Genomic DNA, 72,089 nt, shown 5'->3' on the forward strand with positions numbered 1-72,089 from the left:
TGCTGGTGCACATGTATTCTCTCTGCTCTAGATGCACAGAGATGGTGGAACGCTGTGCTGGAGGAAGGAGGGCACAAGAGGCATAACAGGCAGGCAGGAGAAAAGGTGAGAGGGAATAACAGAAAGCAGCAGGAGGGAGGGAGAGAGAGGAAGAGGAGCCTCTTATGTACCTCTCTAGCACCTCCAGGAGCCTGCACTGATTAACACCAGCTTCTTAGGGAGCTTCCTGTTTCCTGCTGCTTCCCAGAACTCACTTGAGGAGAATAGGCAATCAACTGAAGTAGTATGAGTCAGTTAGGCCCTTAAGACGCTGATATTTTCCCTCACTCAGGCCCTGCTACCAGCCTGCTTATTTGTCCTCTTCAACTGACTGTTGAGAGCCACAATAGCTGGCACAGAAAAGCAGTCATAAGTGAAAGAAGAAAATGCCCCTCTGGGACAGCATTCACAAAAAGAAAGGAAGCAAAGGAAGCTGTAAAGGCGCACGGCCGGGGCTCGACCCTCCCTGAGGAGGAGGGGAGCCACACCGGCCTCGACACACATCGTCTACGTCAGCCCCTTTCTTCAGGGCTGAGCGACGTGGCACAATCGCTCGGAGCCCTGGCCTTCTGCTATAGGGCGGGGCAACAAACACACAGTTACAAAAGGCTCCAACCCTCGTGGCTCAGGGTCGAGCAGTCAATAGTTCAGGCAGCTCGAGCCCTTTGGGGCAGGGCTGAGCAGCGGCAGAGTTAAAGGGGGCCCAGCCCTTGGTTCGGGCGGGGCACCAAACACATAGTTACAAAAGGCTCAAACCCTCGTGGCTCAGGGTCGAGCAGTCAATAGTTCAGGCTTGATGGCCTCCTTAGGCCGGGGAGAGGGGGATTCTGCCACCCGGGTATGGGTGGCAGGGGGAACGCAGGCCCGCCCACTCCACTGCGTTCCCGCCCGGGGCCCTAGTAGCGGCTATCACCGCTAACAGTCAGTGGGGTTCCTGGCCGCAACACACTGACATGGGTTCAGGTACACTTGCAGCCTGACTGGAGTCGGCTGCCCCCGGGCTACTTCCAATCTCCCCTCTGAGTCTACCTGATCTGTGGTGTCAGCCCCTGGGAAGTCTAGTAACATGGGCCCCTCCCGGCCAGGGCTGGGCGGTAGGTCCAGCAGTACCTCTGGGAAGTGCGGCCAGGCCTGCGTCGGGGGTTCCTCGGGGTAACAGCAGGGACGGGGCGGCTCCGGCAGCTCCTCGTCGTAGCAGGTGCAGGGAAGCTCCGTCAGCTCCTCGTCGTAGCGGGCGCGGGGAAGCTCCGGCCAGTCAGGGCAATGGCCCTGGGCTTCAGCAGCTTCCCAGTCACAAGCACCCTCTGGCAGGTCTGTTCCCGACGACGGCTGGGCTCCAACTGAGCGCTGACAGCCGGCTTTTATACTTCCAGGTCACCTCCTAACCCTCTGAGGGGTGGGCTCACTACTCTGTGGCCCCGCCCCTTTAGATGTCGGACGGGGCTCGACCCTCCCTGAGGAGGAGGGGAGCCACACCGCCTCGCTACATGCCCCCCCCTCGATTCTGGCACCCGCCTGTCGGAGCCAGGCTTTTCCATCTCCTCGAGGCGGGATAGGAAGTCTGCGTTGGCATGGTCCTTGCCGGCCCGATGCTGGATGGTAAATGCATAGGGCTGCAAAGCCAAGTACCAGCGCATGATGCGGGCATTGTTATCCTTCATGCACATTAGCCACTGGAGGGGGGCATGGTCCATAACGAGTGTGAACGGGGCGCCCAGGAGGAAGAACCGGAGGGCTTCGCAGGCCCATTTCACCATGAGGGCTTCCTTTTCAACCACGGCATAATTCCGATCCCGGGGGAATAGTTTTCGGCTCAGGTACAGCACCGGGTGATCTCCTCCTTCCCCTTCCTGAGATAGGACCGCCCCTAGGCCGACCTCTGACACATCCATTTGGAGGATGAATCGTTTGTCGAAATCTGGACTATACAGGACTGGTTCCTGACACAGGCAGCCCTGGAGTGTCCTGAAGGCAATCTCGCACTCCGGGGTCCACCGTATCTGTCGGGGGTTATTCTTTGTTAGCAGCCCAGTTAGGGGTGCTGCAATGGACGCAAACTGCGGGATGAATCGCCTGTAATACCCCACGAGGCCCAGGAATTGTCGCACCTGGCGCTTCGTCATTGGCGTCGGGCATTCTGTGAGGGTTTGCACCTTCCCTACAAGGGGTTTTACTCATCTTCGCCCCCGGTATAGCCGACGTAGGTGGTCTCCTGCCAGGCTATACGGCATTTCTTGGGGTTAGCCGTCAACTCCGCTTGCCGCAGGGTTCTTAGGACCGCCATGACCTAGTTTAGATGTTCTTCCCAGCAACGGCTATAAATTACCACGTCGTCCAGGTATGCAGTGGCATACTCCTGATGGGACCGTAAGAGATGATCCATGAGCTGCTGGAAGGTCACAGGGGCCCCACGGAGACCGAAGGGCATCCGGGTAAACTGATAGAGTCCCGAGGCGGTGGCAAAGGCGGTCTTCTCTTTGGAGGCCTTCTCTTGCGGGATTTGCCAATAGCCCTTGCTAAGGTCTAGAGTAGTAATAAACTGGGCCTCCCCGAGGCAGCCCAGCAGCTTGTCTACCCAGGGCATCGGGTAGGCGTCGAAGCGCGATACAGCATTGACCTTCCAGAAATCTATGCAGAACCGGAGGGTTCCGTCTGGTTTGGGCACCAGGACCACCGGACTGCGCCACTCGCTCCGGGATGGCTCGACAACCCCCAGGGCCAACATGGCCTGGACCTCCTCCTCGACCTCCTGGCGCATTCGATACGGCAACGGCCGGGCAGTTTCTCGTATGATCTTCCCTGGTTCAGTCCGGATCGTGTGACAAGCCAGGGTTGTGTAACCCGTTATTGCCGTAAAGGTTCGCCGGAACGCCTGCAGGAGACACTTGGCCTGCTTCCGCTGTTCCTTCGTGAGTGAGCTGCCCAGAGAGGGTTCGGTTGAATCCCCATCTGGGTCACCTCGGGGCCCAGCTCCAGTTCGGGCCGGCAGGGGTCGATTAACAGACCCTCCCAGTCACGCCAAGGCTTCAGCAGATTGACATGATATAACTGCATCTTCTTCCGTCAATCTGGTTGGCGAACCTCGTAGGTAACGGGCCCCACTTTCCGAGTTATTTCATAGGGTCCCTGCCGGCAGCCCAATAACTTCGATTCACTTGAGGGCAGGAGCAGCAGGACCCGGTCCCTGGGAGCAAACTCTCGCACCTGCGCTTCTTGATTATAGCTTCGCCCCGTCTCTCCTGGGCTACCCTCAAGTTTTCCCGAGCCAGGGTTCCTGCCTGAGTAAGATATTCCCGCAGCTGGAGGACGTACTGGAGGAGGCCCTGGGTTGGGGAAGCCGATTGTTCCCACGTCTCCTGCATTAAGTCTAGGAGGCCCCGCAGCCAATGCCCGTACAATAGTTCGAAGGGGGAGAACTTGGTTGACACCTGGGGGACCTCACGGACGGCCAGCAGCAGCGGAGATAGGAACTGGTCCCAGTGGCGCAGCTCCTCCGGGGGGAATTTCTTCAGCATGTCCTTGAGGGTGCGATTAAACCGCTCCACCAACCCGTCAGTCACGGGTGGTACACGGAGGTGTGGAGCTGTTTCACCCCCAGGAGCTTGCAGACCTGTTTGAGCAGCCAGGATGTAAAATTAGTAACTTGGTCGGTTAGAATTTCTCTGGGTAACCCCACATGGGCAAAAATCTTCACCAGTTCGCCCGCAATGGTCCGGGCCATGATGCTCCGCAGGGGCATAGCCTCCGGGAACTGGGAGGCGTAGTCTACGAGGACCAAGATGTATTGGAACCTGGCCGCACTTCTGGGGAGCGGGCCCACCAGGTCCATGGCAACCCCTTCAAATGGGGTTTCGACCAGGGGCCAAGGGCGCTTTGGGTACCCGGGGCAGGGCGGCCAACTGACACTCCAGGCAGGAATTGCAGTACTGCTTCACGTCTTCGTAGAGCCCCGGCCAGTAAAACCGGGTCCGGATTCGGGCAAGGGTCTTCTCATGCCCTAGGTGTCCGGCGGCCAGCACGTCATGAGCCAATCTCATCATAGCCCGTCGGTGGCAGCGGGGCACGAGCAGTTGCATCCGTGGCTCCCGCATGCGGGGGTCCCGATCGAGCCTGTCTCAGCAGAGTTCAAAGTGGGGCCACTGCGTGGCCTGATGAGGATCGATAACCGACCCATCGACCGCTGCGAGTTGCTCGTAGGCACGGCTGAGAGTGGGGTCCGCCCGCTGGTCCTGGCAGGAGTCCGTATCAAAGCGGGGTTCGGAGGGGGGCTCCTCCTGCGGACCATTGGCTTCTGGGTCTTCTGCCTCACGCTCCTTGGCATCCTCTATGGCCTCTGACGGGGGTTCCTGGGGTTCGGCCTCCAAGGCTGTCGTGGACCGGAGGATCTCCGCGAAGGTGGGCCAGTCCCGCCCCAGAATCATGGGGTAGGCTAGTCGGGGGGCCAAGCCGACTATCAACTGTCGAGCGATGCCATTCACAGTTAGCCAGGCCCAAGCGCTCGGATAGGGTCGGACGTCTCCGTGGATACATTGTAGATGAATCGGGCCCAGGCAGTGGTCGGCCGGGGGTCCCAGGGCCTGGCGAACCAATGTTTGGCCACAGACCAAGTCAATTAGGGCCCGTGTGGCTTGGTCCCCAACGACCACCGGGACCGTGAGTTTAGGGGGCTGTAGTCATCGGGCCCAGCCTTCGCCTGCACAGACCTGCCAAAAGCTACACTCCATTTCGGGGCAGTCCCGCTGTAGGTGCCACGCTTTCCCACATCTGAAGCAGGGTCCGACCTCTGGGCGTCCACTCAGGGGAACGGCAGCTCGGGGACTTCGGGGGGGGCTCCGGAGGGCCCTCGGGAGCCCCGGGGTGGAGGCCAGAGGTACAAGCTGCAGGGCGGAGTCCAGGCGCAGAATCTGGGGTGCCGGCCAGGTGTCCGGTCCGCGGTTCGGGTGTCGCGGCCCGGACATGGTGGTTGCCTTCTTCTCACCACGGGGGTGCTCGTGCCCCGGGGTGGGTGGCCAAAAGGTAGGCCCCGTTGAAGCTTCCGCGGCCAGGAAGCCCTCCATTAGCGAGACGGCCGCTGCCAGTGTCACCAGCCGGTGGCGGAGTACCCAGGCCCTCCCCAGGGCAGGCAGAATATGGACAAATTGTTCCAGGACCACCTGCTCAGTTACCTCCTCTGCCATCTGGGCTTCCGGCTGTAGCCAGTGGCGGCATGCCTCCTTCAAGCTCTGGGCTACCAGCCGAGGACGGGCACCTGCCTAGTAGGTCTGGCTCCAAAAACGCTGCCTGAAGGTTTCGGGGCTGATGTCCAAGGCGTCCAGGATTGTAGCCTTCACCCGATCATAGTCCCTGGCCTCTTCTGCCGCCAGCCTGCGATAGGCGATCTGGGCCAGACCGGTCAGATACGGGGCCAAGAGAGTGGCCCATTGGTCTCAGGCCCATCCCGCGACAAGGGCCACACATTCGAAAGTGACCAAGAAGGCCTCAGGGTCATCACCCGGGCCCATCTTGGTCAGGCGCAGGGGGCAGGCAGACGCAAACCCCCGGCGCCTTCTCCTGGAGTCCAGTCAACGGGGCGGGGCACAGGCCCGATAAGTTGCTGCAGCTGGCTCCCCAGTTGCTGCATCAGTCGCTGCTGGTGCTCCAGCTGAGCCGCGTGCTGCTGCTGTTGCTGTTGGAGATGAGCAGCGTCTCGCTGCTGCTGCTGCTCGAGTTGGGCGGCATGCTGCTGCTGCTTCTGCAGCAGTTGGGCCACCTGCTGTCGTTCCTGGCTCTCCGCCAGCAGCTGGAATAGCCGCTCCATATCCATGGTCCCTGGCTGGGAGGGGGTGTAACCTACCACCCTCCGACTGGCCCCTTCTCACAGGAGTGAGGGTTCAGGTCCCTGGTCAGGTGCCACTTGTAAAGGCACACGGCCAGGGCTCGACCCTTCCTGAGGAGGAGGGGAGCCACACTGGCCTCGACACACGTTGTCTACGTCAGCCACTTTCTTCAGGGCTGAGCGATGCGGCACAATCGCTCGGGGCCCCGGCCTTCTGCTATGGGGCGGGGCAACAAACACACAGTTACAAAAGGCTCCAACCCTCGTGGCTTAGGGTCGAGCAGTCAATAGTTCAGGCAGCTCGAGCCCTTTGGGGCAGGGCCGAGCAGCGGCAGAGTTAAAGGGAGCCCAGCCCTTGTTCGGGCAGGGCACCAAACACACAGTTACAAAAGGCTCAAACCTTCGTGGCTCAGGGTCGAACAGTCAATAGTTCAGGCTTGATGGCCTCCTTAGGCCGGGGAGAGGGGGATTCTGCCAGCTGGGTACGGGTGGCAGGGGGAACGCAGGCCCGCCCACTCCACTGCGTTCCCGCCCGGGGCCCTAGTAGCGGCTATCACCGCTAACAGTCAGTGGGGTTTCTGGCCGCAACACACTGACATGGGTTCAGGTACACTTGCAGCCTGACTGGAGTCGGCTGCCCCCGGGCTACTTCCAATCTCCCCCTCTGGGTCTACCTGATCTGTGGCGTCGGCCCCTGGGAAGTCTAGTAGCATGGGCCCCTCCCGGCCAGGGCTGGGCGGTAGGTCCGGCAGTACCTCTGGGAAGTGCGGCCAGGCCTGCTCTGGGGGTTCCTCGGGGTAACAGCAGGGATGGGGCAGCTCCGGCAGCTCCTTGTCGTAGCGGGCACAGGGAAGCTCCGGCAGCTCCTCGTTGTAGCTGGCGCGGGGAAGCTCCGGCCAGTCAGGGCAATGGCCCTGGGCCTCAGCACCTTCCCAGTCACGAACACCCTCTGGCAGGTCTGCTCCCGATGGCGGCTGGGCTCCAACTGAGCGCTGACAGCCGGCTTTTATACTTCCAGGTCGTCTCCTAACCCTCTGAGGGGCGGGCTCACTACTCTGTGGCCCCGCCCCTTTAGGTGTCCGACGGGGCTCGACCCTACCTGAGGAGGAGGGGAGCCACACCGCCTCGCTACAGAAGCATTTCTATCTAAGCAGAAAGGAGCTCTCCTGAGATACATAGACACAAATGTTCACGGTGAGCCTTCCAACCCCAGTGAGGATGTGAGTGGTGAGGAGATGCCTGATCTTCCAGTTAGTCAGAGTGCAGGTGACCTGGCAGCTGCTGCAGCATCCATATCTCCATCTCAAATGGATGTAACCATGCACATTCCTGAAGAAAAGTGTAGATCAGAGAAAAGTGTGGTGGAGGTGGAAGAAACAGCTGCTGCTGTTCCTTAAGTCTAGAATCCAGGACTGTGGACCCACTTGAGCAGTAGCCTGAGGGACTTCCTTGTACTGCATGGGCCACAGCAAATAAAAAATTTCATGTTCCTCAAAGACAATGAAAATAGAAGTTTCCATCCAACACGTTACTGGTGTGAAATCCCCAATGGTGAAAAAGTGGAGAGGCCATGGCTTATGTACTCAAAAACTCACAATGCTGCATACTGTTTTTGTTGCAAACTCTTCCAGTCTAATGTTCCAGCCACATTGGGTTCTACAGGAACAATGGACTGGAAAAATCTGGCTAAAAATCTGGCATGTCATGAGAAGGCAGCAAATCACCAGAGAGCATTCCATAGATGGAACGAGCTTGAGATGAGACTAAACTTAAAGGCCATCATAGATGATCAGCACCAGGAGAAGATTGCATCAGTCTCTCTTTACTAGCAAAATGTTCTGAAAAGGCTCATTGCCATTGTGAGAATGCTTGCTACCCAAAACCTAGCACCGTTTGGCACTTCAGATCAGCTATATGTGCCAAATAATGGAAACTTCCTTAAAATTGTGGAGCTGAGTTTGATGCTGTACTCCAGCAGCATCTCAGAAGAGTCACCACCCAAGAAATGTACACACACCACTACCTTGGAAAAACAATTCAAAATGAGATCATACAGTTACTGGCAACAAAAGTCAAACAGAAGATTGTGACAGATCTGAAGTCAGCAATATATTACTCTGTTATTCTGGACTGCACACCTGACATCAGGCATACGGAACAAATGACTTTAATGGTGCGTTTCGTAACAACATCAGAACCTAGTGAAAATGTCCCTGCAATGGTGACTGTCAGAGAGCATTTTCTAGAATTTATTGACATTGATGATATTACAAGAGCTCATATGAGAAATGTAGTTCTTAAAAAAGCTGGAAGATACGGGAATTGTGATAGTTGGCATGAGAGGTCAGGGCTACAATAATGGTGCCAACATGAGCGGAAAGAACAGAGGAGTGCAGACATGGATCCAAGAGTTAAACCCTTGAGCTTTATTTGTCCCATGCAGTTCTCCTTCATTGAACTTGGTGGTCAGTGATGCAGCATCAGCTTCTAGTGAGGCTGCTGAATTTTTTAATCTAATTCAAAGCACCTATGTATTTTTCTCTGCATCAACTCATGATGGCAAATTTTGAAGCAATATCTGGGAACATCCTCTCTGACACTGAAACCACTGAGTGCCACACGATGGGAAAGTCGAGTGAAGGCCATAAAGCCTATCGAACACCAAACTGAGAAGATAGATGATGCCATAGTTGCCATTATGGAGGATAATGTTATGACAGGAACTGTTCGTGGGAGAACAGCAGCAGAGGGAAATGGAATCACCAGAAACATACATAACTTCACATTTCTGTGTGGCTTTGTGTTGTGGCATGACATACTGTTTGAACTAAATGTTGTAGGCAAGAGACTCCAAGGTGTTGACCTTGATATATCTGGAGCAATGGAACAACTGGACAAAGCAAAGTCATACCTACAGTCTTACTGGTCAAATGAGGAATTTCAAAATATTCTTAATAGTGTACAGAAGTTGGCAGAGGAACTTCACACTGAATCTCTTTTCCCATTCATTCAAGAATACAAGAGTTACTGAAGAAGACATTTTGATTACAAGGCAAGGGATAATCCCATAAGAGACCCCAAACAACAATTCAAAGTTGAGTTCTTTAACCAGGTGCTAGATTGTGCAATACAGTCAGTTGAAGAACATTTTGTGCAGTTCAAAGAACACAGCCGTATATTTGGGATGTTGTATGATATTCCAAAACTCCTCACTATACCTGAAGAAGACCTATACCAGCAATGCAGGGCACTAGAGACAGTGTTGACACATGACATGTGCAATATCGATGCGAGTGATTTAGGTGCTGAACTGAAAGTCCTTTCAAGATACACCTCTACCTCAATATAACACGACCCGATATAACACTAATTTGGATATAAAGTGATAAAGCAGTGCTTGGGAGGGGGCAGGGCTATGCACTCCGGTGGATCAAAGCAAGTTCAATATAATGCAGTTTCACCTATAACATGGTAAGTTTTTTTGGCTCCCGAGGACAGTGTTATATCAAGGTAGAGGTGTACATTTCAGCAGGATCAACTCCAAAGACTGTTCTGGAATATATATGCACAATTAAGATGACCACCCTTTTTCCAAATGCTTTTGTTGCTCTGCACATACTTCTAACACTTCCTGTAACAGTTGCCAGTGGAGAACGCAGCTTCTCCAAGCTGAAGTTAATAAAAACACATCTACGCTCCACAATGACACAGGAGAGGCTGGTCGGCCTTGCAACCATCTCAACAGAGCATGAGCTGGCCCAGACTGTGGACCTTCAGCAGGAAGCAGTTCAAATCTTTGTAACCATGAAGGCACGGAAAGCATCACTTTGATTATTCAAACATATAAAAATGCCAGTGTTTACTATGCAGACAAGAAAAGTTACGTTTGTTGTTCAAGCATTTGAAAGTTAAATGTTACTTTAAATTTTTGAACAAGGCATTTTAAGTTGTTAGTTCTCCTTTATTGGGGTAGGTGGCAGAGCAGTACCATGAGAGGAGCAGAACAGGAAGAAGGTAGAATCTGGTACCTTTCAAAGTTTTGGCCCAAGTGAGGGGCCATTGGGGCGTCATTTGAGCTCCCTGCCTCAGGTGCCAAAATGTTGTGGGCCGGCCCTGCTTGGTGCACTGCACAAAGGCTTAGGTTTTGTCAAAAATGAACAAATTTCACCAGAATGTATATTTTTGGTGCAGTGGGCCAAGTTGTGATCAATATTACACAAAGGTAAATCCAGAGCAACAGCACTAAAATCAATGGAGTTACTCTAGTTGTAGACTGGTGTAAGTGAGATCAGAATCTGGCTCCTTGCTGTAAATTTTCCATTCCTTCTCCTTCATTATTCTCACACTTTGCTTTTCTTCTAGTTTTGTTTAAATAAATTCTTACATCAGCATCTCTCTTTCTCTCTCTCTAATGCTCTTTTCTAGAGACATTCATAGAAGAAGGCTGGGGGGCTCTTTATAAACCAACCTGTTTCTAATACATTCATCCTCTTCAGGAATATTTCAGCTATCTCACAAAGAAATCACTGGTATAAAGTAGATGTATATTTGTGAGTGTGCATATTATAATACATTCACTGTCAAAGAAACACAACATAACTTTCAGCTCAATGCAGCTGAAATGACAAACACCCAGTGTTTTTAAATATACATCTGTCAATATAAGCTTATTGTGCAAATATAATTGAATCTAAATTTATTATGCAATCAGAGAAAATCCCCAGAAAATTGACTATAAAATATTGCTCAGTAGGAACTGTATTTTTTATAGAGTGAAATATGCAAAGCATAAGATTAAAGGAAAAAATGATTAGTTTTGATGGTGCTCTCTAATGACTGGTTTGTGTCTCAAACTTTATAGGTCAAAGTGTAATTGTTGTAATGCTGTAGAAAATTTCTGGATGTATCATCAGAAGTATCTTATGCCTAATAATGTGTCCTAAATATTATTTTTATCAAATTAAAATGTTTGTGTTGAGGGGTTAATTTCACCAGGTACTCTCTGAGTAAGGCATGTGCACCATCTAAGTTGGGCCTGAGGTCCTGAGACCTATTCTGAGGGTGTAAATCAGGCTTAGGCCCTGGTTCAGCAAGGTACGTAACCACATACCTAACACAAAGCATGTCAGTTGTTCAAGTGCAGTTGAGTCTTGTAATTTTATCACAAGTCACATGATATTTGATGTTCTTCTTACAGCCTGAAGCTCCTGGAGTCTTACGACTGTGCATGAGACTCTCAACTGTCAAATTTTCTGAAAATAATTTTCTAGCTCTCATGGTTGCAGAGAAAAAAATTGAAAACAAGGTCCCTTTAAGTCTAAAAAACAGGTGGCATATAAATAGAACCCCAAATGTATTGTTTTTAACATTTTTTTTATGCTTATGTAAATCTCATGAGTTTGGGGGCCTCACTTTTGCATGCTCGTTGTGAGGGATACTACTTACATGCTAACATTAGATATGTAGTTAAGTACCTTAATATATTGGGCCTTACGTGGTGTATAGGCCTTGTTGCAGGTCCCCCCCATGAATCCAGTAAACCAGGACAGTTGTCCCCATTGCATCCCAAGTAACGTATGTTACTGTTAATTTTCCACTTTAGTTCGCTTCTGTGAATTGGAGAGATGTACTACCAGTGCCTTGTAATTTATGTGAAAAAATATGCATCAGTGGAATATAGATTTTCCATTAATATAATCATACTAACATTGTTTGAACTAAGATGCCTCTAACTTCCATGCAGCTGCTTTGCAATGTTTCTAGCCTCTAGAGGGAGACATTCTGATCTGATAACCAGAGAAAGAGGCAAGCTGAGATTCATCAAAGCAAAACAAAGAAGTTAGCAATGATGGCAGTCATCATGCTGTAAAAGATATTGGATCAGAACAATAACATGTAAAGTTTATTAAATGACGATTTTACAGTACTTTGTGGTTTCTGACCTCAAAGTGAAAAATTGCTCTGTTTCAGAATAAAAATAATATAGGCTTGAAGAAGGTACTAACTAATAGATTATTTTGCACAACATTAAACCTCCAAATGCTTGCAGGAATATTTCATTCTACAGTACTTTTAAACAACTGTGATACAATTAATTTCTCAAACTACATGCACCAGCAGCTAATAAGCATAAATGTACTACTCAGGCAGATGTACTGATAAAGAACATTTTTTACAGTGCATCCTAATGTAGAGTATAAATTTATTTCACAGGAATGGCCCATAAATTCTGTTCATAAACCTTACTATTTCAACTACTGGTGATGTATCATTTTGAATGATCATAAAATCATAGATATTAGGGTTAAGAATGACCTCTTGGTTCCTCTAGCCCATCTCTCGTCATCTCTGCAGGATTGTATTCACACATTTTTATAGACTTTCTCATTAGTTCTCTCTCTAGTGCACTGTGAAAACTTCCCGTGATTGCGATACTATGACCTCCGTTGCCAGGTTATTCCATTATCTAATTGACCTCACTGTTGTAAAGGCTTTTTACTCTTTGGCCTCCATTTATACCTTTCTTAATTTTGGGCCATTACTTCTTGTTTACCCATAAAGGCAAATGAAAATAGCCCCTTCCTTTTCTTTTGTATTAATTCCTCACAGGTACTCATAGATATTTATCATGTCACTCTTTGCTTTACTTTTCTCTAGTCTGTACCAATTCAGTGCTCTTAGCATCTCTCCATAGGTCATGTTTTCTAAACCATTCAGCATTTTTATTGCACTTCTCTCTACATTAATGATGTCGTTTTTTTCATAGTACAGAGCCCAAAACTACACAAAGTGCTCCCGATGTGCCCTCACCAGTGTTTTATATTTTTATATAGAAAAATAATAATATTTTCCACCTCAAAGCACTTTTCAGCTGAGGATTTTAAAGCATTTACAAACATATATGAATTGGCCATGCCAAGACTCAAAGTAGCTATGTATTATTGTCTCTATGTTAAAGACAGAGAAACAAAAGCCCAGGGAAGGTTTCTTGATTTTTCTCAGTCACACAGGGAATCTGCGATACTGACTACCAGTTGTGTATGTTAACCTCAAGAGCCATCCTTTCACCTCCTGAGTCCTGCCTTTGTTCATATATCACAATATAGAATTTGCCATATTGGGGGAAGCAACGTCACAACCCGTGTTCAGTTTGTGGGTTCTACCATATCCAGCTCCTATTCTAAAGTGCTACCCCCTAAACCATATCCTCATGTGAAGCACGTGGATTCTTTCTTTTGAAGTGAAACATCTGGCTATGGAACACTTGCAAAACAGCCACAAAGCTCCACTCCCTGTGCAGCCCTCCTGTTGGGGTGGCAATGGTGGAATGGTTCTGCACAACTGTAGACCCTTGAGACTTGAACTTTCCTGGCACATGATTGTTCCCTAAGCGCTCTATTTGCTACTGCCCAGTGGCCTTGTGTAAAATAGGTATCTCTGGTGCAGTTCTCCCACATCAAGCCCCCTTTTAGTGCAGTGGAACGACACTTGCTGCATTGCATGGAGATTCACTAGGGCTGTGAAAGAGGCCTGCACTGAAGGCTAATTTGATAGGATGGAATAGTGGCTGAACACAGACTGTGCTGCAAGAATGCATCCTTACCAGTAAATCTACCTTTCTTAGCTTTAAGACAGTGGTACCTGAGGACTGCTTCTGGGTATGAGTTTCATCCTCCCAGTATCTGCTTAGTTCTCTGCAGAAAGTACATTTACCTGGGCAGTGTGTGGGAGGAATGGGTGAATTTATGTTCTCTGCATTAATTTGCATGGTGAATTTTTACTAAGCCTCAGGGGACACTTTTTGGAGGCCTGAGATCCAAAATTATGGGTGAATCAAGGCCACAGTTTCACTTGTAATTACTACACTTGCATTTTTGTTTAATTGCAAGTGCCTAGCTACCTTTTTTTGGAGTCACTCAGTTTCCTTGCACAGTCATAGTAATTGCTTATGCAATTGTATGGGTATATTTTTGAACACTACTCCTGGGGGGGGAGGGTTCTGCGCTGACGCAGATGCACAGAATTCATGTGGCCCACATTTTTCTGTGCCCCCTGTGCAGAAAAAATGAAAAAAAAAATCTGCTGGGGGACCCCACATGCCTCTTCCCCAGAAGCTCAGGCCGCACATCTGTCCCAGCATGCTTGGAGCAGCCTCAGAGACAGAGGCTGGGCAGAGCGTAGTGCGTGTCTGTGACTTACTTAGGGTGACCAGATGTCCCGATTTTATAGGGACAGTCCTGATATTTGGAGCTTTTTCTTATATAGGCTCCTATTATCCCCCACCCCCTGCCCTGGTTTTTCACACTTGCTATCTGGTCAGCCTAGACTTACTCCTGGGGGGATTCTGGGGGCTGCACACCCCCGGGCCATCCTTAGCCATAGGCAGCATAGGCAGCTGCGTAGGGCACCAGTATGTCTGGGGCACCACTCTGCCGGGAGCCTGGTGGACGGGAAGCAGTGAAGCATGTAAGAGCAGTGTTAGGTCCTAGAGGGAGCCAAACGGGCTGCCTGCAGCACAGTCTGAGAGAAGGGATTGGCTGCTGGGGTCTCTGGGAAGGGGTGGGGGAAGGAACTCACCTGTGAGTGTGACTCTCTCCCCGGTGTAAGGTGAGGCAGGATGGGCAGCTCTGGCAGTATCCTTTGTTGCCCCCTATAACGTGCATTCTTCCTCCCCCATGAAGAAACCCCCGTTTTCCCCCTCCTCGCATCCCCCCCATGGAGCACCCCTCTTTCCCCTCTCCCCTCCAGCAGGGCTTGGTTGAGTAAAGCTGCTGGGGGGGCAGGGGTGCTGGCTGGTTGCATGCCGAGAAAGTGAAACTGAAAGTGACTCACTTCCTTGGTAGCCAGCCCAAGCAACACGGACTGGATTGGAATGATCACACACAGCTGGCTGGGCTGGGGATAGGGTGACCAGGTACCATGTGTGAAAAATCAGGACAGGGGTTTGGGGCAGGGTGACCATATGTCCCACTTTTATAAGTACAGTCCCAATTTTTGGGTATTTTTCTTATATAGGTGCCTATTACTCCTGCTCCCTATCCTGATTTTTCACACTTGCTGTCTGGTCACCCTAGGTGGAGGGTAATTAGTGCCTAAATGAGACAAAGACCCAAATATTGGGACTGGCCCCATAAAAGCAGGACATCTGGTCATCCTAGCTGGGGAGCGCATCTCTCCCCCAGGCTGGCAGCGATATAGCTCATCCAGGGGAAGCTGCGCAGGGCAAGATGAACTGCTGTGGCTCCGTGGGTGTCCCGTCCCTGAGATCACATGCTGTGCTAACTTCACCATGGTCCGTGGTGCTGTTGGTGGTGCCCAGTGGTGTGTGATTGGACCTGAGGGTTTGTTGCTACTGTTGCCACGCTGCACCCCAAGAGGTGAATTTGGGGGTCCTGCAGCTTTCCAGCTATCTCTTCCTCTACTGCAGCTGTTGGACCAGCAGGCTGGGGGTAAGCCAAGCATGAAAGCAGTACTGTGTTGCCATTTAGATTATCATTTAAAAACTTTGTTTGCCAAAAATGCTTGCTAACAATCCTGAATCTAATTTCAATATTTTTTTTAAAAAAATCAATATCTTAGCCAAAAACAGAAAATTAAGTTATTGACAATTATTTGTGACAAATTTGGCTTGGGGCAGGGAGTGGGCTTTTTTTCATAAGCGAAACCGAAAAAAAATTACAGCTTTCCTATAGCTCTGTTACTGCTAAATAGAGCCCTCCAACAACTGTAATATGCTCATCTCCTTACTAGTGTATAGAGCAGGGGTCGACAACCTTTCAGAAGTGCTGTGCCAAGTCTTTATTCATTCACTTTTATTTAAGAGTTCGCGTGCCAGTAATGCATTTTAACATTTTTAGAAGGTCTCTTTCTATAAGTCTATAATATAGAACTAAACTATTGTTGTATGTAAAGTAAATGTAACCCTTCTGCCCCTCTGAGTTGTCAGCAACAAAGACCGGGTTCAGTATCCAGGGGTTCCGTTTCAATGACACAATGCATAACCGGCTCGAGCCTCCACCCAGTGACCTGGGAAAATCTTACACACACCCTTAGGTGCCTCAGAGAGGCAATGCTTCCCCTCTCGCAAGCACAGAGTTCCTAGACCAAACCGTGAGCAAAGATCCACCCCAGGAAATTGGGCTGTGTCCTTTTCCCTGGGCTCTTGAGTCCAGCAACTCCCAAATCACCCACAGTCCCAAAAGTCCCACAATCCAAAAGTCTCTGTCCTGGGTCAGTGCAGCCCCAAAGTTCGAGAGTCTATCTGCAGAGGTCCCTCCCCCCAGCCTGGGTAGAAAGGGGCACCTTACGTGGTCCGGGGCCAACTGCCCTGCCTCTCCGTGGGTTCTGCTTCCGCCTTCTTCATGGACTGCTTCATTTTACCAGCCACTCCACACTGCTCCTCCAGCCGTCCTCACAAACTGCTCCGCTCCACCAGCTGTTCTGCTCCACAAGCTGTCCCATGAGCTGCTCCAGTTGTCCCTGCAAACTGCTTGGCTCCGCTCACTTTGTGGGCCGCTCCACCCGTCCCACAGCTACTCCACTCTGCCAGCCGCTCTGCTGCCACCAGCTGTCCCATGATCCGCTCCAGCCATCCCCACAAGCTGCTCCACTCTGCCAGCTGCTCTGTTCCGCAGTATAGCTTCAGGATCCCCCACTAGTTAGCACAGTACTCAGAGCTCTCAGCTCAGTAATTTCAGCTCTTTAGTGATTTCAACTCTTAGTGATCTTAGCTCTTAGTAGGGGAGCCCCAGTGCTAGTGCACCATTAGCCCAAAGTGAGTTCAGCCCAGTAACCTGTATCTTAAGGGAATAAAAAAATCAACTCTGACATTCCACAGTGGAGAGAGGAGGGGGTAGAACTGGTGCTTCTGGCTCCTCAAGGAGACTGCACCACCAAACACAGATACCTGTCCCCAGCCTCTCTCAATTCCTGGGTTTTGGAATCCATGTCCCTTGTCTAGCAAGTACCACCCAACTGAGGTTGAGTCATTTCTGTCACAAAGCAGTCTCACAGCTCGGCAGCCTGGGTTGGGGTAGGCGTGCCTATGCAAATACACTCTCTGAAATTCTTTCCACCGAATTTCAGGGTAGAGCTTATCCTGACTCTGCTTACATCAATAAGGTTTTAAAAATGTTTAAGAAGCTTCATTTAAAATTAAACTAAAATGCAGAGCCCCCTGGAGTGGTGGCCAGGACCCAGGCAGTGTGAGTGCCACTGAAAATCAGCTCATGTGCCGTCCTTGGCACACGTGCCATAGGTTGCCTACGCCTGGTAAAGAGTGACCATATGTTGTACTAAGATTCGCTTGCTTTTTTTTCCAGTGAGTCAGCATAGCTTCTGCCAGCCCAGAGGTTGGGCAGCCAATATCTTACATTTTCACAATGTTTTGTCCAACTTTCATAAAATAAATACATGGTTAGTATGAGTTAAAAAGGCTAGGGACACTTTCTTGTGAAGAATCTGTGCAGCAGATCATGCCGTGGCTGTGAAAATGTCAGGTTTTGATGGAACTTTAGAGACAGTGATTTATCATGTATTTCTGGCAGTGCCCAAAATGTGCTGCTATTGCTAACATCTTTCCAAACAAAAATAAGGCATAATAGGACTTCTGTAACATTTCTGTGCTACCTTAAACTAGATGAGATGATTCTGTGCTGACTTCATTTTGGTCACTTGATACTTTATCTAGGAATAAAACTAGGGTTATATTTTCCCACTGCTTGGAAACCCAGCTTATTAAACTGGATAATGCCATTGATCTATTTACAGTATAAGATTGATATAGAGTTGTAACTAACATTAAGACTGATGCCCATTACACATTTAAAACTAAAAAGTGGCTTTGTAAAAATGACATGGGTTTCCAATTCTACTGTGTCTCAGTCAGGGTGAGCACCTTGTGAGATGTCTTCACACTAGCTCAAGGTCACAGGTTCATGGTATCCTATATTAGTTATTTTAAATAATATTTCTGATAATCTGACAATAATTTAAAGTTATTTATTTAAAAAACACCCTTATAAGTTATGTCATATCAAAAACAACTTTCCAGGTCACAAAAAAGAAAATGGAAAGATGAAATAGGATTATCTGTTGTGACAGACCCAGACCAGTGGGGTACAGGAGTCTGGTAGAGGGCAAATATATTGGTCACTGGATGAGTAGTTTTCTGTTCCCTGAGTGACCAGAGCAGGGGCTGCACTAAAGTAATCAGGAACCTGCTAGAACCAATTAAGACAGGCAGGATAATTAAGACACCTGGAGCCAATTAAGAAACTGCTAGACTCAATTAGGACAGGCTAGCTAATCAGGGCACCTGAGTTTAAAAAGGACCTCACTTCAGTTTGTGATGTGAATATGAGGAGCTGGGAGCAAGAGGTACGAGGAGTTGAGAGTGAGAAGACATATTGCTGGAAGACTGAGGAGTACAAGCATTATCAGGCACCAAGAGAAAGGTCCTGTGGTGAGGATAAAGAAGATGTTGGGAGGAGGCCATGGGGAAGTAGCCCAGGGAGTTGTATCTGTCATGCAATTGTTACAGGAGGCACTCTAGACAGCTGTAGTCCAAAGGGCCCTAAGCTAGAACCCAGAGTAGAGGGCGGGCCCGGGTTCCCCTCAAACCTCCCCACTCCTGATCAGACACAGGAGAAATTGACCTGGACTGTGACTTCTACCAGAGGAGAAGGTCTCTGGGCTGTTTCCCGACCCATATGGTGAATCTGTGAGGCAAGCAAATCCGCCATTAAGCGAAGGACACACCAAGGTAGGGGAGGAACTTTGTCACACTATACAAGTACAGAAGGGTTCTATACTTAAGTTTGTACATCATGAAAACAACTAAGTTGATCAAGATCATCAAGTAACTGCCGAAGAAAATGTTTATGCAGACGAAGCTCAAGAAAAAACAACACACAGAACAATCATTTGAAACAGATGCAGATACAAAACAAGAAATTACAGCAGTTGAAACTGTACTAGCATGGGATATAGGTGACATTGGTGCATGGCCTCAATCTTTAAACAATGAATTATGTGCCATTATACTTGAGAAAGGCCTTGTGAGAATAAAAGGTCTTGAATATCCTAAAGACATTAGAGGTAGGAAATTCACAGAAAACAATTACTACAAAAGACTTTCTAACGGTAAAATTGTCAACAGACAGTGGCTTGTGTATTCTAAATGCAAGGATGCTGTATTTTGTTTCCCATGCAAGATTTTCAATAGTTGCAATTTTAAGATAGCAACCATGGGTATTAATGATTGGAAAAATCTTAGTCACATATTACTGCAACATGAAAAGGCACAAGACCACACTGAAAGTATGCACATATGGTGTGAGCTGAGTGTAAGGTTAAAAAAATCAGACAACTCTTGATGCTCAAAATCAAAGATTGCTGGAGTCAGAGAAGCAGCATTGGCATTGTGTTCTTGAACATCTATTATCTATTGTTGAATATCTATCAACAAACATCTTGCTTTTAGAGTAAGCATTGAGAAATTATTCCAGCCCAAAAAGGGCAATGTTTTGGGCCTGGTACAACTACTGGGAAAATTTGACACAGTGATGAGTGAACATATCCGAAGAGTAACTGAAAATGAAATACATGACCACTATTTGGGACCAAGAATTCAAAATGAACGGTTCATGCCAATGAGTGATAAAGGGAAAGACAAATTTGTTTCATTGGTTACTTTGGCGTAATTTTAGATTGCACTCCGGACATAAGTCATCATAGACTCATAGACTCATAGACTCATAGGTCAGAAGGGACCAATCTGATCATCTAGTCTGACCTCCTGCACAAGGCAGGCCACAGAACCCCACCCATCCAATTTTATAACAACCCCTATCCCAGGACCGAGTTATTGAAATCCTCAAAAATGATTTGGAGACCTCAAGCTGCAAGAACAGATGTCGTTAGTAGTGAGATTTGTCAACATTAGTGATTCAGCATAGATTACAGCTAAGGAATCATTTATCACATTTTTAGAAGTAGAAGCCACTACAGGTTTTGGACTTCTTCAGGCTCTCCTTGATGAACTAAAATGAATGGGATTGTTCATAATAAATATTAGAGGACAAGGCTATGATAATGGTGAGAGGATGCATTTCTGGCGTGCAAGCTAGATTGCTGGCAGAAAATCCACGAGCCTTTTTTGTTCCATGTGCATGCCACAGCCTTAATTTGATTTTGTGAGATATGGCCATGTCTTCTGTAGAAGCTATTTCTTTTTTTGGCTTGCTACAACATATTTACGTGCTCTTTTCAGCTTCCACTCAATGATGACAAATTTTCAAAGCACATGTCAGTGGTATTACCATTAAGCCTCTATCTGAGACATGCTGGAAAAGCAGAGTAGAAAGTGCAAAAACGTTGAGATATCAATCTGAGGAAGTTTACGAAGCACTGGTTGCTATTTCGGAAGAAACCAGAGATCTAAAAGCTAAAAGTGAAGCATAGTCATTGGCCTCTGAAATATCCAGCTTCAAGTTTCTAACATCTGTTTAAATCTGGTATGACATTCTTGTTAAAATCTCAAGTGTAAGTAAAATAATGCAGAGTCCAATGATGCAGCTTGATTCAACACTTACGTTACTAAACAACACACAAGACTTTTTAGTGAAATACAGAGAAAATTGATTCAAAGAAACACAGGTTACAGCAAGAGAGCTTGCACAGGCACTTGATGTAGAACCAAAATTTCCGTATCTAAATGTGACACAAGTTTCAAGGAAAAAACGGCAAGCGGAATATGAAGGAGCAGATGAGCCTATAGATGATCCAGAAAAGAAATCTGAGGCTGAATTTTTTAACGTTGTGATGGATAAAGCAATATCTGCTGTTGATGAAAGGTTTAATACCTTACGAGTACACCATAAACAGTTTGGATTTTTTGTGTGACATAACTAAATTCAACAAAATAGGAAAACAAGAGCAGCAAATGGCAAAGTTCAAGAACCTAGAGAGACTCCTGAAGCACGGTGATAGTTTTGATTTAAATGGACTTGAATTGTACGAAGAATTGAGTACATTGTCATCAATGTTGCCACATGCAAAATCAGTGATGGACATTGTACAGTTTATTCATACTGGCAAACTTGTTGACATATATCCTAATATGTACATTGCCACTCGTATTCTACTGACAATTCCTGTAACAGTGGCATCAGGAGAACAGAGTTTCTCAAAACTAAAGCTCATTAAAAACTATCTCCATTCTACAAGGAGTCAGGAATGCTTGACTGGTCTTGCTATTCTTGCAGCCGAACAAGACATCACTTTGTCTTTGTCATACAATGACATTATTACTGATTTTGCAGCCAAAAAAGCCAGAAAGATTGCTTTTAATTAAAAACAAATCCTTGTTTCAATATCTCTTCACAGAAATTTCCAATAAAATGTTGACAAATTAAAAAAAATATATTATTTGCATCATTCTGTCAATAAATCAGAATTTTTTCTATAGCGCTACTTCTTTAGTGCAAATATAGTCCATCAGCATTACAGTAGCAAAGAATCCTGTGGCACCTTATAGACTAACAGATGTTTTGGAGCATGAGCTTTCGTGGGTGAATACCCACTTCGTCAGACATCTGACAAAGTGGGTATTCACCCACGAAAGCTCATGCTCCAAAACATCTGTTAGTCTATAAGGTGCCACAGGATTCTTTGCTGCTTTTACAGATCCAGACTAACACGGCTACCCCTCTGATACCTGACAGCATTACAGTGTGCTTAATTAAGTTACACTGGTTTTAATAACGTACATGTGGCAAGTTTTCCAATACTGTAAGCTTATCTTTGTGTTGCTAAGAGCAAATCTGGCACAGAGGCACCAGTTTAATAATCCCGCCTAGGGCACCATAAATCCTATGACAGCCCTGGCTCTAGGGTGACCAGATGTCCCGATTTTACCAGGACTGTCCTGATATTTGCTTGTTTGTCCCACATCCCGACAATGTTCTGTCAGGATACTGGACAAACAAACAATTTTGCCCTCCACTCCGGCGCCAGGCAGAGCCCAGAGGGGCTCTGTCCCCCCCCCGCCCCGACTCCGCCTCCACTTTCCCCCATTGGATCCCTCCCCAAATCTCTGCCCCCAGCCCCACTCCCTCACTGCCCCATTGGATCCTAAGGTGGGCCTGGGCACATAGTGCAGCAGCCTGGGCACACAGGCCATGGCCGGCTGGGGCCGGGACCGGGACCACTGCAGTGCAGCGTGGAGGCTGCTCCAGCCCTGCAGTCTGCGGGGCAGCGCGGTGGGTTCGGGGGCAGCACGGAGCAGGCAGGACCCGGGTGGGCAGTGCGGCCCGGGGGCCTGGGCCACTGGAGACACGTGGCAGAGAGAGGCTGCACGGGTGAGACTTGTCCCAGGCGGGGCAGCCGGCGGACGGGGCGAGGAGCTGGTCGGGGTCCCCCGAACTGATAAACTTCCCCATCGCTGCCAGGGAGCCTCGCGCCTCTTCCGCTTGGCTGCGCTCCAGCAGCTCCTTCCCGGTGGAGCAGTGGCCGCCCAGCCAGGAAGGAGCCGCTGGAGCGCAGCCGAGCGGGAGAGGTGCGGGGCTCCCCGGAAGCAGCGGGACATGCCACTTGTGCCTGGGGTGGGCCGGGAGGCTCTGCGGGGAGGGCAGCGCGCACAGCTGGGGGTGCTGTGTGCGATCCCGTGGCGCGGCCTGCCCCTGTGAAAACTCCCCCCCCCTCCGCGTCCCGATATTTCATCCCTGTGATCTGGTCACCCTACCTGGCTTCCTGCACATTTTCTGCCTTTCCCTGCAGAAAACGTTAAGGAAACTGTGTGGGGTGCAGCGGCAGTGGAAACCATGTGTGCAGTTTTTTTGGTGGGGGGAGGCAGCATTGCCCAACAAATAGAGGTGAGGCATGAGAGGGGGCACACAGGGTTACATGCCACTGCCCCACCCCCCCAATTTCTGCAAAGAGGCGGCATCTCCTCTCGAGCTCTGCTGATTCTGCAGCTGAACGCAGCCTCCAGGGGCCTAGTGCCAGTGGGGCTCCACTTCTGTGTGCTGGGAGCCTTCCTGTTTTTTGTGCAACAATGAGTTCCGGTGGTGTGGTTGGGTAACAGGGGATGGGGGGAAGATGCAGTGGGGGGAAAAAAGGACTGGAACAGGGCAGGTGGAGGGGAGAGGAGGGGGAAGGAGAAGAAAAGGGGATAGGGAAATCACGGGGCGGAGAGGGATCCTGGCATGTGACATCCCCTCTGCAGCAGCTGGGGCTCCCCCATTAAGCAGGCCCATCGAAGCCTCACCCTGAGAAGCCCTACTCCCCTACACCTGGACCTCTCCAGAACTCCCACATCCAGACCCCCACAACCTATCCCCATCTCCCCAAATCCAGACCCCCCAGCTGAGCCCAACCACCATCACCTGGATCCCCTGCAGTGTCCCAACAAGCCCCTGTGCATCCAGATCTCTCCCTGAGTTCCCCACACTCAGATTGCCCCACACAGAAACCTATCCCCTCACATTAAACCCCTCCACACTTGGATCCTGCTGGGCTGAGCCTGCCTACCCACACCTAGTGCACCTGGCACAGAGGGACAGGGCCCTAGGGGGTTTCTCGGACAGGCCCAGGCCTTGTGCTGTGTCAGGGTCAGGTGTAACCTCACTGCCCCATCCCTGTACTGGGGGATCTGGGGGTTTCAGGGTGAACTCCCACCTCAATGCAGCCAGTTGCCTGTGCTCCCCACTGCCATGCTGGAGAAACATTTATTTATTGACAAAAATTGAAGAATTTTAAAATATTGTGTGCTTGATTTTTAATTTTTGGTGCATAATTCCCTCAAGAGTAGAAAATGTGCTTTTAGTGGGTAGACTTTGGACTTTCCTTTTCTATGTCTGCATCATTATGATAGCTAATACATGAACTTTGAGATAACCAAAATGACAGCTGAGGAGACTTTCTTTTTTGTCTCACTTCAGAGAGAATTTGTAAGGGCTTCCATTCTTAAATGTGAAGATTCTACAGTGTGTTTGAAGTGTGAAACCCAGTCCTAAGGATTCACAAATGGGGAGAAGCACATAGATGGCTTTATTCTTCACTGTGTTGCACCGTCTATAGTAATTTACACTAGTGCAAAGTAGGACAGATCCTCAGACCTATTAAAATCTGCTTATTATCATTTCGGAGGTACAAAGTAGCTTTAAAGATGCCAACTAGAGGATTCCCCCTTCATTTGGGGATCTCGCAGTAGTGCAGATTTATTGAAATGGCTCCCATACCACCCTGCTACCAGTCCCTTGAGGTAGAAGGACTGGATAAGAAAAGAGAGATTATCTGGAGTGGCCCTGTGCTCCAGTGATCCCGGACTGCTTGGCAACCTACTGAGGATATTGGAATCTGGGCAAAATGTAGAGCAGTCCTGAGTCTGCTTTATGTTATTCAAAGAACTGAATTGACCATCTCCAGGATCAGGGGATCACAAACCTCACTAAAACCAACTTTTGCTCTTCTTCCGCTTCTCAATAGCGCTGAGCCTATCTCATCAACAAGTGAAGATCTATCCCAGAGTATGCAAACTGGATATAAAATGCTACCATTCTCACTTGGCAGTATTTTACACTCATTCTGCACAGGTGTAAATGATTGAGGAATCAAGCACTTAACAAACTTTAGCAAATGTGCACCCAATTCTCCCTAACTTGCACGGTCCTTTACACCTGGGCAAATTGGGTATAACATGCAACCACCACATGGATGCTATGTTTTTGTTTGGGTGTATTTTAGATCCACTTTGAATTTGTGAAGTATAGATTCATATATTCATAGACTCTAGGACTGGAAGGGACTTCGAGAGGTCATCGAGTCCAGTCCTCTGCCCTCATGGCAGGACCAAATACAGTCTAGACCAACCCTGATAGACATTTATCTAACCTACTCTTAAATAGCTCCAGGATGGAGATTCCACAACCTCCCTAGGCAATTTCAATGTTTAACTACCCTGACAGGAACTTTTTCCTAATGTCCAACCTAAATCTCCCTTGCTGCAGTTTAAGCCCATTGCTTCTTGTTCTATCATTAGAGGCTAAGGTGAACAAGTTTTCTCTCTCCTCCTGATGACACCCTTTTAGATACCTGAAAACTGCTATCATGTCCCCTCTCGGTCTTCTCTTTTCCAAACTAAACAAACCCAATTCTTTCAGCCTTCCTTTGTAGGTCATGTTCTCAAGACCTTTATCATTCTTTTTGCTCTTCTCTGGACCCTCTCCAATTTCTCCACATCTTTCTTGAAATGTGGTGCCCAGAACTGGACCCAATACTCCAGTTGAGGCCTAACCAATACAGAGTAGAGCGGAAGAATGACTTCTCGTGTCTTGCTCACAGCACACCTGTTAATGCATCCCAGAATCACGTTTGCGTTTTTTGCGACAGCATCACACTGTTGACTCATATTGAGCTTGTGGTCCACTATAACCCCTAGATCCCTTTCTGCCGTACTCCTTCCTAGCCAGTCTCTTCCCATTCTGTGTGTGTGAAACTGATTGTTCCTTTCTAAGTAGAGCACTTTGCATTTGTCTTTATTAAACTTCATCCTGTTTACCTCAGACCATTTCTCCAATTTTTCCAGATCATTTTGAATTATGACCCTGTCCTCCAAAGCAGTTGCAATCCCTCCCAGTTTGGTATCATCTGCAAACTTAATAAGCGTACTTTTTATGCCAACATCTAAGTCATTGATTAAGATATCGAACAGAGCCGGTCCCAAAACAGACCCTGCGGAACCCCACTTGTTATACCTTTCCAGCAGGATTGGGAACTATTAATAACTACTCTCTGAGTACTGTTATCCAGCCAGTTATGCACTCACCTTATAGTAGCCTCATCTAAATTGTATTTGCCTAGTTTATCAATAAGAATATCATGTGAGACCATATCAAATGCCTTACTAAAGTCTAGGTATACCACATCCATCGCTTTGCCCTTATCCACAAGACTCGTTATCCTATCAAAGAAAGCTATCAGCTTGGTTTGACATGATTTGGCTATTCCCTATCACCTTACCACCTTCTAAGTGTTTGCAGATGATTTCCTTAATTACTTGCTCCATTATCTTCCCTGGCACAGAAGTTAAACTAACTGGTCTGTAGTTTCCTGGGTTGTTTTTGTTTCCCTTTTTATAGATGGGCACTATATTTGCCCTCCTATCTCCCATGATTTTCCAAAGATAATAGCTAGAGGCTCAGATACCTCCTTTATTAGCTCCTAGAGTATTTTAGGATGCATTTCATCAGGCCCTGGTGACTTGCAGGCATCTAACTTTTCTAAGTGATTTTTAACTTGTTCTTTTTTTATTTTATCTTCTAAACCTACCCCCTTCCCATAAGCATTCACTATGTTAGGCATTCCTTCAGACTTCTCAGTGAAGACCGAAACAAAGAAGTCATTAAGCATTTCTGCTGTTTCCAAGTTTCCTGTTACTGTTTCTCCCTCCTCACTGAGCAGTGGGCCTACTCTGTCCTTGGTCTTCCTCTTGCTTCTAATATATTGATAAAAAGTCTTCTTGTTTCCCTTTATTCCCATAGCTAGTTTGAGCTCATTTTGTGCCTTTGCCTTTCTAATCTTGCCTCTGCATTTCTGTGTTGTTTGCCTATATTCATCCTTTGTAATCTGACCTAGTTTCCATTTTTTATATGACTCCTTTTTATTTTTTAGATCATGCAAGATCTCGTGCTTAAGCCAAGGTGGTCTTTTGCCACATTTTCTATCTTTCCTACCCAGCGGAATAGCTTGTTTTTGGACCCTAATAGTGTCCCTTTGAAAAGCTGCCAACTCTCCTCAGTTGTTTTTCCCCTCAGTCTTGATTCCCATGGGACCTTACCTATCAGCTCTCTGAGCTTACCAAAATCTACCTTCCTGAAATCCATTGTCTCTATTTTACTGTACTACCTTCTATCCTTCCTTAGCATTGCGGACTCTATGATTTCATGATCACTTTCACCCAAGCTGCCTTCAAATTTTCAACGAGTTCCTCCCTATTTGTTAAAATCAAGTCTAGAACTGCTTTCCCCCAGTAGCTTTTTCAACCTTCTGAAATAAAAAGTTGTCTGCAATGCAGTCCAAGAACTTATTAGATAGTCTATGTCCTGCAGTGTTATTTTTCCAACATATAACTGGATAGTTGAAGTCCCTCATCAGCACCAAATCTTGGGCTTTGGATGATTTTGTTAGTTGTTTAAAAAAAGCTTCATCCACCTCTTCCACCTGGTTAGGTGGCCTGTAGTAGACTCCTAGTATGACATCACCCATGTTTTTTACCCCTTTTAGCCTAACCCAGAGACTCTCAACACTTCCGTCTCCTATGTCCATCTCCAACTCAGTCCAAGTGTGTACATTTTTAATATATAAGGCAACACCTCCTCTCTTTTTCCCCTGTCTATCCTTCCTGAGCAAGCTGTACCCATCCACACCAACATTCCAATCATGTGTATTATCCCACCAAGTTTCAGTGATGCCAACAATGTCATAGTTGAATTTATTTATTAGCACTTCCAGTTCTTCCTGCTTATTACCCATACTTCTCGCATTTGTATATAGGCATCTAAGATACTGGTTTGAACTTGCCTCCCAGTTTTGCCCTGACCTTCCTTTCTCTCTGCCATTATAGCCCATGCTCCCTCTTGTTTCCGACCCATCTCCCAGGTCTCCATGTTCCACACTTACCTGTGGGCTTTGCTCACCTGTCCCCGTCGAACCTAGTTTAAAGTCCTCCTCAGTAGGTTAGCCAGTCTGTGTGCAAATAGGGTCTTTCCCTTCCTCGAAAGGTGAACGCCATCTCTGCCTAACAGTCCTTCCTCGAATAGCATCCCATGGTTGAGGAAGCCAAAGCCCTCCTGGTGACACCATCTTCGCAGCCAGGCATTCACCTCCACGATGCATCTGTCTCTGCCCAGGCCCCTACCTTTGACAGGAAGAATCAAAGAGAATACCACCTGTGCTCCAAACTCCTTCACCTGTGCTCCCAGAGCCCTTTAGTCACTCTTGATCCACTCAGTGTCACACCTCGCAGTATCATTTGTGCCCACATGGATGAGTAGCATGGGGTAGTAGTCAGAGGGCTGGATAATCCTCGACAATGCCTCTGTAACATCTCAGATACGGGCCCCCGTCAGGCAGCATACCTCTCGAGATGAAATGTCAGGGCGACAGATGGGCGTCTCTGTCCCCCTCAGCAGAGAGTCTCCGACCACCACTACCCCACGTTTCCTATTCGCAGTGGTGGCAGCAGATCTCCCAGCCTCAGGGGTACGAGACTTCTCCTCCTTTACTGTAGGGGGTGATTCCTTCTCTCCTGTATCAAGAAGAGCATAACGGTTACATATTACCACAGCAGGAGGTTTCGGAGCAGGGGTGGAGCACTGCTCGCTGCCAGAAGTAACCAGCTGGCAGTGTCCACCCTGAGCCATCTCCTCCTCCACCAGTGGTGTGTCAGCAGTCCTGTGTACTGGGACAGCTACCTCGGCTGTCTCCACATCGACATTGTCCAGGAATCGCTCGTGGATTCGGATGCTCCTCAACCTAGCCACCTCCTCCGGTAGCTCTCCCACCTTCTGCCTGAGAGATTCCACCAGTATGCACCATTCACATTAGATGCCCCCTCCCCCACAGCCTGGATATCAGTAAGTGGAAATTGCAAGTTACAGTACCTGCAACACCACACCAGGATCTGGGTAGAAGCATCCACGCTCAGGTGCTCTGTCCGGCTATAGGCGCAGGTGGAGGAGACAGAAACAGTGCTGGCACAGGTGTTGCGGGTCTTCCTAATCATCGTAAGCCTCCCTCTGTCAAACTCCCTCTCAAACTCCCTTGTCTGCAGCTACCTGTCCGCTCTGCTCCCCTGGTCGCTCTGCCTCTGGCTTTTAAAGCCTGCTTGCCTAGGTCATTCCCGCCCCCTCGTGAGTCACACTGGGGAAGGCCAATCAAAGGCAATCAAGGGAACAAGGTCAGGCATTCAGTTCCAACTGCCACAGCAGCTATAACTGAAACTGAAGTCACCTCAAATCAGAGTCACAATTAAAATTCAAACAGTCGAACACACTCAATGACTACGTAAACTGCAAGGGCATAGAGAATCAAACCAATGTAGACATTTTTAATTGTTTGGATGATTTGATCGATTTGAAGCCATTCTAGTTGATGTGGACATAGAGTGTATTTGAGAACTCTAAAATTTCAGCTATCTTTCTCCAAGGGGAATATAATTTTATTTAAGAGAAAAAGGTTTTTTTCCCCCTCTGTTGAACAAGGAGCTGTGTCATGTGCCTGGGATTTCTCTATTTCTGTTTCAAATTCTTCAGCAGTGCTGAGTTATTTAAAAAATAATCAAAGACTTTTAAAAAAGTCATTGAACTTGTGTAATCAAAGGGATTCATTTTGGAGATTTTGTGCTCTCTGTGACTCTGTTTCTCTCTATTTTCTCTGACACCATACATCAGACCCCAAAATGAACACTGAACTGTCAAGACTGAAATAATATGAACACTTTTATATAAACACATTTTCTCTTTCCTCAGTCTGGTAGTGTTAATGGAAAATCCCTGAGTGGATTTTCAGTCACTTCCATTAAATAGATGCGTTAATTCTTTGAATAGACAACAGACAGCATTTAAAGCTGAAATGTAAGAAACCAGGAGAAAGTATATGTATTTTTTTTATTTCTTACCAGCTTTTCTTCTTATGTAGTTAAGTAACTGGGTGAAAACTATTTAGTTTAGTTGGAAGTATATGCGGGGAGACTATTAGATCACAGTCATGCCGTGATTCAAAAAAAACATGTTGCTGATATTACTGCAGATGGAAATTTTGTAGAATAAGTCTTTGATAATATAGGGCAGGAGGGTGCTGCAGTTATTAATGATACTTCTGAAGATGAGATCAGCAGTGTTAATGCTGCATCTGTTTCCCAAAATATGAAAATTATTGCCATTCTGGAAAAAGCCTGGCAGGGATAATAGTACTTGCTATTGTGCTTGCATAGAGCTGGCGGAAGAATGTAATTGAAAATAAATATTTGATGAAAACATTGCCAAAACTCACTTTGAATTATTTCACCAGCTCTACTCTTGCTAAAGATAAAATTGGAAATACTGTGATAATTTCTTGCTCCTTACATGATGCCATGTTACTTCTATTAGTGTTCCATGTACTAGTAATTCCTGTTGCAAATCACGCAAGATTCTCTCAGGTCTCAACCTCTGGTGGTGGTTCGGGCTGATTATACAGGCTAGAGCAGGGATCTCAAACTCAAATCACCATGAGGGCCACATGAGGACTAGTACATTGGCCCAAGGGCCACATCACTGACACCTTTTCATATAAAGATACAAAAGCCCTCTATCTTCCCCTGGCCTCGCCTCTACTCCATCCCTTCCATGAGTCCCCTTCCCTGCCTCGCCTCTTCCCACCCCTTCCCTGCCCCCATTCAAAGCCCTTTTCCAAAGTCCCCACCCCAACTCTGCCCCCTCCCAGCCCCTATTCCAACCCCTTCCCCAAATCCCCGCTCCATCCCTGTTCTGCACTTCCTCCTCTGAGCATGCTGCTCCCCGCTCCTCCCCCTCCCTTCTGGAAAGCGCTAAGCACCACCAAACAGCTGTTTGGAGGCAGGAAGCGCCTGGAGGTAAACAGAGGAGAGGGGACATGGCGTACTGTGAGGAGAGGGGCGGCGGGTAAGGAGAGCTTGGTAGCCACAGGAAATAACTCAGCAAATAGTCAACTGTGTGTTGCTGATGGTAACTTTGGTTTGATTTAGGGTTTCCCCTGCACAGGTTGATACATGACTTCTGTCTTTTTTCAGATTGATTGTCAGGCAGTCTCGGCAACTCTATCCATAATCTACTGTATCTCTTCCAGAGTATGTGCCTCTAAAGCATAGGTGCCAACTCCTTAGGTGCTCCGGGGTTGGAGCACCCACAGGGAAAAATTAGCAGGGGCTCTGCACCCACTGGCAGCCAAGCTCCCTCTCCTCGTCTCCTTCTCGCCCCCAAGCACATCCCCGCTCCTCCCCCTCCCTCCCAGAGCTTCCTGTCCCCCCTCTTCCCCGCTGCCTAATTGTTGTCTGGTGCGCTTAGGACTTCCCATGAGGAAGTGGGAGGAGTGGGGACACAGTGTGCTCAGGGGAAGAGGTGGAGAAGAGGCAGAACAGGGACCTGGGGGAAGAGGATGGAATGGACATGGGGCAAAGGCTGTGCAGGGGCAGGAAGGGCACGGGACTAAGGGTGGGAAAAGGCAGGATGGGACGGGGACTTTGGGGAAGGCATGCAATGGGGGTGAGGCGAGGGTGGTGCAGGGGCGGTGAGGCGGGGCGGGGTGGAACAGGGGGTTGAGCACCCACAGGGCGGGGGAAGTCAGTGCCTATGCTCTAGAGCACAGTCATCAGCATCAGCGGCTCGTAAATAGTTGTCTCAAAGGCCTTCGTGGAAGCACATAGCCTGTTCAAATTCAATAATTTTCCACAGGATCGGAAACATATCCTGATACCAGCATTCAGGTCTCTTTTAGCAGCATCAAGCGTTGTGCTTAGAAGAGATTAAACAAGAGTGAATGTATTACACAGCCTTGGTTAATACCTTTTCTGATAGGAAATGGGTCAGACAGAACACAATCTGTTCAGGCTCATCCGAGCAGTCCATAACGAAATAGCCTCAGAATGCTGATGATTTTTTTCTGGCCAATCACACTTACTCAATAATTGCCAATTCCCAAGTCTACTAATAGTGTCAAATGCTCTAGTCAGGTCAGTAAAAACAGAGTAAAGGTCCTGTCAATATTCTCTGCATTTCTTCTGCAGCTGAAGAGTTACAAATATCATGTCTGTTGTTCCTCTCATTGGCCTAAAACCACATTGTGACTCTGGTAGCACGTGATTAGCAATGTTGTGTAGCAGATGATCAAAGAGTACTCTTGTCAGAACCTTTCAGGGCTGGTGGGTAACAAGATACCACAATAGTTACCACAGTTGGACTTTTCACTTTTCCTCTTGCTTATGATGACTATGGTGTCTTCGAAGTGTTGCAGTACATCTTCAGTACTCCATATATTGAGAAATAGTCCAGGCAGTTGCCTCATCAGGATCTCACCTTCATCCTTGACTGTTTCTGCCTTCAGATCCAGAAGCCTGCAGCTCTTCATGACATTGATTGCAGTGCTGACTTCATCATGGGATAGGGCTGCATCTTGCCTGATCCATGACTCTTATTAGTGCTTCATCTATGACGTTGGACAGTGTGTACAAAAGATCACTGAGAAGCTATCACCACCTAGGAAAGATTTCTCCATTATCAGTCAGTACTATAACTAGACTCAAATACGATGTATAATTGTTGTATCAATTTCATAGACTACTTAACTCTTTTTACAGTGTGATCATTGGTGTCTTTGGCAGATACAGAAAAAAAACAGTGGTGATGGTGCTAGCAAAGGGCTAATTCTGGTTTCAGAAATGTCTTCAGCATTGTCTGCCATATCCCTAACATGTTTCTCGCTGACTTTAGGGCAATGGTTTATGGATGATATTCTGAGGTGCTGAAGGGTCTCTTCCTCTGCTTATGCTTTTCTGATATATTGTAGATGACATAGCAAGGATCAATAACTTGATCAAAAAAGGATTCACTTCTTATACCTTAATCTAAGTCTCACAGGGGTACTGGTGGAAGTTGTTTTCTGTAGATAGTGATCTCCAGGTGAAGATGTGAAATTGTAGCAGAAGCAGAGAAAATTCTCTTATGCCCAGTCCTCCAAAACACCTTGAGTGTAACTGATGTTGCTGCTTGTTGATGCTTGCAGACCTGATTGTTTACTTGAGTGCATGTGACTTGCTCTTCCACACTGACTGCAGGATTGAGTGTTAACAGAGTGAGTTTTTTTACCTTTTTTTATCATATTAATTGCAGAACTGAATGTTCTTAATTAGGTTTTCTTACTCTCAAGTGGTTAGGTAAGAGTTAACAAATGTTTTTAGTAATTGCCGTAGTTCATTGTGTGTTTAAGCACTAGAATAAATTACCTAGGGAGGTTGTGGAATCTCCATCATTGGAGATTTTTAAGAGCAGGTTAGACAAACACCTGTCAGGAATGGTCTAGATAATACTGAGTCCTGCCATGAGTGCAGGGGACTGGACTAGCTGACCTCTTGAGGTCCCTTCCAGTCCTAGGATTCTATGATTGTTGCTAGTTTGAATGTAATGTTAAAGCATGGCGCACCTGGGAAATATTTCACTGCAACTGTCATAAGAAGATTATAAATAGTTAAATGGAAGTGAGGTGGATGAAGAAAAATCAGCCTGAGGAAGGAAAGTCGCATGGTGAATCTATCTCAGCCCACTGAACTCCCCAGTCAGTATACAGTAGGACTTGTGTTGGCTGTTAGAAATAGCTAGCTTATAGTCAGGGAAATGATTTTATGCTTGTCTTTTGGTGTTAAATAAAGATTTGAAAGAAGATCTAGACCGGGGTCTCAAACACGTGGTGTGTCAGTAATATAACTACACACAATTACAGAATTCTACTTTGGTAGTATACTGTCAAATGATGCTTATATAGACAAGGGAATTGACAAGTCATATCAACAAAGCCAGTTCATCATTTGGCTGACTGCCAGGCAGAGTTTGGTAGCAACATGTTATTAAGCTTCCAATAAAGTTAGAAGTCTATAAAGAGGTTGTCCTGTGCAAATTGTTATATGTGTATGAGACCTGGACCTGCTATAGGTATCATATTAAGGTTCTAGATAAGTTCCATCTATGACAGCTACATGCCATACTTTGCATGAAATAGCAATATAAAATGACCAGTAATGAGGTTCTGGAACATAGTAACTCCACACACATCGAAGCATTGCTCGTCTCATAACAGTTAGGCTGAGCTTGTCATATGTTGAGGATAGTGGACACCAGAATGCCAAAACAGTTGCTGTATGGTGAATTAAAAGTGAGCAACCACATATGATGTTGCCAAAAGAAACAATTCAAGGACACTCTTGAAAATGAGCTATATTGAAGACAGCTGGGAGTTTATAATTGGAAATATACCAATCTCCTAGAACTGGAAGGGACCTTGAAAAGTCATCAAGTCCAGCCCCCTGCCTTCACTAGCAGGACCAAATACTGATTTTCCCCTAGATCCCTAAATGGACCCCTTGAGGACTGCACTCACAACCCTGGGTTTAGCAGGCCAATGCTCAAACCACTGAGCGATCCATCCCCCCTGCTTGTTAGCAATGGATAGATCACACTGGAAAGCAGTGGTCAACTGGGGAGTTACCCAGTTCAAGATTAACCACCATTATGGATCTTGAGGCACAGAGGCTGAGTCGTAAACAGCAGCAGACTAGCAGACACACAAATTGTAATCCCCTCCTCGGCATCAAGCTACCTGAGCACTTCATGCAGAAAGGACTAATGCTTGCCCTTTGTTCCTTTTAGCCTCAGCCATATTCACAATATGCAGTACCATCGTCAGCATCATCTTCATTCACAAAGAACAACAGCAGCTGCTCATATGGTATTTGGAACATTACTTTTATTTTTTTATACAGGAAGTCTGGAATTCACCCAGCCAGGAATAAACCTACTCTTGTTCAGCAAATGATTGACAAGTGGGAAGGGAAAGCTAAGTTAACAATGATCAGATCCACACAGTGTGAGCTCGCCACACAAATGAATCCTCTGTTCAATGCTCTACCGCTTCTCCCTGGCTTGAAAGAAGGTACTTTATAACTAAAGCAGGGCAAAGAGTAGATTTTTTTTTCTGGCGGTTCTGAAAAAACAAGCAAATGAACAAAATAGTTCATGTTGAACCAAATTCATTTTTTGTCAGAATTTTCCACAAAATGAAGACTCCTACTTTGGGTTGAAAGAACATTTCAATTGACCCAAAATGTTTTATTTTCAGGCATTTTTAAAAGGCTAGATACATAAAATGGCTGGAGAAGGAGCCCCTCTTCCCTGTTTTGTGAATCTAGTTCTTCCACAAATATATATATTTAGCAGCAACTATTTGGTGAGTGTTTTGTCAAATTTGAAAACAGTTCTGGTTTCATCAAAACTGCAGTTGTTGGCTTGACTTGATCTGTAAGAGTAAGAACTATAGGTATGCAGGGAGGACAGGAGAATAACGGGCACAGCAGAATCTTCTAAGGAATAAGTCACAGTACTAGCAATGACATCGGCTTCTGCCACTTACAGGTCCATGTTGCAGTCAGTGTTTTCTAGCAACCATTCTCTGACCACAGATTTTATTAGATACTGGTAATATAAAGAAAACTAGTGCATATGAGGTAGATTTGACATCTCTGTCTGTTCTTTTTGCATCTGATGTAAAGGAGCATGTCAGGATAGTAGGGAGGAATGGCCAGAGTGTACGTTAGTCCTTAGGGACTATTGTCAGCTCGTAAAGGTTAGAGCAGGTCACAGGTTGTTCTACCGGCAGCACAACTAGGAACTGACCAGAAAATCAGGGAAGCTGTAGCCAACCTCCTCATACCTGTTCCTTCTGGTGCTTTGCCAGACATAAACTCAGTAAAATAGTGTGGCCATTTTTTTCTACACATCAGCCTACCCCAAGGCTAAGCAATCTTTTCCAACAGATATACACTTTGCCTTGATGAACCCCTATAAGACAGTGAAAATCATCCATTTCCATACTATCGTTTAAATGTGGTAAATAATAATAAAGTCATGCTGGCCTGATCTTGCCTGTTTAGCTTTTGTATTTCTAAGTTGTCCACCAACAGGTGCACATTGTGAATTTATATTTAGCACAATAGGAGATATAAAAGAACTGAGATCTAGATGACTAACTAGATATTGTAGAGGATCTAACATGTTTTCAGGTGAATCTCACCAAGTTTATGTCCCAAGTGTAGCCCTGCTGAAAACACACTCTGATTATTTTTTGTGTGTTTCTAAAATGCCCATTCCCACGGTATCTCGGAGCTTTTACATACATTTTTCATGCACAAAGAATGCCCCCTCCCAGGAGCCATTGCTCACCACCTTCTCATCTCTTCCTTTGTATCCTCATTGAATCAGATGGTGCTGTCTAGAATACATTATACAGCCTGGCAGCAGTAAACTGCTCATAAAAGCCCATTCATTGCTTGCCCTTATGTGGTGCCCAGGTTCAACTTTATGTCTTCCTTTCCTTTACTGGATACCTGTATTTTCCAAATAGAGATAACAACTGGTGATAGCAGCTTGTTTTGTCCACTCTATCCAGCTGATTATATGCTGTCTGTCATGAATTAACAACTGTTTGTCTTCTCGCTTTGCCCCACGTGGTACCCAGCCAATGCCAATCAGTGATGGGGAGTAGGCTGGGTCATGCCCCAAAGTCTGTGCTAGTCCCTGGAGTAATACGCAGCAAGTCAAACTGGGATTATGAACCCCTCCCCTTCTAATCAGGCACTCTAATGGCCCACACCATTTACAGACATTTTAAAAAATCCCCAGGTTTATACTGACTTGAAAAAAGAAAATTTGTATTCAATATTTGCATTTTGACTGAGTGGACTTGGGGAATGCTTTTTTAATCATCTGATCCTATGGCCACAAAACCTTAGCATTATTGAGAAGTACAGCAGCGATGAGGAGAAAAAAGAGGGAGATTGCCTAGGGTACCTCAAAGAAAGGAGATAATGTTACAAATTTATGCATGAGATTAACTATAAATATATAAAATTCTTTCAACACAGAAGCTTGCAAGTATCCTCAGCAGCGCTGGAGCTAAAGGTAGAGTTTAAGATTCAACTTTTATTGTCTTTGCTTTTGTGGGTACAAAATCCTTAACTGCTCCTTAATGTGGTTTTGTAATGATTTAGTAATCCTCCCCCAAAGGAAAAACAGTTATGCTAATGCATAACAGTCAAATGTCTCCAAATGTTTTCACTGTTGTGGTAAGTAATTAGTCTTCTGTAGTCATAGCTAATTATACATACATGTAGCTACCAGTAAGAATTACTTTATCTGGTTTATAGTAATTAGGGGAGAACCCTGAACAAACAAAGCAAACTCATGTAAGGATTTTTTTCAGTTTGTAGATGTGTGAAATGTTACAAATAATTATTGAAAAAACTAATTAATTTTGTTGAATCCTGAAAGCGAAGGCCATTCCACAAGCTGTGGTGCTATTGACTTTTGTGACTTAATTTAATCGAACTTTGTTGACTTAGTAGTTATTGGTGTTGTAGGTGTAAAAAGGATGACCTTTGTGCAAATGTGTGTGTGAGTAGCTTACAAACTCACAAAGCAAAATGGATGGGCTGTGAGAGCAACTGGCTGTTGGCTCAACAGAATGGTTATGAGGGTATATATTCTTAACAAGCCTAAGGATTTGGTTTAACAACATCTCTCACTTAAGAACTATAAAATGTTTAATGAGACATAAATTAATTAAACACTTTTTAAATCCAGGGGTTTTATAGAAAAATAGTGTTATATAATAAAAACTGTGTAGCAACAGTGAGCAGAGAGGCAGAATTCAGGCTGCACAGACAACCTGAATTCTGGAATTTGCAAACACAAAGTGCTTGACTTCATAATCTTAATAACATACTTTTCACAGTTTTTCTGGTAGTTGTTTTTCTGTGCAATTGCTTAGATTTTTTAAAAATATTAAACGAATTCTATTCTGTGCAGCTATGACGTCCCACGTCCTTCCCCATGAGCACCAGGTGTGTAACCTAAACCATCAGCACTGTAGCACAGATGTGTGCCATTTGAGCTAGAGGGTTATAATTACTGAAGCTGGCAGCAGGAGTAAACTGATATCCTCAGTGGACCAGCCACTAGAGGAAGATACAGCTAACAAAGTAGGTCACATATGTATGACCATTTTACAGGAAGCATAAATAACTACCATTCGGAGAGTTCTTTCTGAGAGGCAGTGTGGCTGAGCCTACCATATACATTCATGTTCTATTCCTATTTGTGTAACCTCTTAAAAGGGTAGGAGTCCTTGTTCCATAGTGAAGGTTGTGAAAGGTGCATGAACGTACAATAACTATGGATAACTAGCTTGAAAATGTCACTCTTAAACAGGGCCAGCTCTAACATTTTTGCCGCCCCAAGCGAAAACAAAGAGCGCCGCTCCACCCCCCAAGCATTGCGTCGCTCCGCTCCCCGAGAGTCACGTCGCCCAAATCCCCACCTCCCGAGTGTCGCATCACCCACATCCCCGTCCCCCCGAGCGTCGCGTCGTGCCGCCCAAGTCCCCCACCCTCCCGAGCACCATGCTGCTGAAGTCCACCCCCACTGAGCGCCTTGCCGCCCAAGTCCCCGCACCCCCAGCACTACACCACGCCTCCCAAGCCCCGCCTCCCCCCAGCACCGCCCGGCTGAACCAAAAAAAAAAAACCCGAGTGCCGCCCCCTCCCAAGGTGCCACCCCAAGCACGTGCTTGGTAGGCTGGTGTCTGGAGCCAGCCCTGCTCTTAAAGCTCCAATTCTGCAAATTCTTTAAGCATTTGAGTTGTTCCATTGACGTCAATGGGATTGTTCACACACTTAAGGCTAAGTGCATGCAGACATGTTCACAGGATTGGCGCCTAATATTCCAGCAAGAATAGGTTAACTGAAAATAACTAAAAGGAATAACCAGAGTATATGTCCCTATAAAATTGTGAAACCTTTTAAACCTTTTCTCACTATCATTCTTCAGTGCTTGGCTGAGACAGACAAACATAGATTTAGTGAAACATGGTTGGCAAAAAGAGATGTTTCCTAAGCAATATAACGATGTTAATGCAGCTCAAATCCCTGCTTCTTAAGTTACTGTATTGCTTTACCTTTTAGAGATGGAGGTTTTATAAGAGACATAGTTTTTTTTTTCTACTTAAAAATCAAGTTCACAGAAGAACAGGGGAAAAAATCCAACCCAAACCCTTTGTATCTAACAATCAGAAGTCAGTAGTGATTATTGTTCATGAATGCCCAAATATACTTCTGGTAGCTGAACTGATGTCTTCCATAAGTAACCTAATACATAAGTGTTTTATTAGTCAATATGCTATTGTGACTTTCCTTCCTAATACATTCACATTTCATAAGCAGCATTAAAAACTTTTTCCCCTCGAAAGAGCAAACAGTAACTTTTCTTCTTCTTCTTAATTACAGATGATTAAATACAGAAGCAATTTTATAAATAAATTGGTTGCCAAAAGATATTTTGGAGTTTAGTTTTAGTCTCCCTGAAAATCCTAGTTTCAAAGAGAATTAATGTTTCTGATGACTAGAACCTCTAAAAGATTCCTGAGGCCTATCTGAACCATGGGAGGCTACCCTTCTTCACCCTACAACTCTTTTCTCTTTTCTCTTTGTATGCAAAGAAGCCTGCATTTATTATCAATGGAATTAAGAGTGAAGTTGGAAGCAAGAGTACAGTAGCCTGATATTCAGGGCAGCCTCACAATTGAAAGCTTTATAGAAAGGTTAGACTATATTTGGTGTGTTGCCACACTGTGGACTTAATCCTAAGGAGCACAACAGCAGTGCATGATTTATCTGAGGTAAAAGGTGTGGGGTGGCTTTATGTCACTTTTCAACATTTCCCTGGTCCTAAGGGTTGTGTGACGTCAATTCATCCCATAGAAAAAACTTAGAACAGGTTCATGGCTGCTCTAAAGAGTATAGCTACATGGTAATGAGAGGTATGATTGCAGCTTAGGAATGGTATACCTGTGCTAGCTTTAATCTAGCTAGCCTGGCTAAAACAGCAGTGAATCTATGGCAGTATGGGCTTCAGTGCAGGCTGTACAAACACTCTGGGGACCCTGGGAATGTACTCACCTTACTAGCCAGTGCTGAAGCACATGCTGCCATAGCTTCACTGCTATTTTTTAGGCAAGCTAGCCTGGTATGACAACCTGAAATCACATTTCCAGTAGCAGTATACCCTATTAGCAAGTAACAGTTTCCACATGAGCAATTATTCAGGCCAGGGATAATGGGAGGGCAGTGCTTTCTTATACACTTGCTGACTCAGGGCAGAAAGGAGGGAATGGCATAGACCTAGTTATGCTGACTCTATGCCCACCCATTTAGAGCAGTTGAAGATTTCCTTGTGTTGCCAGGGCACCACAAAGAAGCCTTAGAGTGGGTCAAAATATGGACCATCATGTTCTCATCCAACTCAGATCAGCTTATTTTATGTTTTGGGCACCCTTTGTATATAGATTGAAAAATGAGCCATTTAACAGGGATGTGCATAGAACAGCTTAATAAACCAAATCACCTTTGTTTTACTGAGCTGGATAGCACCTAGCTCTTTTATTAAGGACAGGGGCGGCTCCAAGCCCCAGCACACCAAGCCTGTGCTTGGGAGGGCAAGCCACGGGGGGTGCTCTGCCAGTCGCCACGAGGGCGGCAGGCCGGCTGCCTTCGGCAGCTTGCCTGCAGAGGGTCCACTGGTCCCGCGGCTTTGGTGGACCTCCCGCAGGCGTGCCTGCGGAGGGTCCGCTGAACCCACGGCTTCGGACCTGCGGGAGGTCCATCGAAGCCTCGGGACCAGCGGACCCTCCACAGGCAAGCTGCCAAAGGCAGCCTGCCTGCCATGCTTGGGGCTGCAAAATCCCTAAAGCCGCCCCTGATTAAGAATACATGTCTAGCCCAGTGTAATGTACAAAAAAACCAAGAACTTATCCACTGAAGTCATCTTGTTGCTTTTTTTATGTTGAGGCTGCATTTTAGTGCACTTATGTATTGTTTTGGATAAAACTGATTTTTTCTCTCTCCCCTACTTCCAGATCTCCTAGTTCCCGGTACTGTGATTTCATCCCAAGATTATTTTTTTCCCTTCATGCAGACCAGGTGACGGATACTCCACTTCATTACACCACCATTATACACGTGTAACTGAGAGACATATCAGCCCCATGCATCTAAAACTTAAGCTACCTCTGGGCAGCTCTTCAGCTGAAGCCTATGGAGCTCTGACAATTCATACCAGCTGAATACATACCACTTTTATGTTTTCCACCTCCGTCGTCTATGTAGCCCTCATACCCTTCAGTCCTGCCATAAATGTTGACTGGAGACTTTGCCAATTAACTTATACTACAATTTCCCATTCTGTGCCTCCATCCTCCCCACGAGACGTGCACATATATAATCAACCTAGCCCTACTCGTGTCCTCACTCTGTTCCTATCATCTGCATTCTGAGCTAACCAAAGTTTATCTGAAGAACTTTCTTAGTTGTTGGCTAAGTTGGCTAACTATAATAGATTAACCTTGTCCTAACCTACCACATCTTGAATGACAATTTCAAGACTGAATTCTGCACAGCCAGAAAAATGGCAAGATTCAACTAAATGAAACCTTAAATGGAAAAAAGAATATTCTGACTACATCATTCAGATATTTATTACTTATCAAAGAAAAAAAGTAGGTCTAGACAAATTAAAAAACAAACAAACAAGCAGAACAAAACAACTCTGAAATGCCAAAGCCTGAAGAATTTGGCTGCTATTAAAAGGAATATCAGGTAGGAGGAAGAACCAAGAAAATATTCAAGGCCAAAGAGCAGCTGTTCAGTGCTACTGGAATTGAGGCTTTTAAACAAGTTGTCCAACATCCAAGATTAGACCTCTGACACATATGTCTATAGACTACAACCAAAGTGTTAGTTTAGAGAAAGAGAAACAAATCTGCTTATCGTCTGCATTGCACTGATAGTTCATCTCATGATATTGACAGATATTTGAGAAAGACAACCAATAAATGAGAGAGAGCAAATAACAATAATAAATAAATGTAATTAATTGAATAGCATGGCAAAGAAAGTACAGGATCCAGTATCATGTCCTCAGGCAAGAGCCAAAGGGCAACTCTCATTGGTAATAAATATAATTGACTGTCATATGTGGAAGGTAAACAAAGCAAGCAGAGAATTCAAGAAGCCTACAAGGTGTTGAATGTGCCCCTGGCATTTAAAGCTACCCTGGACAAAACACTAGAAAATAAACTGTTACTAACTCTGTAACTGATGTCACCTATCATGCATATTTTAGAATTGTCTATCTTTCTCCACGGTATACTGCAGATTTTCCAAGTCTTTACAGGGCTAAGGAAGAAAATCATAACAAATGGTATAAAAAGGAAATGAAAATACATTAACTGGAACAATAGGGGGATAGAGTAGATGCCCACAACATTAATATTGGCTACTACTTTTGCCCCTGCAGTTTTGCATCACAATTCACGGTGGGCAGAAATGATAGTGTTTAGACTCGCAAATCAGGTAGATATCAAAATGCTTTTATGTAGGCATCCAAGGTGAAATTCATCCCTGTGGAGAGGCCCAGCAATGGCTTTATGTGCCATGTAAATCCCAGTATTGCCTATTTTGTGGGCTTAAGTGGGATTTCAGTGGGACATAAGTCTCATGCTGGCCCTCTGCAAAAGGGTGAATTTCATTTACAGAGAATTTCACCTACAGTTAATGTTGAGCACAAAATGACAGATACAAAGCATAGGGTTAAGCCCCTTTTAAAAAATGTCACATAATAGATATGTGCTGTCTATGATCCTACAACTCATTTCATCCCTGGTACATACTCTATATTGCCAGTAGATCAATCTTGGACTTAAATAACAATATTCTATTTTTTTTTCAGTTGAAAGGTAGATTATTCTATTCGCTGGAATCCTTGGCCACTTTTTTGCCATTTAAACTTCTTTTTGATAATAGAAATGAGAACTAAAATGGCTTTTATCTAAAAGAAAATGATGGAAAACATCCTTGACCCTGGAAAATCAGAATCTTGCTCTACACTACTGAGCAGGGAAAGAAGCATTTGTGGCTTCATTTAAGAGAAGTCAAATATAGAGGCAGAGGGCCAAGAATGTCTCTACGGGCTTGATGATAATGAGACAAATAATCTGAACAATGATTACAATAATATATATCAAGTAACATTCCAGGATTCCAGGAAATATATATAAGATCCATTACTAATAGCAATTAGGACTCAAAATGATAACAATCCAGTGTGCCATCATTACAGGCCTTGCCAATAACTCTCCTATAAGAAATAAATAGCTACTTTGCAACTACTTATAGGCTATCCTGATTCCCTTCTCTGTGAAAAGACTTCATGGAACCAGAGGTGGATTAAGAGTTTTTGGGGCCCGAGGCACAAAGAACATTATGCCCCCACCACACTCTGGAGGGTAGGGAACCCCAGAACAGGAGCCATGGCCCTATCCACATTTTTCATGAGTGTAGTCCTGAGCAGGCACAGAGGGGCAGTGGCATTGGCAGGCATTGCTCTTTGCGGCCAGGGAGCTGATAATGTCATCACCTCCCCTGCTATGAAGTGCAGCCCCTGCTAGCAATGCCAGCCTCTTCCCAGTGCGGGGAGGGCTACGGTGGACCTTAGTCCCCCTGTCACCATGAGGCCCTTCCCCTGCTCCTCCTCTCCCTCTGAGGTACCCAGGGAGCCTCGGCCACTGTGGGGAGCCACAAACCCTTCATTTGCTTTGGGCGGTGCACCCTAGGGGGTGGAAACATGGGCCAGAGACTGCTCTCAGGCCCCCTGCTCAGGACAAGTGGAGGGGCCAGGGATCCTCAGAGTGGCCTGGCTCCCTGGGTGGCTCTTACCTCGACCTGGCTTCAGCTTCCAGCCTGGCTAGGGAGTGTGGCCTGGGGGAATAGGAGGAGCGGGGTGCAGGGCCCTGTAGGAAAGAGGAAGTGCAGGACAGGATCATGGTTCCAGCACTGGTGGTGCTCCCTCCTTCTACACAGCATCTGGCACTTCTGGGTCCCCAAATTGGCTGGGGCCCCTGGACACAGGCCCCAAGGGCTTGTGCATTAATTCGTCACTGCATGGAACTATAGTCTTCTATCTTCCTGCCTTTGCAGCACTATTATTATACAGTTAGATAATATGGTGTAGACTCTCAGTCCTTGGTCTGACTTGAATCTTTGCTATGAGATGACAGAGAATGTTCTCTGAATTAGGATATACCTGTAGGTAGCCTGTTATCATTTCAGCTAATAGGCTATCACTGCAAGAGGACAAATAATGTCTTTATGTTATCACACCATGACATTACTTGGTGCTGGGGAAACAATGATCAAGCTGCCATTATAAATGATCCTGAATAAATTTGTATTCTGCTGAGAAGGCGGGTTATCTTCTTTTTTGAGACTCTGCAAATGTATGTACTTCTTCAAAGATCCTTCCTGATGCTGCACAAAAAATGCATTTGTGGAAATATAACTTTTATAAGCTGCAGAAACACACCAAATTAGATACATTCAAGAAAACAGCACCCAATGCAATTTACTTCTTTGCACAATTTGGTGCTACATCCATGAAGTATTCTTACGGATTGCATATATCTGATTCATTTGCCTTGTTATTGAAGCAAAAAGTCTAAATATTATTTGACCATTATCAATCTTCTATTAAAAGTTTACTTTTATTAAAATTGTTCAGCTCAGAATTTGATTGTTATTTAAGGGGTCTAGTATTATCTTAGAGATCAATTTAACTTCTTCCTGTCAAAAGCAACTAACTAGGGGTGAACAAAATGGCTTGGATATAGTAAGAAACCTCTAGAAGGGAGAATTTTATCCAGATTGAAAACTTTAAGGCCATGATACACCATTTTAGTACATCTTACTTAGCAAAGCACTATCTCTTTATACACCCCATCATGCAGTCTTCCCCTCCATTACCTCCCATCCATCTCTTCTTCCTCTGCCTATCTCAATGTCGCATACACACAGACCCACTCACCCACCCACCATTTCTGCACTCCACAGCAGATCAATCGATTATAGAGCAGATACTCGTGTGGTCTAAATTGCCATAGTTCCATTGAAGTTAATGGAGCTATGACAGTTTACATCAGGTGAACATCTGCTTTTATGAAAAAAAAGTTAAACCTTGCTTTCTCTGACAAAACAAAATAGAGTATCCTGCCACTTTAAAGCACATCCATCTCTGTGCAGAGCTTTTCAGCACCCTAGCTTAAGGTAGAGAATCCAAACTAGAATTTTTCTCAGCCTGATCCAAAAATACTACCAGGAAGCAGATGATGGCACAAAGACATGAGGAGGCTGAAAGGAAAAACTCAGACTTACAGATGGAAGCAAGACCAAAGAATTCTGAGGGGAGACTGCTAGGTGAGGAAAGTGGACAGTGGAAGCATATGACTAAGAGAACCAGGCAGAGGAAAAGATAGGCTAGTGAAGAAGAAATAGAGCTCAGGAACAGGTTTGCAGAGTTGGAAAATGAAGAAGGGGCACAGCAGGTGATCACTGAAGGGGAGAGGGCAAGGAAAAAGAGAAAAGCAGCTAGTCCTATAGGAAGAGGGGAAGAGTCAATGGAGATAACACCAAATATGAGCCCCAGGAGGATACAAGATGGCTTGTGAAGGATTGCAAGGGACAATAGAAATCAAGAGGACTTGCAGCCAGAGGGAACAGGGGATAGACCGGAGAATCACACCATCATCAGGAAAAGGCAGGTCTACATGATTGGAGACTCTCTACTAAGAAGAATAGACAGGCCTGTAACTAGAGCTGATCCAGAGAACAGAAGGGTGTGCTGTCTGCTGGGTGCTAAGATATGGGATGTGGCCCTGAGGCTGAAAAGGATCCTCACGGGAGCGGGAAAGAATCCTCTGATTGTCCTTCATGTGGGAACAAATGATAAACCTAGATTCTCGCTGGAACGTATCAAGGGAGACTATGCCTGTCGTAGTATAATCCCCAAATCTGGACCTTAGCATCCAAAATATGGGCACTAGCATGAGTTTCCCTAAGCTTAATTACCAGCTTAGATCTGATATGCTGCCACCAATCAGGAATTTTCCAGGGTCTGATACCCTCTGGTCCCCCCAAAACCTTCCCTGGGGACCCCAAGACCCAGATTCCTTGAGTCTCACAACAAAGGGAAATAAACCCTTCCCTTCCCCCTCCCTTCTTCCTCCCAGCTCCTTCCCGCCCTGGGAACACTAGGAGATCGCCTGATTCAACTTCTTGAATCACCACACCGAGAGGAGTGTTACCTTCCCCCTCACCCAGAGGCAATACAAGCTGTGTGAATATAACACAAAGAGAAAATTTATCCTTCCCTTCTCCCCACCAATTTCCTGGTGAGTACAGACACAATTCCCTTGAAGCTTAACTAGGAGAAAAAAATCAAACAGGTCTTAAAAAGCAAAACTTTTAATAAAAAAGAAAGAAAAAAAGTAAAAGGTTTATCTCTGCACTTTAGATGGTAAACAGTTACAGGGTCTTTCAACTTATAAACAATAGAAAGAAACTTTCTCCAGCAGAAACACAATTTAAGCTACTTCCAGCAAGTACACCTATGCAAATAGGAAAAAAAACAAATTAAAAGACTATAACCGCCTTTGTTCTTACTTACAATTCTGAATAGATAAGAGACTGTAGTAGGGAGATTGACAGAAACCTGGTTGCACCTCTAGTCCCATCCAGGACCCAGAGAGAACAAAGCCAAACCCAAAACCCACAAACAAAGGTTTCCCTCCACGAGATTTGAAAGTATCTTGTCTCCTGATTGGTCCTCTGGTCAGGTGTTTGCAGGTCACTGTTTGTTAACCCTTTATAGGTGAAAGAGACATTAACCCTTAGCTATCTGTTTATGACAATGCCAGAGTGGGGAAGATGCTTAAGGAAATCGAGGCTCAGGTGATCTTCAGTGGGATTCTGCCTGTTCCTAGAGAAGGGTAACAAAGGAGTGACAAGATTATAGTGATCAACAGATGGCTCAGGCAGTGGTGCTATAAGGAAGGCTTTGGGATATACAGCCACTGGGAAGCATTCATGGACAGAGGACTGTTCTCTTGGGATGGACTTCACCTGAGTAAAGAGGGAAATAGACTTCTAGGATAGAGGCTGGCACAACTGATTAAGAGAGCTTTAAACTAGGAATTTGGGGGAGATGGTTGGGAGATGTCCAAGTAATCTCCACGCCAGAATTTAACACTGAGAGGGAAGAAATCAAAGTAAGAGAGGATATAGCTGTGGGCATGAGAATGGACATAAGGAGGAAGGGTACTGTAGGTACCAGTCTAATGATGATACTGGTGGTAGAATGTGCCTAATCGAGTAAAGAATGTCATTGAAGCCAAACCGCAAAAATTAAGATGTTTGTACACTAATGCATGGAGCCTAGGTAACAAAATGGGAGAATTAGAGCTACTGGTGCAGGAAGTGAAACCAGATATTAAAGGGATAACAGAAACATGGTGGAATAGTAGTCATGACTGGAGTACAGGTATTGAAGGGTATGTGCTGTTTAGGAAAGACAGAAATAAAGGCAAAGGTGGTGGAGTAGCATTGTATATCAATGATGAGGTTAACTGTCAAGAAAAAAGTGATAGAACGGATAAGACAGAGTCTGTCTGGGCAAAAATCACATTGGGAAAGAAAGCTACTAGAGCCTCCCCTGAGATAGTGCTTGAGGTGTGCTGCAGACCGCCGGGGTCTGATACGGATGTGGATAGAGACCTCTTTAATGTTTTTAATGAAGGAAATACTAGTGGGAATTGTGTGATCATGAGAGACTTTAACTTCCCAGAAATAGACTGGAGGACAAGTGCTAGTAATAATAATAGGGCTCAGATTTTCCTGGATGCAATAGCAGATGGATTCCTTCACCAAGTAGTTGAAGAATCAACAAGAGGGGATGCCATTTTAGATTTGGTTTTGGTGAGCAGTGAGGACCTCATAGAAGAAATGGTTGTAGGGGACAACCTTGGTTTGAGTGATCATGAGCTAATTCAGTTCAAACTAGATGGAAGGATAAACAAAAATGGATCTGGGACTAGGGATTTTTATTTCAAAAGGGCTAAATTTAAAGAATTAAGGAAATAGAGAAGTGGATTGGACTGAAGAACTTGTAGATCTAAAGGCAGAGGAGGCCTGGAATTACTTCAAGTCAAAGTTGCAGAAACTATCAGAAGCCTGCAACCCAAGAAAGGGGAAAAAATTCATAGGCAGGAGTTGTAGACCAAGCTGGATTAGCAAGCATCTCAGAGAGGTGGTTAAGGAAAAGCAGAAAGCCTACAAGGAGTGGAAGATGGGAGGGATTATCAAGGAAAGCTATCTTATTGAGGTCGGAACATGTAGAGATAAAGTGAGAAAGGCCAAAAGCCGTGTAGAGTTGGACCTTGCAAAGGGAATTAAAATCAACAGTAAAAGGTTCTATAGCCATATAAATAAGAAGAAAACAAAGAAGAAGTGAGATCACTAAACACTGAGGATGGAGTGGAGGTTAAGGATAATCTTGGCATTGACCCATATCTAAACAAATAATTTGCCTCAGACTTTAGTCTGAGACTAATGAGGAGCTTAGGGATAATGGTAGGATGACAAATGGGAATGAGGATATGAAGGTAGATATTACCACATTCGAGGTAGAAGCCAAACTCGAACATCTTAATGGGACTAAATCAGGGGACCCAGATTATCTCCATCAAAGAATATTAAAGGAACTGGCACATGAAATTGCAAGCCCATTAGCAAGAATTTTTAATGAATCAGTAAACTCAGGGGTTATACCGTACAACTGGAGAATTGTTAACATAGTTCCTATTTTTAAGAAAGGGAAAAAATGTGATCTGAGTAACTATAGGCCTGTTAGTTTGACATCTGTAGTATGCAAGGACTTGGAAAAAATTTTGAAGGAGAAAGTAGTTAAGGACATTGAGGTCAATGGTAATTTGGACAAAATACAACATGGTTTTACAATAGGTAGATCATGCCAAATCAACCTGATCTCCTTCTCTGAGAAGGTAACAGATTTTTTAGACAAAGGAAACTCAGTGGATCTTATTTACCTTGATTTCAGTAAGGCATTTGATATGGTTCCACATGGGGAATTATTAGCTAAATTGGGAAAGATGGGGATCAATATGAAAATTGAAAGGTGGATAAGGAACTGGTTAAAAGGGAGACTACAACGTATTGAAAGGTGAACTGTCAGGCTGGAAGGAGGTTATTAGTGGAGTTCTGCAGGGACTGGTTTTGAGACCAATCTTATTTAATCTTTTTGTTACTGACCTTGGCACAAAAAGTGGGAGTGTGCTAATAAAGTTTGCGGATGATACAAAGCTGGGAGGTATTACCAGTACAGAGAATGACCGGGATATCATACAGGAAGATCTGGATGACCTTGTAAACTGGAGTAATAATAATAGGATGAAATTTAATAGTGAAAAGTGCAAAGTCATGCATTAGGGATTAATAAGAACTTTGTTTATAAATTGGGGACACATCAGTTGGAAGTAACAGAGGAGGAGAAGGACCTTGGAGTATTGGTTGATCACAGGATGGCTATGAGCTGCCAATATGATATGGCTGTGAAAAAAGCTAATGTGGTCTTGAAATGCATCAGGCGAGGTATTTCCAGTAAAGATAAGAAGGTGTTAGTACTATTATACATGTCACTGGTGAGACCTTATCTGGAATATTGTGTGCAGTTCTGGTGTCCCACGTTTAAGAAGGACGAATTCAAACTGGAACAGATACAGAGAAGGGCTACTAGGATGATCCGAGGAATAGAAAACCTGTCTTATGAAAGGAGACTCAAAGAGCTTGGCTTGTTTAGCCTAACCAAAAGATGCCTGAGTGGAGATATGATTGCTCTTTATAAATATATCAGAGGGATAAATATCAGAGAGGGAGAGGAATTATTTAAGTGTAGTACCAATGTGGACACAAGAACAAATGGATATAAACTGCCTATCAGGAACTTTAAACTTGAAATTAGATGAAGATTTCTAACTATTAGAGGAACGAAGTTCTGGAACAGCCTTCCAAGGGGAGTAGCGGGGGGCAAAAGACATATCTGGCTTCAAAACTAAGCTTGATAAGTTTATGGAGGGGATGGTATGGTGGGATAGCCTAATTTTGGCAATTAATTCATCTTTGATTATTAGCAGGTAAATATGCCCAGTGGTCTGATGGGATGCTAGATCGGGTGGGATCTGAGTTACTACAGAGAATTCTTTCCTGGGTGCTGGCTGATGAGTCTTGCCCACATGCTCAGGGTTTAAGTGATCACCATATTTGTGGTTGGGAAGGAATTTTCCTCCAGGGAAGATTGGCAGAGGCCCTGGAGGTTTTTCGCCTTCCTCTACAGCGTGGGGCACAGTCACTTGCTGGAGGATTCTCTGCACCTTGAGGTTTTTAAACCACAATTTGAGGACTTCAATAACTCAGACATAGGTTAGGGGGTTGTTACAGGAGTGGATGTGTGAGAGTCTGTGGCCTGCATTGTGCAGGAGATCAGACTAGATGATCATAATGGTCCCTTCTGACCTTAAAGTCTATGAGTCTATGAATGTCTGCTTTTATGAAAAAAAGTTTAAACATTGCTTTCTCTAATCAAAAAAAATAGAGTATCCTGCCACTTTAAAGCACACCCATTTCTGTGCAGAGCTTTTCAGCACCCTAGCTTAAGGTAGAGAATCCAAACTAGAACTTTTCTCAGCCTGATCCAAAAATACCACCAAGAAACAGATGACTCAGTTTTGCTTCAGTCAGAGCCATAACTACTGATATGATAAGAATTTTGTCAGACACAATTCTCCAAATAACCTGAGGCCATGGAGACTGACAGACTTCAAGGTGCCAGAAAGCTCCTGGAGAATTTTAGGCTATCATCTTCTCAGAAGCTGAGAAGAAGAGAAAAGACTAAGAAAAATTACTTAAAATCCACTAGCATGAACATAAAACCCTTCAGCACCCCCCGAGTTACTGGAAAAACCTTTTTTCATAGGTTTCACCCCCACTCTGAACTTTAGGGTACGGATGTGGGGACCTGCATGAACACCTCTAAGCTTAACTACCAGATTAGATCTGGTCTCACTGCCGTCATCCAGATTTCTGAGTTATCTGGAAAACTCTGTCTTCCCCCACAAAACCTTCCTCTCCCTGGGTAGCCTTGAGAGACTCCTCCACCAAGTCCCTGGTGAACACTGATCCAAATCCCTTGAATCTTAAGACAAGGAAGAATTACTCCTTCCCCCTCCCCTTTTTCCCCCACCAATCCCTGGTGAGTCAGGTTCTTAAAAAGAAGGCTTTTAATTAAAGAAAAGAAAGGTAAAAGAAAAAACTTCTGGGAGACAGCATACGAGCTGATCTCACAGACAACAGATTTAAAACACAGGATGTTGCCCTGGGCAAAAACCTTAGTACACACAAGAATATTCAAATTTGATTACTCCCCTAATTGCACAAAGACAAATTACAAAAGAAAATAAACATAAACCTATTTATTCCTTTCTAAAACTTACTACTCTGATAAGAGGCTGGTTCCTTGATCTTTTTCACTCTAAACAAAGGAAACATCCCACTTTCCTTTTGAAACATCTTGTTCCCCCATTGGTTCCTCTGGTCAGATGTCAGCTAGACTAGGTGAACTTCTTAACCTTTTACAGGTAAAAGAGGCATTAACCCTTAACTATCTGTTTATGACACCTTCCCTTTGTCAGTGAGGGACAAGATATAAGTCCACTCCTAAGCACAAAGAGTCCAAAAGGATGGATGTAATCGAGAGAAGGATTTATGCCTCCACTTCTCTGCAAATGTGCATCATGAACCAGCAGATATTGCTCTCTGCGTATGACTTTGTGAATTGGGCAGTGGCCAGGCCTGAGTTCACGGACATGCTGCCAGAACCTTTCAGGGAAGGGTATATAGAATTCATTGTGGAAGTCTGTATGGTAGCCAAGAACTCATTGCAGTCAGCTCTGGATGCAGCAAATGCTGGGACCAGAATTATGGCATCAGCTGTGACCATGAGGCGAGCCTCAGGGCTCCAGAATTCAGACATTGCACTCATTGTGCAACAGACCATTGAGGACTTACTGTTTGATGGTTGGGTTTTCTTTTCAGAAATAAATAAATAAATAATCAAAAAAGAAGAAACCCTGCACTCTTTTAAATACTCCTGAGCTACTTTACATATTTTGGGACTATACACTACAGCTGTCATAACTATAAAGGAAAGGGTAACCCTCCTGTATACAATACTGTAAAATCCCTTCTGTCCAGAGTTCACCGAAGTCCTTTTACCTGTAAAAGGTTAAGAAGCTCAGGTAACCTGGCTGACACCTGACCCAAAGGACCAATAAAGGGACAAAATACTTTCAAATCTTGTGGGGGGAAGGCTTTTGTTTGTGCTCTTTGTTTTGGTGGTGTTCACTCTTGGGACTAAGAGGGACCAGACATCAATCTATGTTCTCCAAATCTTTCTGAACAAGTCTCTCATATTTTAAACTTGTAAGTAACAGCCAGGCAAGGCCTATTATTTTATCTTTGTTTTCTCAACTTGTGCATGTTCCCTTTGCTAGGAGGTATCCCTGTTTTGTTGTAACTTTGAAACTAAGGCTAGAGGGGGTTCCTCTGGGCTTTGTGAATATGATTACCTGTAAAGTTATTTTCCATCCTGATTTTACAGAAATGATTTTTACCTTTTATTTTTAATAAAATCCTTCTTTTAAGAACCTGACTGATTTTTCCATTGTCCCAAGACCCAGGGGTTTGGGTCTTTGATCACTTTGTACCAATTGCTTAGGATATTATTCTCAAGCCTCCCCAGGAAAGGGGGTGTAAGGGCGTGGGGGGATATTTTGGGGGAAGAGGAACTCCAATGGTCCTTTCCCTGTTTCTTGCTAAATCACTTGGTGGTGGCAGCATACCAGGTTTTAACCTAAGCTGATAGAAATAAGCTTAGGGGGCTTTCATGCAGGTCCCTACATCTATACCCTAGAGTTCAGAGTGGGGAAGGAACCCTGGCAATAGTTGTGAAGAGAGACCACTACAGCGATCAGTAGCAACAGCATCAGTACCACCCACACATTTTTTGAGACAGTTCTCCCTTCCTGTAAGGCAAGGGAACTACTCCCAGAAGGGCCACAGATCCCAGAGGAGAAGGTCCTCTGTTTCAGGGTTTAACAAGGCAGCTCCAGCAAACTCCCATTTTGACTTGTGTCCAAGTCAGTGATCAGTGGTGACCTATCCTTCTCTGTGCCTTCTGTTTGGGGACAGACAGACTCATTTCTATATTGTTTTGGACTCAGTTACCATCAGGAGACAGGTCCTAAGCACCATCAGATCAGGTTATGCCGGGAATCGGCAACCTTTCAGAAGTGCTGTGCCGAGTCTTCATTTATTCACTCTAATTTAAGGTTTTGCATGCCAGTAATACATTTTAACATTTTTAGAAGGTCTCTTTCTATAAGTCTATAATATATATCTAAACTATTGTTCTATGTAAGGTTTTTAAAATGTTTAAGAAGCTTCATTTAAAATTAAATTAAAATGCAGAGCCCCCCGGACAAGTGGCCAGGACCTGGGCAGCGTGAGTGCCACTGTAAAACAGTTTGCGTGCCGCCTTCGGCATCCATGCCATAGGTTGCCTACCCTTGGGTTATGCCATACTTTTCCTCTCCATCTCTCCTCCGCTACCTTTACCCTGTCTCTCTTCAGGGCTCGCCAAACAAGACATTGCTCTTTGAGCAAGTTCATTCTCTACTGACTCTAGGGCTGTAGAAAAAGTTCTCCTGCAGCATTGGGGACAAGAGTTCTTCTTTCGGTATTTCCTGGTTCCCAAGCCCAAGGGAGAGATGAGAACTACCCTTAACAAATATACTAGACATATGAGATTCTGGATGATCACACTGAAAACTATCCTCTGTGTCTTAAATCACGATGGGTTTGCTGCCCTGGTCTTTCAGGACTCTTCTTTCCACATAGCTATCCTTCCAAGTCACAAGAGCTCCTCAGGTTTGTCATGGCTGGCCAGCACTACCAGTACACTGAGCTGCCTTCTGGCCTGTCTTCTGCTTCCATGTTTTTTGCCAAGTGTATGATTGTGATTATAGCATACTTCAGGAAGAGGGGAGTTCATATTTTCCCTGTATATAGATGATTGGTTACTGAAAGTCCAGAGAAGAAGTCATTTGTCATGTCCACTTCACACTATGCCTACCCAATCATCTAGGTCTCATCCTAAACTGTGGAAAGTCATTACTGGGTCTGAGTTCATTGGTGCCCAGCTAGACTCTATTACTTAAAGAGCATTTCTACTGATGGAGTGATTCCAGGTAATTCACCACCCATGTCTGGAGATGAAGTCTCAGCTTTCAGCTATAGCCCGAGTATGCTTGAGATTGCTTGCCCATATGGTTGCATGCATGCATAGAGTCCAATATCCTGTCTGTGCTTATGCCCTCTTCACATGTGGCTGAGGTCAGTCTACCATCCAAATTGTCATCCCTTGGACAGACTGGTCTGACTTCTTCTGCCAATCCTAGGATGACTTATGGCACTGGATGGTTCAGGGCAATGTGTGCAAGGGTATTCCCTTTGGTCAGTCTCCACCAGCCAGGCCTATTGTCACTGATACCTCCTTAACAGGTTGAGGAGTGCAACTGGGATCACTGAAAGTTCAAGGCCTGTGGTCAGAACAGGAAGCTTATCTGCATATCAGTGTGCTGGAGCTTCATGACATCTACAATGCCTGTCAGGCATTTCAGGATTACATCAGGGTTTCAGCAGTGCAAATCCTTATTGACATTGCCACCATGATATATTACATGAACAAACAGTGGGGAGCACACTCCAACGTGCTGTTCAGTATTGCATTAGGCCACTATGGACGATCGCTTACCTGGGATCCAGAATCACCTGGCAGATCACCTTAGCAGAAATTTCTCCCTGAATCACAGTGGTTTCTGAAGTGTAGCATCAAGTAGTCCATTTTTAGTGGGTTCAACTGTTTGACCTCTGTTATTGGTTTGGCCTCCCATATCCATTTCTCTTCACCACAACCTCCTGACTCATCATCACAGTTAGACTTACCATGAAATGAGCTGCAGTATGTGAATTTTCATATTATTTTTGGGGGGAAGCTGGTGTGGGATATGGTGAGTTGGTATTTGGACAGTATCAGTCAGGGACTTCTTTACACTTAGAAATGCAACTCTTCTAATACTATCTATTACTTTATGCACCCCAGTCAGAGTGCATGAGTTACAGGTAATCCACAAGAAGAGGTAACATGTTGGAATGCTAACAAGGAATGTTGTGCTGAACACAAGACAGGAAGGATTGGAAAACACCAACTTCCCATGGATGGGCAGATTAAATGCCAAAATCCCTGCCAGGGGTACTCTCAGTGAACTAAGCATGGAACCAGAAGACTGAAGATGTAACTAGTATTCCAAGATGTCCTGGATACCAGGCAGCTTTGGATGAACTTCCTGGGCTAACAACCATATCAACAACTGCTTTCAGTTGGCTGAATAGGTTCCCCTCTTGGAGGGAGTCCTACTATTGAGCATGACTTGTTGGTCAAACATTGTTCCTCCTCTTCCTCCTTATCTAACTATCCAGCATCCACACTGTGAGATGCAGGGAGCTCAGTGCTGGATGAAAAGTCTAACTGTGATGATGAGTCAGGAGGTTGCGGTGCGGAGAAATGGATATGGGAGGCCAAACCAATAACAGAGGTCAAACAGTTGAACCCACTAGACTACTGAGTAAAAGACAAATAGATAGTATCTAACCTGAAACCAAAAGGCCAGGTCATAAAAGCTGTTATCTTGGTGTCCCTATGCACTCAAAGTGGGACTGAAATTCTAACTGTAGGCAAAATAGTGGCACAACTCCATTAGGTTGTGAATATCCAGCTTAAGAAATATGTAGCACATTTTGCAAAAGATTTAAAGCATGTTATTCATTTCCAGCACTATGGAATTACTTTTCTTTCTATTACATTACATACTGACAGCATCTTAATATAAATCTTTTACCCCCTCAAGATTAAACTTTTTCTTCTGAATGATTCTCACTTACTAATTTGGTCAAGGTTACAATCAAACTTGGCTCCTTTGGCACAAATGAGGACTAAATGAAAGTAGAAAGCTGAAAAATGCTGCACTTCCTAGAAGAATCTTTCATGGGGGAAAGACATAATTTCATTTTAAATGGGTTTAATCACAGTTAAATAATGCTGGACCACCAGAATATTTGTTTAATTGAATAGAGACATAAGATGTAGCAGAGGTAATTTGTCGGGCAATGAAAATTCAGATGTGATTAAATTTTACACAGAGAGAGAGAGAGAGAGAGACAAAATCTCTACCCTCTATCTTCTTCAGAGAATGTATATTATTTATCCTCTTGGCATTGCCATTAGATGTATTATCATGTGAAATGTCAGTAATATGTGCTGTTTGGATCATTTCACCAAGAGAAGCTTGGCTGTAAGAACAGTATGATGACTCTTATTCTCAATTCTCTGCCTCACATGGATACTGCACAACTTGGAGATTAAATTTGCTAATTTTAGACTACTATTGATTTTTTTAAAGGTCTAATCCCTACAAAATAACAATGCCTCAGTGCTGGAATGAAAAGTGAAATTTGTCACAAATGAACAAATTGGGGGCTATATTGTCTTTTCCTTCCCTCCCAAAATGGAAAACAATTAGATTGTCTTTATGAGGATCTGGTCTGAAAGAGTAATTAAACTGTTTCAGAAAAGTAATAAATATACAATCTTATTTAATTAACAGCTATCAACTTTCTCAAAAAGATTATTGATAATAACTTACACTAAGTTTGCATCCTCCTGAAAGTTTTAATGTTTTTAATTTGGCTTAGCGGACTGGAAATGGGACATACATCTTAGTTTTCTTCTGAAGTCTGCAATTCAAATTCATCTCAGGGCAACAATCCTACTGAGGAATTCACCTCTATGGACCTCTGCCTTCACATTCAGTCCCATTAGTAGGATTGGGGCCCAGGTTAATACTGAAAGCATGTAGTCACCATCTGGCTAATAGCTTTAGTGAAGTTAATTTGGTGATTTTACAGTCCATTCCCTAATGGACAGGTTTCACATCACAGAAATTACTACTGAAGCAAATACTTCTTGTGATTGTTGGGATTCTCCTCAGGGAGAGCAAGGCATTAAGACTGAATTCGTCTACTCAGTTCCAAACGTAGCCTCTCTAGGCGACTGAAATACAATGGCAGGACATTGTGAAGGAGCTTGCACTGCCCCTACATATAAATTGAGAATTTCAGTGTCCAAAGTGCTCAATCTAGCACCTTTCATGAGTGCTAAAAATAAGTAGAATTCCATACTGTGTTTTGTGCTGTAAAGGAGTACACTAGTAATTTTGTCCTCTGTTACGTGACTCAGTTACCTTACATAATGGCAAAAGTTCCCAAGTACAGCTCCTAAGTACACTTTTCACATCAGTATAACTGTATTGGCAATATGTACATGGAGACCTTTAAGACTGAGGATGCTAGCTGACTACGGATGACTACAGAGGCACCAGGAGGGGAAGGAGATCTGGCTGCTCTGTGAGGAGGAGAGAGGCCACTAGTCACTTTAGGCCATAGCTGGTGCTCCAACTCTGACATAGGTCCCCTGTCCACTGAGGCCAAGAACTAGTATACTGTATTGGCAACAGGACAAAATGAGCAGATCTCGAATTGCTAAGGAGGAAAAGCCACCTTCTCCCAAGAGAGGATGACGGCCATTGCACCCAAGAGGAAAGGATGTAGGATGGATGGTAGTTAGGGATGCCTTTTTGAGGGGGACAGAGATATCCATCTGCCAACCTGATGTAATGTCCTAGGAGGTGTGCTGTCTGCCTGGAGCTTGCATCCAAGACATTACAGAAAGGTTGCCTAGGCTCATCCATCCCTCTGATCACTATCCCATGTGGCTCATACATATGGATGCTAATGATACTGCTGCATATCTTGCAATTTATAGAGACAACTAGTGCCTCGCTTGCTGTTTAGATTGGACTCAGGTTTGATCCAGAGTGGAAAAGGGGAGTATAGAGAAAAGATTTTTTTTTCTAAAATAGCATATAGCCAGACATATTAGATATCTGTCTACATCTCTCTTGGTTACTGGAAACTATCATCACAAACCATTTATAAATAAAACTGTCACCATATATTCCTAATTATGCAAAATTCTTTCCAATAACCTCCAGCGAGAGTCTTTCTGGGTAAAACTTTGCAGACTAATTGTTTAAAGGTAACCTATATGTTGTCACCTACACAGTTGTTTTTGTACACCCCTTGTGAAAGCAGATGATGTCATTCATACACATAAAAAGCCTTATTTGGGGGTAACAAATCAATTGCTAACAGTTAATGTGCTTTTGAATTCTGTGCTTGTGTGCAGAAGTGAATATGTGTACTCAAGTAATTTGCATGTACTGAATTGTGCATTCACATGAAGGTCAGGATGAGACTCATTTAAAAATGTCACCTATTATTATTAAATTCCTGTCCATATATTGTTATTTTTGCCTAATAATGACATGGCAGTTAAGAAGAGAAGGAGAGTAATCAGAGAGCAACCTAATATTTGATCCCTGAAGTTCAATATTTCTTAAATACACTAACTACCTTTAAGGAGCGGATTTCTGGTTCTTTAATTGCAAATTGAAAGGACATGTCTGGATAATGACCTGTTAGTAGATAATTCAAATGATAACTTCTACCACCTTGTGCTTTGACCACCATCAGACCTCCGTTTTAAGCAGTGTGAGGCCTGGCCACTACTGGAAAGGGAGAGTTAAAATGAACACTTAAATGTTGTAGGAAGTGGTATTGAAGTTAAGCTTATAAAGTACAAAATAATTTGTTGGGATGAAAGATTCTGTATTAAATGTGAGATTGTTACCATTGTTATAACCTCTGAGCTAAGGAAGACTAATTGAATGAAAGACTATTTAGATTCAGTAAAGATTCACCACCACTCACTCTCTAAGCCAGTGCAGAAACCTTGTTACCTCCCCTCTTTCTTTTTCCTTTGTGAATTATTTTGCTAATCCAAATCTTAGCTAGATTAATTTCATTAACTAAAAATTTTCCCCATAGCCAAATAAAGGGAGTATCTGGTCCTATTGTATACTGTGAGTAGTAATAAGCTCGATAGTATTCATCACCATGCAATTTTGACAGGTTTCCACGCCCCTTTTAGGGCTTATGTCCCGCCTTCCCACCCCCGTTTCCGTTGGCGCCGACGTGTGGCGCCGACGGCCATTTTGAAAAAGTGTGTGTGTGTGTGTGTTTGACTAGGGGAAGTGTTGTGTATGTTTGTGCTTGGTGACATGAAGAGAAAAAGGTTGAAAGAAGAGTGTGATGAGGAAAAAAGAGAGTCTGAGTAAAGTTTAGAGAAAAAAAGGAAATTTGAAAGAAGAGATGTAAGTTATTGAAGAAAAGAGGCTGGTTATGAAAGAATAGAAAGATTTTTGTTTTTAAAGGGTTAGTTAGTTTGAAAGAAGAGAGATTTTTAGTGAGTTTGAGTAAGGAGAGAGGATGGTAAAGGCTTAGTTTGGTAGGCAAGTAAAGAATAGAAATTTTTGAGATAAATGTAAAAGGTGTATTAAATATTAGGGTGGGTTAAGAGAAAAGCTAAATAATATTGAAAACTAGGTTTATAAAGGGAATTTACTAAGGCAAAACCTGTTTGGTAAGCACAGGATAAAAAAGCATTGAAACTATTCAATACCAATGTAGGTTAAGAAAAAAGCATTTAAAAACATTAAAAACTAGGTTTAAAAAGGGAATTTACTACGGCGGAGCCTGTTTGGTAAGCACAGGGTAAAAAAAGTGAATAAAAAAGCATTGAAACTATTCAATACTAGTGTAGATGAAAAAAAAAGAGAAGAGCCCCCTTTGCAACGGGCAAAGATAGACAGCACATGCTGGAATCAAAAAAAAGAGAGAGAGAAAACAACATTGGCGCCAAAGTGTGGCGCTGACGGACATTTTGAAAAAGTGTGTGTGTTTGACTAGGGGAGGTGTTGTGTGTGTATGTGCTTGTGTACATTGAGAGAAAAAGGTTGAAAGAAGAGTGTACAGGGAAAAAAGAAAGTTTGAGTAAGGTTTAGAGGAAAAAAAGGAAATTTGAAAGAAGAGGTAAGTTATTGAAGAAAAGAGGCTGGTTATGAAAGAATAGAAAGATAGAACTTTTCAAAAGAAGGAAATATTTGTTTTTGAAGGGCTAGTTTAAGAAAAAAGTTAAATAATATTGACAACTAGGTTGAAAAAGGGAAAGACAAAACCTGTTTGGGAGGCCCAGGGTAAAAAAGTGAATAAAAAGGCATTGAAACTATTGAATACCAATATAGGTTAAGCAAAAAGCATTACAAACATTAAAAACTAGGTTTAAAAGGGGAAATTTACCAAGGCAAAACCTGTTTAATAAGCCCATGGCCAAAAACTATAAAGGGGGTACTAAGAAAAAAGCATTTAAAATGATTAAAAACTAGGTTTAAAAAGGGAATTGACTGAGGCAAAGCCTGTTTGGTAAGCACGGGGTCAAAAAGTGAGTAAAAAAGCATTGAAACTATTCAATACCAGGGTAGGTTAAGAAGAAAAGAGAGGTTAAAAAAAAGAACAGGACAAGAAAAAAAAAGAGCAAAGAGCAAAAATAGAGAGCACATGGTAGAATCTGAATGAGACAGAGAGAGAAGCAGGCAAAGTCTGTTTAGTAAGCACAGGGTAAAAAAGTGAACAGAATCAGGGTAGGTTAAAAGAAAGAACAAGACAAGAAAAGGGAAAAGAGAGCCCCTTTTGCAAAGGGCAAAGATAGACAGCACATGGTTGAGTCAGAGAGAGAGAGAGAGAGAGAATTCTCACCTTTTACTTCTTTCTGTAGAATGAGGCAACTTTTCTGGTTCAGACCCTCTCAGACTTGTTATCACCGCCTTTGGATCGGCCCAATCAGAGGTGGTTTTACAGCAGCGTCATAGAATTCATTTTCCGGAACCAATCCTAGAGTTCCAAGATTTTAAACAAGAGCCAACTCCCTCCTTTTCCCCCCTCCCCTCCCTTTTAGCTGTTTTATTCTTATCTAAAGAAACAGACCCCCCAGCATTTTCCCGCCATGTAGCCCTTTTACAGAGGGGTTTTTATAAAAGTTAAATCCATAAGCTTTTAGTAACACACCATTTTTTAAAGTTTTCCCCTAGGTTTTAAACTAACAGGGTTTGTTTCTTTTTTTTTAGTAAAAACAATGTGAAGCTGCAGCAAAGCTCCTGTTAGCAAAGCAGCCTCTGTGAATCAGTGGATCACAGAGAAGGACTTTGCTTTTTTACCTGCTTTTTAACAAACACAGGCTAAAGTTACATTAAGTTTTGCAAAGGGATAATGGCTTAAAAAGACAAATCTAAGACACATCTCTTTTATATTTGTGTTGTAATAAAAAATTATGCAGAAGCACCCTAGGCTTAAAACCCCAGGTTTTTAGTAAGAGACAGTTTATAAACCCTTTATTTTGTAAACCACTGGATTAGAGAGAAGATTGCTTCTTTCCCCACTTTTTAACAAACAGAAGTGAAAGTCTTGTAAAGGTATAAACACTTGAAAAGACATATCTAAATGAAGACACCTTTTTTTTTAATTAGCCCCCTTGGCATAAGTGTTTCAATGAAAGAGTGGGCAGAGGGATTTTTATAAAAAAAGTTAAAACCATAAGCTTTTAGTAACAAACAATTTTTAAAAGTTTTCCCCTAGGTTTTAAACTAACAGAGGTTATTTTTTAGTAAAAACAATGTGAAACTGCAGCAAAGCGCCTGTTAACAAAGCAGCCTCTGTGAGTCAGTGGATCAGAGATAAGAAGGCTGCTTCTTTCCCAAACTTTTTAACAAACACAAGTTACAATTACAGTAAGTTTTGCAAAGGGATAATGACTCGAAAAGACAAACCTAAGACACAACCCTTTTGTATGTGTTGTAATAAAAAAGGAGCAGGCAGAAGCATCCTAGGCTTAAAACCCCAGGTTTTTTAGTAACAGACGGTTTATATTCCCCTTATTTTGTAAACCATTGGATTAGAGAGAAGAAGATTGCTTCTTTCCCCATTTAACAACAAAGAGAGGTAAAAGACATGCCAAAATGAAGGCACAGTCCTTTGGTATAGGTGTTTTGTTTAAAAAAGAGCATGCACAAACAGTTTAGGATTATAAAAGTAATGTATAGTGACAAAAAAAAGTTTTTTTCCCTAGGTTTTAGACTAGCACTGCTTATTTTTCAGTAAAAACTGTGAAGCTGCAGCAGAGCCCTGCTCTGCTCTTATCTAAACAACCAGGACCCTGTAACAGAAGCTGAACAACACATACTATAAACCACTTTAAAACGTGTTTTTGAAGTAATGTCTAAACCCCCCTCTTTTTAACGTATTAAATAAACGCATGAAATAACAAATTTACTTGAAGACACATTTCTTTATTTGTAGGGGTGTTTCAATTAAAAAAAAAAGAGCATGCAGAAGCATCCCAGACCTAAACCCACAAAACCCTTACTAAGAAAAAGTCCCCCCTCCCAAGGCTTTTAGTGTGAACCACTTGAAACAGCCTTTTGAAGGTAGTGGATTAGAAAAGAAGACCTCTTTGAAAAACAGGCTACCTGAAGACACTTTATTTTTGTTTTTGTATTTAGCCCCCTTGGCATAAGTGTTTCATTAAAATGTAAAAGAGCAGGCAGAAGCACCCCAGATTTTTAGTAACAGACGGTTTATATTACCCCTTATTTTCTTAACCATTGGATCAGAGAGAAGAAGATTGCTTCTTTACCTGCTTTTTAACAAAGAGAGGTGAAAGGCTTGGAAAGGAATAAACAGTTGAAAAGACAAGCCTACCTGAAGACCCATAACCTTCATTTAGCCCCTTAGGCATAGGTGTTTCAATAACATGCAAGTCCGCAGAAACAACCCAGGCTTAAAAACACAGAACGTTTTTCCCCTAGGTTTAGGCTAGCACTGGTCATTTTTTAGTAAGGACAGCAGGCTTTTGCAGCAGAGCAGCTGTCAGCAAAAACAGCCTCTGTAAACCAGTAGATCAGAGATAAGAAGGCTGCTTCTTTGCCTGTTTTTTAACACATACAAGTGGAAGTTATATTAAGTTTTGTAGAGGAATAAACACTTTAAAAGACAAGCCTATATAAAGACAGAGCCCTTTATTTAACATTTTTACATGCATGTTTTAATTAAAAAGAGGGCTTGCAGAAAACACGCCAGAGTGAAAACCACAGAACCTTAGTAACAGCTAGTTTATATCCTCCTTATTTTGTAATCCAGTGGATCAGAGAGAAGTTTATTTTCCTTCCCATATATTTGAAGCATTATGTTTTGTAAAGTTTATTATGAAAAAGCAGTATTGCCTGAGCTGTAACAAAACAAGGCCCCTCTTAGAGATATTTTGTAGAAGTTTAGTGAACTAAAAGGCTTAAGATACTAGCCTGTTCTTTTAAAAACAGTGTTTTTAAAGTACCAAAACAACAACTGGGTAAGAATATGAAAACTGGCAATTGAGGGGAATTTACATATGTTTTAATTAGAAAAAAAAACAAACACCACCCAAGATTGCTTTTTTAAAGGTTTACCAGAGATATGGAGCCTTCCTCACCCCCGCTCCACACACACACACACACACACACACACACTCTCTCTTTTCTCCTCCCCCCGCCACCCTTCCCCTTTTTTTCTTCTTTTTTTTGACTGTTTTTTAAAATCTAAACCAAGGACAAACTTTCTTTTTTTTAAAAAGCCAGGGCCACAGAGATCAGGCCATGCTGGTAAGAAAGCTGTCCTGAGTTATAGGGGGCATGCTGATAACTCTTTTAGTGAAACAGTTTTGTAGGCAGCCTGTCTGTGTAAGTTGTTATGCTTTAGCATGGGCAAACGTTTATTGTTTGAAAGCACTTTTTTACTTTATGAGGTATTATCTCCCCCCATCTTACGGCCTATCAGAAATATTAAAAACAACAAGCTAAAAGATACATTGCAGCAAGGACTGCAAAACAATAGTTACAATATTGTTGATTATTACCTTGTCTAAGGCCCTACAGTATATATTTTGTTTTGTTTTTATAAAACACTTTTATGCAAACTGTAACCCTAGGTGATGTACAGCATTAAATAATATGAAACAGTAGACGAGAGACCTGAGACATGGTTGAAATCAGAGGGGCTATGATTAAGTCCTAATGCAGAGGGTCTTGGGGTGGAAAATGAAAAGGTACAGCCGAAGCGGAAGATAGTATGATTTAAGAGGGGTTTGGGGGCTGCTTTGCAACGGTCCATAGGGAGCCTATAACCCTAACGCACAAACACCAGGGCTGGGTGAGGTGGTTGGGCCTTTGTTAGAGGAACAGGCCGTTCATGTACCTTTTGTTGTTGTTACTTTTGACAAACCCCACATCCCTGAAACTCCTTAAAACACGCTTTACACAGTTATTTTTAACTGACATTTTATTTTACAACTCGGCCTGTTTTGTTCCCAAACACGCTCTAACTGTTAGTGTTTTTTCTGAGCAAGATTTTGTAATTTGCTGAACGAAGAAGATGTTCAACATTTTGCATTAAACATTTATCTGTCGGTTTGATGATTTCATTTAAAACGCTATTGGGGTTTTCGGCCTCTGTCACTTTGTCCACCACTTCTGCCCCTAGAGCTAAATGTTCCTGGGTTAAACAGAGGCACTGCAGTGCGTATTCCAGCATGATGATGATATTTAACACACTTTCCATACACAAAGCACTGCTAATTTCTTTAATTTTACAATTCACATCATCTAAAGACCAGTACGCGCAGGCATGATGCCTCTGACCGGGGGCATCTATGGCGTATGGAGGACAATCCTCGTTTTTTTTTTCTCTCAGGCAGTGCTTGATGATTCCGTGCACAGCCGCTCGCACAATTGCACGCATTGCTGTTTTACGTTTATGAACTCGCACCGGCTTAATACCGAATTTCTCTCTCAGCTTTAGATAGTACAGGCCTATAGAGTAAGCGTCCCCTGCTGTTTCAGCATTCTGTGAAGCATCTGCTTTTGTGTCTGGGCAAAAGCAGATCGGGCCCAAAGCACTCGGTCCTTCGGAGCTGTCGGTGTTCAAAACCTCCAAGGCCTCTGAAGAACCATCACTCAGCTGCTGAAAAATTGACAGTAAGAAATGCGTGTAAGGCATCTTTGTACTTTTTCATAACATGATTTAAAAACCTTTTACACCATGTATCAAGAGATCCCGTCTGCGGGGCAGCTTTTAAAAACAACAGACAACACCAACTGAAATATGTCTCTGGGCAGGCTTGATCCAAAAGGCTCTAGCCAGCTGAGCTTCGGTTCCTGCCAAACCACCCCTTTGAACGTTCTTGCAGGAACCGAAGCTCAGTTGGCTAGAGCCTTTTCTTACTGTCAATTTTTCAGCAGCTGAGCGATGGTTCTTCAGAGGCCTTGGAGGTTTTGAACACCGACAGCTCCGAAGGACCGAGTGCTTTGGGCCCGATCTGCTTTTGCCCAGACACAAAAGCAGATGCTTCACAGAATGCTGAAACAGCAGGGGACGCTTACTCTATAGGCCTGTACTATCTAAAGCTGAGGGAGAAATTCGGTATTAAGCCGGTGCGAGTTCATAAACGTAAAACAGCAATGCGTGCAATTGTGCGAGCGGCTGTGCACGGAATCATCAAGCACTGCCTGAGAGAAAAAAAAAACGAGGATTGTCCTCAGTACGCCATAGATGCCCCCAGTCAGAGGCATCATGCCTGCGCGTACTGGTCTTTAGATGATGTGAATTGTAAAATTAAAGAAATTAGCAGTGCTTTGTGTATGGAAAGTGTGTTAAATATCATCATCATGCTGGAATACGCACTGCAGTGCCTCTGTTTAACCCAGGAACATTTAGCTCTAGGGGCAGAAGTGGTGGACAAAGTGACAGAGGCCGAAAACCCCAATAGCGTTTTAAATGAAATCATCAAACCGACAGATAAATGTTTAATGCAAAATGTTGAACATCTTCTTCGTTCAGCAAATTACAAAATCTTGCTCAGAAAAAACACTAACAGTTAGAGCGTGTTTGGGAACAAAACAGGCCGAGTTGTAAAATAAAATGTCAGTTAAAAATAACTGTGTAAAGCGTGTTTTAAGGAGTTTCAGGGATGTGGGGTTTGTCAAAAGTAACAACAACAAAAGGTACATGAACGGCCTGTTCCTCTAACAAAGGCCCAACCACCTCACCCAGCCCTGGTGTTTGTGCGTTAGGGTTATAGGCTCCCTATGGACCGTTGCAAAGCAGCCCCCAAACCCCTCTTAAATCATACTATCTTCCGCTTCGGCTGTACCTTTTCATTTTCCACCCCAAGACCCTCTGCATTAGGACTTAATCATAGCCCCTCTGATTTCAACCATGTCTCAGGTCTCTCGTCTACTGTTTCATATTATTTAATGCTGTACATCACCTAGGGTTACAGTTTGCATAAAAGTGTTTTATAAAAACAAAACAAAATATATACTGTAGGGCCTTAGACAAGGTAATAATCAACAATATTGTAACTATTGTTTTGCAGTCCTTGCTGCAATGTATCTTTTAGCTTGTTGTTTTTAATATTTCTGATAGGCCGTAAGATGGGGGGAGATAATACCTCATAAAGTAAAAAAGTGCTTTCAAACAATAAACGTTTGCCCATGCTAAAGCATAACAACTTACACAGACAGGCTGCCTACAAAACTGTTTCACTAAAAGAGTTATCAGCATGCCCCCTATAACTCAGGACAGCTTTCTTACCAGCATGGCCTGATCTCTGTGGCCCTGGCTTTTTAAAAAAAAGAAAGTTTGTCCTTGGTTTAGATTTTAAAAAACAGTCAAAAAAAAGAAGAAAAAAAGGGGAAGGGTGGCAGGGGGAGGAGAAAAGAGAGAGAGAGAGTGTGTGTGTGTGTGTGTGTGTGTGTGTGGAGCGGGGGTGAGGAAGGCTCCATATCTCTGGTAAACCTTTAAAAAAGCAATCTTGGGTGGTGTTTGTTTTTTTTTCTAATTAAAACATATGTAAATTCCCCTCAATTGCCAGTTTTCATATTCTTACCCAGTTGTTGTTTTGGTACTTTAAAAACACTGTTTTTAAAAGAACAGGCTAGTATCTTAAGCCTTTTAGTTCACTAAACTTCTACAAAATATCTCTAAGAGGGGCCTTGTTTTGTTACAGCTCAGGCAATACTGCTTTTTCATAATAAACTTTACAAAACATAATGCTTCAAATATATGGGAAGGAAAATAAACTTCTCTCTGATCCACTGGATTACAAAATAAGGAGGATATAAACTAGCTGTTACTAAGGTTCTGTGGTTTTCACTCTGGCGTGTTTTCTGCAAGCCCTCTTTTTAATTAAAACATGCATGTAAAAATGTTAAATAAAGGGCTCTGTCTTTATATAGGCTTGTCTTTTAAAGTGTTTATTCCTCTACAAAACTTAATATAACTTCCACTTGTATGTGTTAAAAAACAGGCAAAGAAGCAGCCTTCTTATCTCTGATCTACTGGTTTACAGAGGCTGTTTTTGCTGACAGCTGCTCTGCTGCAAAAGCCTGCTGTCCTTACTAAAAAATGACCAGTGCTAGCCTAAACCTAGGGGAAAAACGTTCTGTGTTTTTAAGCCTGGGTTGTTTCTGCGGACTTGCATGTTATTGAAACACCTATGCCTAAGGGGCTAAATGAAGGTTATGGGTCTTCAGGTAGGCTTGTCTTTTCAACTGTTTATTCCTTTCCAAGCCTTTCACCTCTCTTTGTTAAAAAGCAGGTAAAGAAGCAATCTTCTTCTCTCTGATCCAATGGTTAAGAAAATAAGGGGTAATATAAACCGTCTGTTACTAAAAATCTGGGGTGCTTCTGCCTGCTCTTTTACATTTTAATGAAACACTTATGCCAAGGGGGCTAAATACCAAAAAAAAAAAAAAATAAAGTGTCTTCAGGTAGCCTGTTTTTCAAAGGGGTCTTCTTTTCTAATCCACTACCTTCAAAAGGCTGTTTCAAGTGGTTCACACTAAAAACCTTGGGGGCGGGGGGGGACTTTTTCTTAGTAAGGGTTTTGTGGGTTTAGGTCAGGGGTGCTTCTGCATGCTCTTTTTTTTAATTGAAACACCCCTACAAATAAAGAAATGTGTCTTCAGGTAGGTTTGTTATTTCATGTATTTAATACGTTAAAAAGAGGAGGTTTTAGACATTACTTCAAAAAACACGTTTTAAAATGGTTTATAGTATGTGTTGTTCAGCTTTTGTTACAGGGTCCTGGTTGTTTAGATAAGAGCAGAACAGGGCTCTGCTGCAGCTTCACAGTTTTTACTAAAAAATAAGCAGTGCTAGTCTAAAACCTAGGGGAAAATTATTTTTTGTCACTATACATTACTTTTATAACCCTAGACTGTTTGTGCATGCTCTTTTTTTTATTAAAACACCTATACCAAAGGACTGTGCCTTCATTTTGGCATGTCTTTTACCTTTCTTTGTTAAAAAGTGGGGAAAGAAGCAATCTTCTCTCTAATCCAGTGGTTTACAAAATAAGGGAAATATAAACCGTCTGTTACTAAAAACCTGGGGTTTTAAGCCTAGGGTGCTTCTGCATAATTTTTTTTACAACACATACAAAAGGGTTGTGTCTTAGGTTTGTCTTTTCGAGTCATTATCCCTTTGCAAAACTTAATGTAACTTTAACATGTGTTTGTTAAAAAGTTTGGGTCAGAAGCCGCCTTCTTATCTCTGATCCACTAACTCACAGAGACTGCTTTTTCTTGCATTTGTATATAGGCATCTAAGAGACTGGTTTGATCTTGCCTCCCAGCTTTGCCCTGACCCTCCTTTCTCTCTGCCATTATAGCTCATGCTCCCTCCTGTTTCTGACCCATCTCCCAGGTCTTGTTCCCCACTTACCTGTGGGGTTTGCTCACCTGTCCCCATCAAACCTAGTTTAAAGCCCTCCTTTAAAATGGTTTATAGTATGTGTTGTTCAGCTTTTGTTACAGGGTCCTGGTTGTTTAGATAAGAGCAGAACAGGGCTCTGCTGCAGCTTCAGTTTTTACTAAAAAATAAGCAGTGCTAGTCTAAAACCTAGGGGAAAAAAAACTTTTTTTTTGTCACTATACATTACTTTTATAACCCTAGACTGTTTGTGCATGCTCTTTTTTTATTAAAACACCTATACCAAAGGACAGTGCCTTCATTTTGGCATGTCTTTTACCTCTCTTTGTTAACAAGTGGGGAAAGAAGCAATCTTCTTCTCTCTAATCCACTGGTTTACAAAATAAGGGGTTTATAAACTGTTTGTTACTAAAAACCTGGGGTGCTTCTGCCTGCTCTTTTTTACTGAAACACTTGTGTCAAGGGGGGTAAATAAAGAAATGTGTCTTCATTTAGGCATGTCTTTTCAAGGGTTTATTCCCTTAAAAGCCTTTCACCTCTCTTTGTTAAAGAGTGGGGAAAGAAGCAATCTTCTTCTTCTCTCTAATCCACTGGCTTACAAAATAAGAGGACTATAAACCGTCTTACTAAAAACCTGGGGTTTTAAACCTAGGGTGCTTCTGCATAATTTTTTATTACAACACATACAAAAGGGTTGTGTCTTAGGTTTGTCTTTTCGAGTCATTATCCCTTTGCAAAACTTACTGTAATTGTATCTTGTGTTTGTTAAAAAGTTTGGGAAAGAAGCAGCCTTCTTATCTCTGATCCACTGACTCACAGAGGCTGCTTTGCTAACAGGCGCTTTGCTGCAGTTTCACATTGTTTTTACTAAAAAATAACCTCTGTTAGTTTAAAACCTAGGGGAAAACTTTTAAAAATTGTTTGTTACTAAAAGCTTATGGTTTTAACTTTTTTTATAAAAATCCCTCTGCCCACTCTTTCATTGAAACACTTATGCCAAGGGGGCTAATTAAAAAAAAAGGTGTCTTCATTTAGATATGTCTTTTCAAGTGTTTATACCTTTACAAGACTTTCACTTCTGTTTGTTAAAAAGTGGGGAAAGAAGCAATCTTCTCTCTAATCCAGTGGTTTACAAAATAAAGGGTTTATAAACTGTCTGTTACTAAAAACCTGGGGTTTTAAGCCTAGGGTGCTTCTGCATAATTTTTTATTACAACACAAATATAAAAGAGATGTGTCTTAGATTTGTCTTTTTAAGCCATTATCCCTTTGCAAAACTTAATGTAACTTTAGCCTGTGTTTGTTAAAAAGCAGGTAAAAAAGCAAAGTCCTTCTCTGTGATCCACTGATTCACAGAGGCTGCTTTGCTAACAGGAGCTTTGCTGCAGCTTCACATTGTTTTTACTAAAAAAAAAGAAACAAACCCTGTTAGTTTAAAACCTAGGGGAAAACTTTAAAAAATGGTGTGTTACTAAAAGCTTATGGATTTAACTTTTATAAAAACCCCTCTGTAAAAGGGCTACATGGCGGGAAAATGCTGGGGGGTCTGTTTCTTTAGATAAGAATAAAACAGCTAAAAGGGAGGGGAGGGGGGAAAAGGAGGGAGTTGGCTCTTGTTTAAAATCTTGGAACTCTAGGATTGGTTCCGGAAAATGAATTCTATGACGCTGCTGTAAAACCACCTCTGATTGGGCCGATCCAAAGGCGGTGATAACAAGTCTGAGAGGGTCTGAACCAGAAAAGTTGCCTCATTCTACAGAAAGAAGTAAAAGGTGAGAATTCTCTCTCTCTCTCTCTCTCTGACTCAACCATGTGCTGTCTATCTTTGCCCTTTGCAAAAGGGGCTCTCTTTTCCCTTTTCTTGTCTTGTTCTTTCTTTTAACCTACCCTGATTCTGTTCACTTTTTTACCCTGTGCTTACTAAACAGACTTTGCCTGCTTCTCTCTCTGTCTCATTCAGATTCTACCATGTGCTCTCTATTTTTGCTCTTTGCTCTTTTTTTTTCTTGTCCTGTTCTTTTTTTTAACCTCTCTTTTCTTCTTAACCTACCCTGGTATTGAATAGTTTCAATGCTTTTTTACTCACTTTTTGACCCCGTGCTTACCAAACAGGCTTTGCCTCAGTCAATTCCCTTTTTAAACCTAGTTTTTAATCATTTTAAATGCTTTTTTCTTAGTACCCCCTTTATAGTTTTTGGCCATGGGCTTATTAAACAGGTTTTGCCTTGGTAAATTTCCCCTTTTAAACCTAGTTTTTAATGTTTGTAATGCTTTTTGCTTAACCTATATTGGTATTCAATAGTTTCAATGCCTTTTTATTCACTTTTTTACCCTGGGCCTCCCAAACAGGTTTTGCCTTTCCCTTTTTCAACCTAGTTGTCAATATTATTTAACTTTTTTCTTAAACTAGCCCTTCAAAAACAAATATTTCCTTCTTTTGAAAAGTTCTATCTTTCTATTCTTTCATAACCAGCCTCTTTTCTTCAATAACTTACCTCTTCTTTCAAATTTCCTTTTTTTCCTCTAAACCTTACTCAAACTTTCTTTTTTCCCTGTACACTCTTCTTTCAACCTTTTTCTCTCAATGTACACAAGCACATACACACACAACACCTCCCCTAGTCAAACACACACACACACACTTTTTCAAAATGTCCGTCAGCGCCACACTTTGGCGCCAATGTTGTTTTCTCTCTCTCTTTTTTTTGATTCCATCATGTGCTGTCTATCTTTGCCCGTTGCAAAGGGGGCTCTTCTCTTTTTTTTTCATCTACACTAGTATTGAATAGTTTCAATGCTTTTTTATTCACTTTTTTTACCCTGTGCTTACCAAACAGGCTCCGCCGTAGTAAATTCCCTTTTTAAACCTAGTTTTTAATGTTTTTAAATGCTTTTTTCTTAACCTACATTGGTATTGAATAGTTTCAATGCTTTTTTATCCTGTGCTTACCAAACAGGTTTTGCCTTAGTAAATTCCCTTTATAAACCGAGTTTTCAATATTATTTAGCTTTTCTCTTAACCCACCCTAATATTTAATACACCTTTTACATTTATCTCAAAAATTTCTATTCTTTACTTGCCTACCAAACTAAGCCTTTACCATCCTCTCTCCTTACTCAAACTCACTAAAAATCTCTCTTCTTTCAAACTAACTAACCCTTTAAAAACAAAAATCTTTCTATTCTTTCATAACCAGCCTCTTTTCTTCAATAACTTACCTCTCTTCTTTCAAATTTCCTTTTTTTCTCTAAACCTTACTCAGACTCTCTTTTTTCCTCTTCACACTCTTCTTTCAACCTTTTTCTCTTCATGTCACCAAGCACAAACATACACAACACTTCCCCTAGTCAAACACACACACACACACACTTTTTCAAAATGGCCGTCGGCGCCACACGTCGGCGCCAACGGAAACGGGGGGTGGGAAGGCAGGACATAAGCCCTAAAAGGGGCGTGGAAACCTGTCAAAATTGCATGGTGATGAATACTATCGAGCTTATTACTAC

This window comes from Gopherus flavomarginatus, chromosome 2 (genome assembly GCF_025201925.1).
Source record: "Gopherus flavomarginatus isolate rGopFla2 chromosome 2, rGopFla2.mat.asm, whole genome shotgun sequence".
NCBI lineage: Eukaryota > Metazoa > Chordata > Testudines > Testudinidae > Gopherus > Gopherus flavomarginatus.